This window comes from Bos indicus x Bos taurus, chromosome 24, assembly GCF_003369695.1.
Source record: "Bos indicus x Bos taurus breed Angus x Brahman F1 hybrid chromosome 24, Bos_hybrid_MaternalHap_v2.0, whole genome shotgun sequence".
Lineage (NCBI taxonomy): Eukaryota > Metazoa > Chordata > Mammalia > Artiodactyla > Bovidae > Bos > Bos indicus x Bos taurus.
In genome coordinates this window covers 26,266,816-26,338,904 of record NC_040099.1, presented here as the reverse complement: position 1 = coordinate 26,338,904, position 72,089 = coordinate 26,266,816, and the positions used below count along the sequence as shown (strand labels likewise).

Here is a 72,089-nt window from a genome sequence, read left to right as displayed (position 1 = left end):
ATATTAAGCCAAGTTCCCTGTGCTATACTGTAGGCCCTTGTTGACTATCTATTTTAAATATAGTTCTTGGCATGTTCTTACAGGCTGTCAAAAACTTAAAACACCTTATCTCTGTAACGTTTACTCTTTCTTCGTTAAAAGTCCTTGGTTGGTCATTCTCTCAAAATGACCCCTTTATTCTCAAAGGTCTTATTTGAACAAATTTTCAGCCATGAAGCACTTCTTAGTTAATTGAAAAGGTAATTGAAAGTAAAAACCAACTTTGAAACCTACTTGTGAGGATATCTCATAATTACAACATTAATTGGGTTGATTAAATCAACACAATGTTGAAAATTATCTTCACAAAGACAATTCCTATGTCCACATATTACATTTTATCAGAAGAGAAAGATCATTCTTTGACAATGAAAACCATAAGAAATCTCCAAAATAGGATTTTAAAAATGAAGGCAATGATACTAGATATTTTAAATTGCACTTTAAAAAGCAGAAACCACTATTCCTTGTTTTAAATTGATAGCAAACAATTTTATGACGAGATCAAATGTGATACTTGAAGTATATAAAAATTTAAAGATATTTACCCACTGTACAGGGAAATCAAACATAGCACCATAAGATATTCTATATAAGCATTACCCAAGTCAGAAAAATTTTATAAATATTTTTATGTGCAAGTTCTCTCATTGAGCCTGAACTATTAGGATTTAGTATGTTACTTATAACACAATGGGGGATAAAACTCAACTTTCAGACAATAAACAATGTGTTCTTTAATTTTTTTTCATTCCTTAGCCTGTCTGGCAAATGAAATGCCAGAAAGTGGGGAGAAACATGGGGAAAATTGGCATCATTTGGGTACTTACAAACTCCGTAGACTCTAACATCAGAGACAGACTAAGAAGATCCAAACTCTCCTTCCTACCTAAAAACATCAAGAAAACAACCAGAAGTTATCTACACCAGCTTTGTAAGAGTTCTGGAAACAATGGTTTGTGATGTGGCAAACAGCCAACCATGGAAAAGCCATCTCCAAAGTGGCAGGAAAGTTTTTTGGGGATTTTGGGGAGGAGGGGGCAGGGGGTGATCATTTTAAATTTTCCATTTTATTTCAAGTGTATTTATAATTATTCAAGTAATATACACAGATGGTGTTCTAGTAAAAAAAAAAAGTCAAACCTTCTAAATAAAGTGAAAGTTCTGTCGAATCCTCATATAGTCATATTCTCATTCTCAGAAATAACCACTAATATAGCCTACTTTCTGCATGTCTTGACTTTAGTGTATTAACTTACAAGCATACACATATCCTCTTTTTTTTTTAGAGTAGCTTTATAGTAACTATGGAAATCAAGCAGTGTACATCCTCCGAACTTGCTTTCCTTTTTCAAAGTTGCTTGAACTATTCAGTTTTCTTTTCACTTCCACATGAATTTTAAAATCAGATATAATTTTTCAAATGTCCATTGGGATGTGGATTATAATTACATTTAGTTTATAAATCAGTTTGGGGATAATTGACATCTAAACAATATTTAGCCTTCTGATCCATTAACACAATATATTTGTCCTTTTATTTTTCTTTAAAATTTTTGTGCAGTGTTTTTCAGTTATCACTGTACAGGACATACATGTACTTTGTCAACTTTATCCTTTTTTTTTTTTTTTTTTAGTGCTATTGTCAATGACTTTGTCTGGATTTCTACCTTTAACAATTCTGGTAGGAAAGATGTATTGGTAGTGCATTCTTTCAGCTTTTGTATATCTGGGAAAGTTTTTATCTTGCCTTGAATTTCAAAATGTATTTTTGCTGAGCACAGAATGAGAATTGACCTTTTTTTTTCCCCTTCATCATGGTAATCTTCTCTGTATCATTTCAATTTTTTAGTATACGTGCTGCTGAGGCAAGCAGTGTGGTGTTTTCCATCCACCCTCACCTCCTGCCTGGTGCAGTGGCAGACTTGGTCTTAAGCAGCAGCAATCCAGTTCCCACATCTTTGGACTGGAGGGAGCAGAACAGACTTTATTTGTAAGTTACTATGTACATGCTGCTTAGTTGCTCAGTCGTGTCCAACTCTGCCACCCTGTGGACTGTAGCCGGCCAGGCTCCTCTGTCCGTGGTATTTTCCTGGCAAGAATACTGGAGTGGACCGTCACTTCCTCCTCCATGGGATCTTCCTGACCCAGGGATCAAACCATGTCTCCTGAAGCTCCTGCATTGGCAGATGGATTCTTTACTGCTGAGCCACCTGGGAAGCCCCAAGTTATTGCATAGGTCTGTTCTAATCTGGTCGGAGGATATTTGAAGGGCAGAGTCACTAGCCTCTGTCTCACATAACTCGGAATTCAGGCAGGGTCAAGTGCCAGACTCCTCCAAAGAGCTACAGGGGGCTTTAGCTGCTGAGCTACCAGGGAAGCCCCACAAGGGGGCTACAAACTTGCAGACACCTGGAGTTCAGAGGTTATGGACAGACACGCACTAGACCATCGAAGGCCTAAAGGAGAGTCTGGTGCGAGGCTCTGGGAAGTCAGGACGTCCAGAAGCAGCTGCTTATAGGGGACATTCCAGCACATCATGTACATGCCAGATGACAAGATGCAGGCTCAGAAGAGTCATGAGGAGACCCTAAGCTTTCACTTTGTGCTGATCCACAAAGGACTATCTCAACAAAAAGCTAGTCTGAAAAAAAGGAGAGATAGTTGCTGGGTTTTTTTCATTTTTTCTTTTTGGTGTATTTTTGTTTGTCATTGAGATATGACTTTACATCTGCTGAAATGGCTACAGTCAAAAAGCCTAAGATAATAAGTATTGGCAAAGACGTAATGAAATCAGAACCTTCATACACCATTTGTGGTCATGTAAAATGGTACAGCTGCTTTGAAAAACACTTTAACTGTTCCTCAAAAATTTAGACACAGAATTACCACATGATCTGGCAATTTCACTCCTAGCTATATAACCAAACAAAATGAAAGCATATGTCCACTTGAAAATGTGTACATGAATGTTCATAGCAGCATTATTCATAATAGCTAAAACGTGAAAGCATCCCAAATGTTCATCAAAGATAAACAAAATGTGTATAGCCATACAGTGGAGTATTTTTCAGCCATAAAAGGAATGAAATAATACACATGCTACAATATTGCTAAACCTTGAAAATATTATCTTAGGTGAAAGAAACCAGTTTCACAAAAGACCACATATTATATGGTTCTATTGAAATAAAACATTCAGAACAGACAAATCTGTAGAAACATAAAGTAGTGGTTAAATATGGATGAGGATACAAGGGGATTGTAACTAATGAGTATAGGATTTCTTTGGGGGAGTGATGAAAATTGATTGTGGTGGTCGTTGCACAACTTTGACTATAATGAAAACCATTCAATACATTTAAAGTAGATGAATTGTATGGTATGTGAATTACATCTCAATAAAACTGTTAAAATAAGTAAGCTAATTGATGAGCAGATCAATGAATAAGTAAATGAAGAAAACTGATTCAGTTCAGTTCAGTTCAGTCACTCAGTTATGTCCAACTCTTTGCAACCACATGGACTGCAGCACGCCAGAATTCCCTGTCCATCACTAACTCCCAGAGCTTGCCCAAACTCATGTCCATTGAGTCGATGGTGCCATCCAACCGTCTCATCCTCTGTTGTCCCCTTCTCCTCCCACCTTCAATCTTTCCAAGCATTAGGGTCTTTTCCAATGAGTCAGCTTATCGAATCAGCTGGCCAAAATATTGGAGTTTCAGCTTCAGCATCAGTCCTTCCAATGGGTATTCAGGACTGATTTCCTTTAGAATGGACTGGTTGGATCTCCTTGCAGTCCAAGGGACTCTCAAGAGTCTTCTCCAACATCACAGTTCAAAAGCATCAATTCTTTGGCCCTCAGCTTTCTTTACTCTCACATCCAACTCTCACATCCATAGTAGAGATATAATGAATTTTTTTTAACTGAATTGATGCAAATGTAGCAAGAAAGAGGAGTAAAGTAACAAAAAACAGATGATGCCAAAAGAAAACCAGGCTCCTCTGTCTAGGGGATTCTCCAGGTAAGAATACAGGAGTGGGTTGCCATTTCCTTCTCCAGGGAATTTCCCCACCCAGGGACTGAGCCCAGGTCTTCTCCATTGCAGGCAGATCCTTCACCATCTGAGCCACCAGGGAAGCCCATGGTATACTCTTAGCAAACTATCTAGCAAAAGAAAGCTGGTATAGCTGTAGCACTATTAAACAAATCAGAATTTAAGGCTAAAAATATTATAAGTGATACAAAGAAACACTTCATAATGATAAATCAGTTAAACAGAAAGATTAAATTTTCATAATTCCAAATATGTATAAAATTGTCAAAAAATTTAAAAGACAGGCAAATAATCATAGTTGGAAGTTTTAACATACCTCTCTCAGTACAGATGTGTGATAGCATGAGCAAACCAAATTTGTGGTGAAAAAAAAAAAAAAAAAATATTTGAAGAGCCTAATCAACCAAATTGACCTAGTTCAGTTCAGTCGCTCAGTCATGTCCGACTCTTTGTGACCCCATGGACTGCAGCACGCCAGGCTTCCCTGTCCATCACCAACTCTCAGAGCCTGCTCAAACTCATGTCCATCAAATTGGTGATGCCATCCAACCATCTCATCCTCTGTCGTCCCCATCTCCTCCTGCCTTCAATATTTCCCAGCATCAGGGTCTTTTCCAATTTTTTTTCCCCCATTGGAAAAAGGGGAAATGATTGACCTAACCAACATATATAAAACTTTACTTTCAACAACTTCAAAAAACATATTCTTTTACATTTTGAAAAGCAGTGAAGTAGAATACTCCATTTTATAGACCAATTTCAAAAAACAGAATGTATTGTGCATTGACTTGAGAAGTTTTCTATGTGATTTTCAGCATTATAACTACTTATGAACAAAAAAACATAGTAGAAATTGAATAAACATTCTGAAGGAAACAAATCGATGTATGAATTTAAGCATCTCCATCTCTTTGCTCCCTCATATCTCTATGGCTCTGTGCCAGTTCCTGAATTTCTGGCCTTAGGCTACTTAATCTACAAAATAAAAATAATAACATGTCAGAATAGAATTATAAACCATCCAACATGTATTCAATAATGTTGGTTTTCTTTCTTCCTTTCTTCTTCCCAATTATCTAAAACAATACAGATTCCAGTTATAATCTTAAATTCATCTAGATAAAGTAGTTACAGCAGGAAATGTGATGTGTTTGCTATACAGATGTAAGATGTTACATATGAAAAAGTACATATAGATGAAAAAAGAAAGAGATGTTGTTTAGTCACTGAGTCATCTCTGACTCTTTTGCAACCCTATGGACTATAGCACACAAGGTCTGCTGTCCATGGGATTCTCCAGGCAAGAAAACTGGAGTGAGTTGCCATTTCCTTCTTCAGGGGTCTTCCAGACCCAGGGATCAAACATGCATCTCCTGCATTGGCAGGTGGATTCTTTACCACTGAGCCACTAGGGAAGCCCTGAAAGAAATGTATCCCTCAGTAAATCATTACGTAATTTCCATCACCGGACCTTCAGTATGAACATAGAAGTCTAAGTCAGTGGTTTTCTACTTTTCCTCTTGAAATTCATTAAAAAATAGAGCAAAATAAGCATGAACCCATGAAGCTCTATTTTGAGTGAAACCAGGAGACACCCTATAGTAACCCCCCGTGGTTTCCCGCTTGCCAGCATCTACATCTTTGTGGCATCCCTCCCTTTGAATGCAAGCTGGACTTGTGATTTGCTTCTAGCAAATGGAACATGGCAAAGGTGATGATATGTAACTACCATGATGAGGGAGTTACAGTAAGAGACTCCAGTTTAGCAGACAAACAAGCAGCTGGGTTGAAGAAGCCCACATGGCAAGATACTGGGGAACTTACTTGGCCTGAAAGACCCGAGGGCAACCTATAAAGACAATAGTCAGCAAAACACAGTGATTGGTTCCACAGCCGTGAGGAAATGAAGTCTGCCAACAACACAAAAGAGTGTGGAGGTGATGCTTCCCGATCAAGCCTCCAGATGAGAGCACAGCGCAGCTGACATCTTGAGCGCAACCTTGTGAGACCCCAAGCAGATAACCTCTCTAAGCCATGCTCACACTCCTGCCCCATGCTACTGAGATGACAGAGGGGGGTTGTTTTAAGCCTCTAAGTTTGTAGTAACTTGTTACACAACAATAGAAAATGAATCCACAGATCTAATTCTCAGGCAACAAAATATATACCACAGTTACTAAAAAGCAGCAGAAGTCAAGTAGAAACATTCCAAGGAAGAAAGAAGCACTGAACTGAAAGTGTCAGTAAGGGAAAATCTAAGAATATACCAGTTGCACGTTCCTTGAAAGTGAAAGTTCATCCTAAAGTACAAAAGCTTTCGAACTTGTTAAAAAAATTGTATAGGCTCTGGCGTCAACAGTTACCTTCGAGGAACCAGGTTAGTTCGCAGATGCAAGGAAGACAGGATTATAGAAAGCACAGCATGGCTGCACTGTAGGAAGAAGCTGAAGGGCATCTTCAGCGGCGAAGGTGATTGTTTTCTCCCTCCCATCCTCAGGGACCTCCTCATCTAGCTGACTCAATACCTTCCCTTTTGTTTAATGCTAATGGAATTTATTCTTCTCAAAGAACAGAAACATCATTAGCTGCCTGGAAAGAGTCAGGGATATTTTAAGCTAATAAAAGAAAACTAATCATCTATCACTTTAGGGCATAAACAATACATGACATTCCTTAAAACAAAGCCTCTTCACCCAGGTGCTGTGCCACTCAAGTGGTTAATCATTAAATAGTTTTTTTGTTTCTTTAGATCCTGGGACAACTAGGGATAAGACGCCAAATTGTCAGGTGGTACAGTGGAAAAGACTCTTCCTGACAACGCAGGAGATACAAGAGACATGGGTTTGACCCCTGGATCAGGAAGATCCCCTGGCGTAGGAAAAGGCAACCCACGCCACTACTCTTGCCTGAAAAATTCCATGGTCCAAAGAACCTGGCAGGCTATAATCTATGGGATTGCAAAAGACTCAGATACAACTGAGCCGCTGAGCACACACACACAGTGATAAAAGTTAGGGATCCAAATGGAATGTGCTAATTGATGCCCCTTGATGTATTGGTCGGAGTCCAGATACTAAGGTCACTCAACTCACTGTCAGGGCCTCTCCAGTATCGTAAGTTAAGGGATTCTAGAAAGTGATGAAGCTGGGAATTCAAACCGAAATCTCACTCTAGATGTGGTCATATTAAATAATCAGACAAATGCTGACATTCACTGAACACTCTCTCAGTGCCCGGTAGAGTTCTAAGTACTTCACAGGCACTGGCTCAGTTCAAGCTCAGAGCAGTCCAGTGAGGTAGGCACATCTCATAGGTCTCCCCTGATTAAAAGCCACCAATGGGTTCTCACTTCGTTCAGAGTAAAATCTCCCACAAGAAATTTACAAGAACTGTATATCACTTCCAAAAGAATACTTTGCAAAATTCATCTGAAAAATTTCCAGGTCAAGAAATCACTCCAGCTTGTCATGTAATGTTATTGTTAAGGAATAGAAAAGAAAGCTTCCCATTAAAATTGCCTCAAATAACATAACATATTTGATATCACTAATAACTGTCCATTATTCCTGCCTCAAATGTCGTAGTGAAATACACTTGGAAAAAAATCCCCACTGTCCAAAATGCAGGGATTCTGAAACTGCCTAAATTTGAAGGGGAAGGGAAAAAGTCACCTCATCAATGAATGAGGTATGAGGTATGAAATGAATGTGGTCAATATCTACATGTTTAGAAAATCTTATTTTAGGAAGAAGGGCTTCCCCAGTGGCTCAGCAGCAAAGAGTCCACCTGCAATGCAGGAGCCGCAGAAGATATGAATTTGATCCCTGGGTCATGAAGATCCCCTGGAGGAGGGCATGGCAACCCACTCCAGTATTCTTGCCTGGAGAATCTCGTGGACAGAGAAGCCTGGCAGGCTACAGTCCAGAGGGTCACAAAGAGTAGGACACCACTGAAATAACTTAGCACTCATGCATGCAAATTTTAAGTAGAAAATAAAGGAACAGGGAAAAGCACCACTTATGTGGGTCTCTATTCTGAAATCTTAACCTTGTTAATTTTAAAATAGAATTTTAGAAATATAGACCAGAGCCCAAAACTGGAATTTTCACCTAATGTTGACAAGGTATGAAAAATAAATTAATTTTCTCATGGAAATCATCTCCAGTACATTTATTTGATTCATGTTTGGTATAAGCAGCAGCAGCAGCAGTAGGAAGAAAGCACTTGTAAATAGCTATCTACCACACATGAGCTGCACTGTTTTTATGGTGTGTGAAATAAAGCATTTGGTTTTAAACAGAGAAGAGGAAAGGGGGAAAAAAAGAAAACAGTAAGTTAACTGCGAGTTCAGGTAGAGCTGACATAATTAAGAATAAAGTGGATTTATAATCACTCTATTATACACTAGTCACGTTGGATGCCTTTCTAAAGTTATCTAAACATTATTTGGGCACATAAAATAGGCTCAAAGATAAAATTAGCTCTGTAGTAAAGCAATTGGATGAATGCCTGATCTCTTTTTATAGTGAACGTCAGTAAACACAATTAAGGTGATTTTTAATTTATAATAAAAGTTAGATAAATTGTCAAATCTAATCTCCTTGAGATCCTGGCTTTAATCTGCCAAATCATCAAGAAGATGGTTCTGTATGTTTGTTTATCTGATAGGCTCCTTGGATCATACATATATATGTCCTTTACCTTTCTTACTAGTGTGAAAACTTGTCGGACTGTTGATGTACAGATAAATCGAAAACCTACTGTGGAATATGGAGAGCCCAAATCATGACATCGGATTAGGAAGGACATGCCGGCTCTGTTTAAGAGGAATATTTTTCAAGCATTGTAGCAAAAATGGATCCACCTGGGGTGGAGACAAAATGTTCAAAGATGAGGTAAGCAGGGCACACATCAAATCTGAAATCAAACCAGGCTCATGTCTGTAAAGACATGTTAGAAGACAAGATTTAGATTTCCAATGTTAAAAGAGAACCAAGATGCCAAATGCTGATATTGGCAACTTCGGCTCCCTGAAACACTTGCTGGGTCACGCCTTTTTGTATACTCCTTGTGATATTCCAGAGTCACTCACGTGGGCGCCTCCATGGTGACACGTGAAGGAGGGCATCTGGCAAAGCTAGGAGGCCACTCAAATCTAACTTGGGGAGGCTTTATAAGACAAGGAGAAAGAGGAGCCAGCGGGAGAGGAGGCGGGCAGGAAGGAGAGGAAGAAATGAGAAAGAGGGAAAAGCTGAGAAGAGAACTTTAAAAAAGACAAGAAAGTGAAGAAGGAAGAGGAAAAGAGGAAGAAGAAACCCCTTGCTATGAGTCCATCTCACCTGCGGAGTAGGAACTGTTGTTCTAATTCACGTCTCTCCTCTTCTGAGAGCCCACCAATGGGCTCTTGCCTCATTCAAAGCAAGACCCCAAACCATCCTCATAGGTTCAGAGCCCAAAGTGACACCTCCTCTTCAACCTTCCCACCCTTCCTCTCTTGCACTCAATTTCAGCAGCACCAGCTGTATGGAGCACATCATCAAGCAAAATCCAGAGCAACTGTTAGCTGTCTCCTTTCCCCAGAACATTCTCTGCCCTCCCCTGCCCTCTCAACAGGGCTTTCCTCATTCACTTCCTCCACGTTGTTGCTCAAATATCACCTAACCATAAAGACCTTCTCTAACCACTGTTTAATAAAATAAAAATCTCCCATATTTCTGTATGCCCTTTTTCTGCTTTTCTTTTTTCTTTACATCATTCATTGCTGTGTGGCCTGTATTTCTACACATATTCTTTATCTACCTCCACTGTCTTCTTGGGATTTGTCATGAGAGCACAGATTGGCCGTTTTATTCACTGCTATATCTTTTAGCACCGAGAATTGTGCTTGGCATGTGGTAGCTGATCAAGAAATCATTGTAAGTGATTTAATGACTGACAAGGAAGGAAGGGAGGGAGGGAAGTGGGGAGTGAAGGAAGGGATTTACTTTAGACAATCAACTGGAGCACAGTGAAATTAAATACTTAGTTCGGGTTACATGGCAAGTTAAATAATTTTCCTATAACGAGCCAATAAATCTTTGTAGAAATTTAGAACATACATTGCATCAAATTTAAACCTGATGTTTTCTTTGTGTATACATGTGTGTTCCTGTTTTATTTTCTTGTGCTTCCCTGTGGCTCATCTATCAGGACAGTGATCTTATTCTGTCACTACATCTTTGGTTTAAGTGTTGGTATATAGATTGGAGATAGAAAATTAGTCTACTGAAAGCCTGAAATAGGCTTCCCAGGTGGCTCAGACAATAAAGTGTCTGCCTGCAATGTGGGAGACCCTGGTTTGATCCATGGGTCAGGAAGATCCCCTTGAGAAAGGAAAGGTGACCCACTCCAGTATTCTTGCCTGCAGAATCCCATGGACAGAGGAACCAGCAGTCTATGAGATTGCAAAGAATCGGACACGACTGAGCAGCTAACACTTTCATTTTTTCACTTTCATAAATCCGGTCAGAAAACAAGCTAGAGGCACTTACAACTTTTTCAAGGATGAGCAAAATAGCTTGAAAAACTTAGAGTGTACCCTGGATCTGAAGATCTAAGGGAGAGAAACCCTTCCTTCTGATCCTCAATTGCTTGAAGTAGCATAAACTCTCTGAAACTTGGACAGGATGCATGAATAGATGAGTGAAAGAGAACCCTCATTTTAGTCTGAAAAAAAATGTGCGTTTTTATTTTATTATGGTCAACCAGCTAACTAAGCTGCGTGGGAAGTGTGAAGATAAAGACAAATTATTAATTAGTTATGAAAAAAGTTGACATATTTTCTACATCTGGATTTGTGATCATGCATATTAGCTGTATCCTAGGTTTACACATATACAACAGAATTCCTTCGAAATCATGTAGGATTTTTCTAAATCAAGGGGGTGAGGTGAATAAGGCTTCCTTTTGAAGAGTAGTGTTTTGAGAATTGGACTGAGAAAAGTATTCAAGTTTAATTCTGAAGACATCAAGTTAAAAGTACAGAATAAAAAAATGTGACTAAACCAATGTGCTTCTAATAAAATTCAGATCACCTTTTTTTTTTCTCTCTACTTTGTTTTTTTCTTTCTATGCCTAATAGATTTAAGCAATTTTCTTGTATTTCCCCAAATAAACATATTATTCTCTATCTACTTTACTATGATGATTTAAAAAAAAAACACGAAAATTTTTATGTATCAGGAATCTTTGTGAAATTGCACTTTTGCTTGAAACCTGTCACATCACATCAGAGAAACTCTCATAGTCTACAAGCCAGAATGCCAGGGCTGCAACCAGTAATACGATTCACCACCACAGACAACTTATTTCTATACAGGAAGTGCATCTAATAAGGTAACCCGAAAATCTGTCTTTTATTAATAATTTTAAAAATGTGTAGACACTATTTGTGGTAGACGTATTCTAGATAGCTTTTTCAGACAAGGTTTTTTAAAAGCAATCTTGAAAAGGAATGCATTAACTAAATGGGCCAAACGGTTCTTTTTCTTTGATGAGAGCTAAGTCCTTCCTCAAAAAGTTTCTTATGCTCCAGTAAATTAAACGTAGAATATTCTCATCACCCTTGCTGCTAATCAAGACATTAGCCATATAATACAGAATTATGTGGTGCCTTCATAACTAAAACTTTTATACTACACTTTTTAACAGCATTTGAGGAAGGGAAAGGGGCATTTCCTTTGAATATTCATTTCAAGGGGCATATTCATTTGAATCCTGAATATGGATTCAAAGTTGTATATATTTCCTGTCATTCTACAAAGTGACTTTGTGAAGCAAAATTTTGCTAAATGTTAAACTTGAAAGTTTAGTATACTAGATTAAAATACTGTCCACTAACTAGTTCATAGACTTTAAAAGTAAAATACTGTCCACTAACTAGTTCATAGACTTTAAAAGTAAAATACATACGACTGTTAAAACAACATGAAGAAATTTTCATTTTTTTTCTGCTGCTGCTGCTGCTGCTACATCGCTTCAGTCGTGTCCAACTCTGTGTGACCCCATAGACGGCAGCCCACCAGGCTCCCCCATCCCTGGGATTCTCCAGGCAAGAACACTGGAGTGGGTTGCCATTTCCTTCTCCAATGCATGAAAGTGAAAAGTGAAAGTGAAGTCGCTCAGTCGTGTTCGACTCTTAGCAACCCCATGGACTGCAGCCTACCAGGCTCCTCCGTCCGTGGGATTTTCCAGGCAAGAGTACTGGAGTGGGGTACCATCGTGCAGTTAAAAGAAAATGTTAAAATATTAAAATGAAAATAAAATGAATACTTTCCAACCAAAAAAAAATTGTGTAGACACATATCACACAGCTTGTATTTACTTTATGTGTTTTAAAAAGATAACAAAATCAATTTTAAAATATGTGGGAACTTAGTAACAAATATTCAGATTTCTTCTAGAATATTACATCCATTAGCTTTCCTTTACATAAATTACTAGCTTATAATATCCCACATGTATGTTTCCCTCCCATTATGGTTCTGCCGTGCACAGGAGAGAGACGGTTATATAAGACATAGGTTGCATGTATTTCTGCCAATGTTTATCTTGTTTCTAATGGGCTCCAAAGAGCCTTCTGCTTTTGAAGTTACATGTTAGAACAACAGTGTGCTTCTCTGGCACAGCACATGTGTTTGTGCAGCTGCAGGTGTCTTCAGGTTTTGCTCAAACACAGCAGATGTGTGAGTAACTGAAGGGTGTGTCCTCCATTTTACAGATACTTAAAAGCGGCCCCGGATTCTGGGAATAAAAGGCAAGGGCAGAACACCAAGCCTCTCCTACCTTGAAGACTCATGGAAATCACACCTGAAACCAGTTTTTCTTGAAGAGAAGTACATCGGGTATTTTTTCCAATGTGGTGTTTTCTCAGGTTGACAGGTTGATGTACCGTCAACCTATGTTTGGGTATACGGTGTGGTATGGTTAGATGTGAGCACAGTGTTGTACAGCAGATCTCTAGAGCGTTCATCCCCCATGATGGAAACTCCACATCCATTGAACAGCAGTTGCCCCTTTCTCCCTCCATCCCCAGCCCCCAGCAAACACCATTCTACTCTCTGCTTTTGTGATTGTGGCTCCTCTCCATACATTACATACATACGATCGTGCAGTACTTGTCCTGCCGTGTCTGGCTTATTTCACTCAGCATAATGTTTTCAAGGTTCGTCTGTGCTGTAGCACACGACATGGTTTCCTTCTTTTTTTAAGGCTGAATGGTGTAGCTGCTGTGAGAAAGATATGGTCGTTTCTCAAAAATGAAAAACAGAACTACTGTATAAGCCAAAAAAAACCCTGAAATCATGATCTTGAAGAGATAACCTCAACTCTCATGTTCACCACAGCTCTATTCACAAGAGCCAAGAGGCAGAAACACCCAAAGTCCAGGGACGGATGAATGGATAAAGAAAATATGGTGTATACTTACTTCCCTGGCTTTCAACAATTACCAGTTCCTTGTTCAAATAGTACCAAAAAACCTCAAAACGTCTCCAGAAATTCCAGAAAAACATGTGTTACTTTTCTATTTCCAATTTCTTTTTGAAGTCATTATTGAGTCAAGGTGGCAGAAAATAAGCCTCGGTCATTTGGGATTTGACCCTCAGCTCTTTTCTGGGGTTAAGCCTCATCACTCCTGCAGAGTACTAAGCGGCACTGAGTAGGAAGAGAGTCTGATGGTCAGTCATCAACTCACTCAAGCACTCAAGCAGTCACTAAGGAAACTTCTACTCTGATCATGGTCACCTGGGTGCCTTAGACTGGAGTCTCTAGGTGTTAATGTTCTGGCACACTTACAGAGTAGCTAATAAACACAGAAGGACTTAGTTGCTTAAATGAAATGGCAGTTAGGGAATAAAAAATACTATCAGAAAGAAAAACATTCTGTAGAATTGTTTGTGTATTATGAGCACAAATTACAGATGGGAAATAAACGTCTTTCCCCCATTCTCCTTTTCAGCTATATAACCATTAACTTTTGTATTGTATTAAATTCAACTACATAATTTTACTTCCTGTATACCTAACACTCATAAATGTTTTACTAGATACAGTGTTCTGGAGGAGGGCATGGAAACCCATTACAGTATTCTTGCCTGGAGAATCCCGTGGAGAGAAGACCTTGGTGGGCTATAGTCCATGCGGTCGCAAAGAGTTGGACATGACTGAAGCGATTTAGCACACACAATGTTCTACATGCTTTAAATATATTAACTCATTTAATCATCCCCATGACTCCATAAAGTTGGTATTGCTGTTTTTTGTTTTTTGTTTTTTTTTTTAGAGATAAGAAAACTAAGGCTTTGAGAGGAGATAGCTTTTCTAAAGTCACACAGCTAGCAAGTGGCAGAGCCAGGATTCAGATTCAAACAATCTACCTTCTCACTCTAGATTCCATGCTTCTCAGCCATTGTGACCCAAAATCTAACCAAACCAAGTCTGCCGAACACTTGGAATTTATCCAATATTTTGCTGTCACAAACAAAATTCAAGGAACCTTGTCAAAGTTAAATGTTTACTCACAAAAATAATGATCACAATAAAAATTCTTAAAATTGAAATCTTAGATTAAAATTGAAAGATTTTGCTACAACCCACACATTCTTTAAATGGGCAGTCTTACATTTGTGGGGAAGCATAAGTGTGTGTGCACGCACACACACACACACACATACACACACCAGGGGAAAGATTTGCCGTGAAGTGCACATAACTATATAATCCATTTGTGGTTAAAGCTGGGAGGGCATGCATCCTATAAGTGACAGACCAAGAAAGAAATATCACCTTTTTTTTTAACTCATTTTTTCTTGACTACACTGCTCCTCCAAGCAAGAATACTGTATTACTGTATTAACTCTGGAACATTCTGCAATCACAACCTTATAATACTTCACCCAGTCAAAATCAGCTGATAGATAGACACATAGACAGTGAGCAGACAGCTAGATATTTGGAAAGCTGTTCTCTAAATAGCACTCTCCTCCCAAATAGTATAACAATGTTAACAATTTGGTACTGATCCCTTCTCTAAAGTATTTCCCTGTAACTAAAATGAATCTATTATTGAGGATTTGTTTCCATGCTGGTCTAAAGTACAATTTTGTAAAAAAAAAAAAAAAAAACAAAAACAAAAAACAACCCAACTAAGAAAATCCCAGTATTCACTACTTCTTAGTTCTCAAAAGGAGGTATTTGTGGCTCTAGGAGAAATCAGGTGTGAGGAAACAAGCAACTTTTGGTCTTAACTTTATCTTGGAGGTTTTGGAGCCTCAAGAAAAAGAAACTGGCACAAAAGCAGGTTGTTAGACCAAGTCAATGTCATATTTAATGAGCGTTGGGAAGAAAACATTTGGATGGGGGCATGCACTCATGTATGTACATGAAACCAGCAACAGGGTATATTTTCTGGGATTTTCTTAGTTGGGTTGTTTTTTGTTTTTGTTTTTTTTACTTTTGTGGGAATACTGAGGCAAAGCAGAAGGAAAACTGGTGCCAGGGTTACTGCTGAGGATGACTGTCTAGTGCATGTTGAAAAGTATTAATTAAAAAAAATGCTACCTAGAAGCAAACTTTAAAAAAAAAAAAAAACCTAAGTTTAAAATGCCCTGGATCTAACTAAAGCATAAGTATACCAATAAATCTAAAATAAAGGTGAGTTATTTTTGAGATTAACCTGTGCTAGAGTTACACCATTCTGGCTGTGAAGGCTGTCCTTTATCCCAGTTTATCTGTAGATGCTCAAGAAAAAATACTCTAGGTTGCCAAACCACAATTTGAGAAGTTATGCTGCTGCTGTTAATCTATTACAGGATTTGGGTGGTAAAACAGAGAAGCTGGACACTATATTACCTTATGGAAACATGCTTTAAATAACATGTTTTAAAAACCCAATGAGAGCAAGTCACTTCTGAGTTTCTTGATCTCTGTTGACACTGCTCCTGACTCACCTCTCCTCCCCTGGAATAAGACGTCAGTTTCCCTGTATTGTGAAGATACCATAGTTGGTTTGTAAAGCACTTTGAAGAACAAGCACTGTGTGACAGTGCTAGATATTATGTTTGGGGGGTTCTCTCCTTGATTCCTTTCCCCATAATAATGAGTTTTGTTTGGGGTTGTAATAAGTTATGAACTGCGTGGTTTAGATAATCATAAATATTTGATCAGCTGTCCCCTTGAAGAAAAATCGTGGCGCTTCCCCCCCCCCGTTTTTTTTAAATTCTGTTGCATCTTTGTAGTATTGTAATTGTATTTTATGCCTGCTTTTTATATTAAAAATTAAATAAAAGAAATTAAGACATAAAAAAAAAAAAAAGAAAAAAAAAGAAAGTACAATTTTGCAACACGACCACCTTGGAATAATTTAATCTCTAAAAACAGCAAAGACAAGAAATAAAATTAACATTGCTTTATTACACACCTCATAGCTGTAAATACTGCTTTACACATTAACTGTTTGCTTATTTTAACCTGCTATGCTTCTCTAAAAGCAAAGTAACTTCTTTTAAGAACAAAATTAAAGCTCTGTTAAAAACGTTGCAAAACCTCACTGCATTTTTAGACAGATAGTTAGCTGCTTCCTTACAAAAATAAGAAAAATGATCTGTACATTGCCATAGAAATTCAAGCACATTCACTGGAAGAAAAGTGAAAGCTTCAAAATGATATATCCTTTCACACTAAAATAGCCTAATTTTCACCTTACATATAAAAGGAAAGAAGAATACTCTTTGTTAAAAATGTTTACATTAAAACTAAGGCTTTAAAAGGAAAACTTCTCTTTAGCATGTCTAAGAAGCTAGATTTCAGGAGCAAATTAGAAAACAGAAAATGGAGCATCAAATTCACAGACACCCGTTCAATGGAAGACCTGCTATCTTAGAGAGACCCACCCAGAGAGCCATAAGAAATCCCACGACTCCCATGAACGCTGAGTTTGTCCTGCACAACCAGTTCGGCCAGTCCTGAAAACGCCTTCAGACTCAGCAGGCAGTCAGCTCTCTTGTTTCCACACTCTATATAAGGTGAGGCTTAGAGAAAGGCTTGATGACACTTCAGTGATACTTCACCAAAACCAAATGGCAGCTGCCACTGGCCTAAGGAAAAAAAGGGGAAGAAAGGGCCTGTCCTAGGACAATTTAAGAAGCAAACAATGTTGCTTTTACTCCCACTCATGTCCTTTTGGTGGCCTCTCTCTTTGCCCTTGAAGGCCTGGGTTTTCATGTTCCTCTACGAGCAAATACCCACTAAGGCATGCTCTCTCCTGGAGTTCCCTGTGTTCCTAAATGACCACATGATCTTTTTCTTTCATGAATTCAAAATTCTTAATTCTTCTATTATTTTAAAAATTTTAATAAAGCAAACTCATAAAAAGTGTAATTCATACTAAAGTGTGATTGATAGCCTGAAGTATTTGCTGGGTAAGTGTTACTGACAAGGTTGGGAGAGAGATGAAAGAAAGTGGGCCTGATGGCTGATTTCCTTGATTCATGCCTATGTCTCCTTAAAACCTGGCAGTGGGGGACTTCCCTGGCGATCCAGTGGTGAAGACTTCGCCTTCCAAAGCAGGCGGTGCAGGTTCAAAGCCTGGTAGGGGAAGTAGGATCTCATATGCCTCGTGGCCAAATAAATCAAAACATAAAACTGAAGCAATATTGTAACAAATTCAATAAAGACTTTAAAAGAGGTCCACATCCAAAAAAAAAATTTTTTTTAATAAATAAAACAGGGTAGTGATTAGGAAAATGACATTTTATAGTTTCCAGATTAGAACCCACTGCAGAAGTGATAGATTTGGGATCTTAGGACAGTCACAACTCACTTATGTAAAATTTTCATGCCCTCCCCCAACCCCTAGCTCCCTTTACCTGTTAAAATCTGACTGAGAGAACATGATTATTTGGCTCTAAACTTTTCAAAGTGTTGATCTGTGGGAGACATAAAGAAAATGGTGGTAGAAGATTTATTTTTACCAGAATTAGGTTAAAAGAAGTTTTTAATATTAGCACCACAAAAAAACATTTCATCTCTGGAAACCTGCCACCGGAAGTCAAGGAGCCTTAGCTGGAGGGAAACTTAGCCAGTCAGGTTTGCTCCCAGTTCGTGGATAAGAAAAGAGACCAAAAAGCAAATCTACAGTTTCACCTAATCCCCCTCTTTCCACTGAAACCAAAAAAGCTTAATTAGCTGTATACGATATTAAACATTACATAAATGTACATAACTATCTCCTGATATGCTTAGTTATCATGCAGCACCTAAGAACCAAACATAAGTTCTATTTTTTAGACCCTGTATTCCTATCAGAGGACACACCATACCCCAGCCACCGTTAAAAGTAATATCTTCTCCTTTGCTTTTTCACTTTGTTTTAGATGTTGCATTGATTAATGGTTATACAACTATTAATCAATAAATGATATATATGTGCAGAACTGTAGAAAGCAATGGCACCCCACTCCAGTACTCTTGCCTGGAAAATCCCATGGGCGGAGGAGCCTAGTAGGCTGCAGCCCATGGGGTCGCTAAAAGTCGGAGACAACTGAGCAACTTCACTTTCACTTTTCACTTTCCTGCATTGGAGAAGGAAATGGCGACCCACTCCAGCCTGGAGAATCCCAGGGACAGCAGAGCCTGGTGGGCTGCCGTCTATGGGGTCGCACAGAGTTGGACACGACTGAAGCGACAGCAGTTAGCAGTATGTGCAGAACAGTGCTACTATAGAACATTGCTACCTCCTGGGCTAACTCAACAAATCTGCCTCCAAAGTCAAATAAAGAATTTTTTCTTTTTTTTGGCAAGAGTCGGGGTGGGGGGTAGGTCCCAGTTCTTCATAGTTGCAAAATTTTTAAATTAATTTAACCTTAAGTATTTTCTTTCAAAATTTTTTTCAACTGGTGATACCTATTATTTGTTGTCTATTTTTTTAAATTTCATTTTATTTTTAAACTTTACAATATTGTATTAGTTTTGCCAAATATCGAAATGAATCCGCCACAGGTATACCTGTGTTCCCCATCCTGAACCCTCCTCCCTCCTCCCTCCCCATACCCTCCCTCTGGGTCGTCCCAGTGCACCAGCCCCAATTTGAAGTAAGTATACAATAATGTGATATTAGGTTTATCATAAGAGTAGATGCTAATTATTTAAAGTTTAAACATCCTTGCCTTGGGGAATTTTACAAGGCTTTCCAGAGGTTCTAGCACATGAACGAATTTGAGAAGCACTAATTTAAGCAACATCTTGGAAGATGTTAAATTGCACCTAAGGTTTAAGTTTCCTTCCCTATATTTGTTTGATTCTTTCTAGCACTGTGTAGTATTTACCTGCTTTAATGAGGAACAATGTATTTTATTTGAAAATAGTAGTAAATAGAAATGCCTGTTAATACTCATTGCTACCATAACTACAAAGGGAGTGTTTCTTCAGATTGACTCTATGGCATAATCACAGTCCATCTAAAAATAAGGTACTCTAATTGCAAATGACTACTGTCAGTAGAAAAATAAAGAGCCACATGTGCTAAACATGCAAATGAAAATATGAAAGTACAATTCTCAAGAGGAGAAAAGCAACTTTTTCTCAGTAAAATTTTCATTACTGACAAGTTACCAAGAGTAGTCCTGAATCTCAGGGAAAGGTCCGTGGAGCAAAAATGGAATTTCTAGTCCAGAAAGCTGTTCTACTATATTCATTCAAGTACAAGTTTCTACTGTTGGACTAATATTTAACCAATGCATTTACTGAAAACATATTTGTAAATGAGAGATGGTCCTTTATAGACCTTAAATCCAATGCTATAGCATGAGATTTCCTGGTTGACTATTTACTCAGTAATAAAAGAGGGAAAATCTGTTCTAACATTTTTAACTTCCTAAAAAAATCAGTGGCAAATTGCTTGAAAGTACAAATCAGTAGATAGCATAATTTTAAAAATTTAGAAAAATTCATAAATATTCATAATATCTATATATTGCTAGATATATAGAAATAAATTGAATTTTACAATATCTCTTTTAGAAAGATGATGTCTGACAAAGACGTATCTAATTGTAGCACTGTAACATTATCTCTTTGTGCATGTTTCTGCTAAGGCAGCAAATTTGGCTTCCAAATTATTTAAAAAGTCAAGGCCGTCTTCTTCCTGCTTTTCACTGCAGCAACCCACAGAACCGGCTGGAGACCCTCTTCCTTCATAGTTGTACGTAAGGACGTAATCTTGTGATGGCATGTGCTCTTCGTCCTGATTACACAGATGCAATTTCTGTAAAAGAAACAAAAAAAGGGATTGTAATATTGTTTCAAACACACTGAAACCGATAAACATAAAATTTATTTTTATTTACCTTTTATGTTTAATTTTTAACCAGTGTGTCCTCTAATGGATTCCTACATACAAAAAATGCACATGGTTGGTCTATATCACAGCCATACCACAAAGTCAGTACATTCTACATTTCTAGTAACCCATACAAATTAAAAAAAGGTATGCACGTTATATTGAAGTATATTTAAATTACTAATGTAATATTTAAAATATGAATTAATATTTCATTTAATTATTAAGCACAAATTATTATTAAATTAAGGCTTAATTTAATAAATTTTAAATCTTAAAAATTTAAGATTAAATTCTTATCCCTAAATTTTGTATCACCACAAAATGGTGATAATATGCATAGTTATTTGGAATTTGAGCTTGAATAGTTAAACAGTCCTGATCTGGAGTTATAGCTTAGTTTGTCAACTAGCTATATGAATTTGAGCAAGTTACTGAACATCTTTAAGCCTCAGTTTCCTGATTTCTAAAATAAGAATACAGAGAATGACTATCTCACTGGATCATAATTAAATGACAAAATAATAATGCATGAAAAACACTCTTATTAAACAGCCAGCACATAGTAAATGTTCAATCAACATCAACTAAAATTGCTATTTTATGCAGAAATAATGTGGGTAAGGATTACAACACTGTCTTCAGAATCAAGTTTCCAAGAGAGCCAAAACACAGCAAGATAAAAAGATGCACAAATTTTCAGTGAAATTTAAAGATAATCAAGATAACCTACACTGTAAAAAGTGGGCCAGAATAGAGGCCAAGTAATCAGCCATATTTTTCCTGGCTGGCTGTCACTAGTCTGTCTGTGAACTTGTCAGACTCATGAACTCCCTCCCTTTCTCACCAGTGTACCTGTCCCTTCTCAAAACCAGCACATACTTCCCTGGCTTATGTTAGCAAGTGTCTCTTTATGACCGTTTTAGCATCACATCCCATTATAGACACATACATTGGAGAACACCTCTAAGAGTGTTTCTTAAGCTTTGCTCCTCCTCAGTCAACCTGATCTCATATGGTTACTGGCTGTCTAGAAACAGAAACGAGATTAACTCAATACCAGAAAGAATACTTAATCCAGTGGCTCTCTACTCAGGTTGCACATTTGAATCTTAGAGGAGATTAGAAATAAAAAAGAAAGAAAAGCCAAACCAATTAAATCAGAATCATTCAATGTGAAGCACAGCATTAGCACTGTTTAAAAGCTCCCCAGTGAATTCTGAGGTGCTGCCATGACTGAAAATCCCTTACTGAACTTCATATCTTTTACATCCTTGCTTTCCTCTGATTAGCAACCACTAAACGTTTGGATGGTGCATAGCTCATTATGGGCTTCTCTGGTAGCTCAGATGGTAAAGAATCTGCCTGTGATGTAGGAGACCAGGGTTCGATCCCTGGGTCGGGAAGATACCCTGGGGAAGGGAATGGCAACCCACTCCAATATTCTTGCCTGGGGAATCCCATGGACAGAGGGTCCTGGCTAATTTGCATGGTGCTTTTACATGAAAAAAAAATGGTTCAGACAGATCATATTATTTCATTTTCATTCTAGAATTCTGTACAGATGCTTTGCTTTCACAGAGAGATGCAGAATTGACTTGGGGATTTTTGTAATTGTGAAGAATGAGATTTCCCCCTCTATTTTTCTATATGAAAAGAGTTTGTGAGATAAACACACACCTAAAAGTGAAATGTAACTTTAGTGAGGAAGAGTAGACTCCTCCAATTTTCATGAGATTTTAGAAATTAAGAGAAATGTGACAGATGAAATAAAATCTTTTAACTTAAGTAATGAAATAAAATCATAGAGCAGGGGCAAAAATAGCCAGAGAGTGAGAGAGAAAAGATACATTGGAGAATACAAAAAAGAAGTTTCTGAAAATAGATGTTAATCTCAATTTCCTAAAGTTCTCCACTGGGACATTTAAATTGTAGAGACAGAATGCTCAGGGAAACTCACTTCACCAAGACGGGGTTGAGTGAAATTTTGCCACTCGGAGTAAGTGTATCTGGAATTCTCCACCTCAACAGTGCCTCCTCTGCAGGAGTCCAGGGTGTGATGATGCCCAGCCCCGCGGCACGACTCCAGTGTCTGCTGTCCTCCTTTCACCATTTCAATGCTTTCCTGCCCTCCGTTTTTGACTCCAGATCCCATAGTGCCACAAAAGCCCTGGTTAGCGTTGTTGACTGTCTGGGTCATAAACCCATTGGCAGAACACTGAAAAAAAATAAAAGAAGACAATTCATATCCGTTGAAAATGGATTCAAAGTAAAGTCAAAAGGAGGCAAAGGAGAAAGCTTGTTTACTTCTAAATTTTTTATTCATTTATTCATTCATTCAACAGACATTCATCATTTTCAATTGTGTGCCCAGTCAGGATGCAAAAATAGAGACATGGTCCCTCAGTGGCCCCAATGAGCTCTTACTCCAATGAAACAGAAAAACAATTACTCTAGGAAAATGATTACCATGATGTATAGGTGAACACATCAGAGGGCTTCCCTGGTGGCTCGGTTGGTAAAGAATCTTTGTGCAATCGAGAGACTTCCTACAATGCAGGGCACCCAGGTTCAGTCCCTCAGCTGAGAATATTTCTTGGAGAAGGAAATGGCAACCCACTACAGTATTCCTGCCTGGGAAATCCCATGGACAGAGGAGCCTGGTGGGCTACAGACCATGGGATCACAAGAGTCGGACATGATTTAGTGACTACACCACCACATACGTGAACACAGAATGCTAGAGGGACAGAGGAAGAGTATGAAAATTCAAGCTCAGAGAAACTAAGTGGGACATACTGGGGAAACTCCAAGCCGAGGGACTCCTATTGGAAATGGGAGAATACATTATCTGCAAGAAGATCTAGATGCAAACACAAATAGACTTCCTCGAGGGTTCTCAATTACAGCCTGTTGAGAATGGTTACCACAGATGTTTAGAGAGACAGAGAGAAGCTGGAGAGGTCATAAAAGGCTATGCTAAAATTTTTTAGAAAATCTTGAAGACTATCAGTTCAGTTCAATTGCTCAGTCGTGTCTGACTCTTTGTGAGCCCGTGGACTGCAGCACACCAGGCTTCCCTGTCCATCACCAACTCCCAGAGTTTACTCAAACTCATGTCCATTAAGTTGGTGATGCCATCCAACCATCTCATCCTCTGTCATCCCCTTCTCCTCCTGCCCTCAATCTTTCCCAGGATCAGGGTCTTTTCAAATGAGTCAGCTCTTTGCATCAGGTGGCCAAAGTATTGGAGTTTCAGCTTCAACATCAGTTCTTACAATGAATATTCAGGAGTGATTTCTTTTAGGATGGACTGTCCAAGGGACACTCAAGAGTCTTCTCCAACACCACAGTTCAAAAGCATCAATTCTTTGGCACTCAACTTTCCTTATAGTTCAACTCTCACATCCATATATGACTACTGGAAAAACCACAGCTTTGACTAGTCAGACTTTTGTTGGCAAAGTAATGTCTCTGCTTTTTAATATGCTGTTTAGGTTGGTCATAACTTTTCTGCCAAGGAGCAAGTGTCTTTTAATTTCATGGCTGCAGTCACCATCTGCAGTGATTTTGGAGCCCCCAAAAATTAGTCTGTCATTGTTTCCAGTGTTTCCCCATCTATTTGCCATAAAGTGATGGAACAAGATGCCATGATCTTAGTTTTCTGAATGCAGAGTTTTAAGCCAACTTTTTCACTCTCCTCTTTCACTTTCATCAAGAGGCTCTATAGCTCTTCTCTGCTTTCTGCCATAAGGGTGATGTCATCTGCATATCTGAGGTTATTGATATTTCTCCAGGCAATCTTGATTCCAACTTGGGCTTGATTCAGTCCAGCATTTCTCATGATGTACTATGCATATAAGTTAAATAAGCAGGATGACAATATATAGCCTTAACGTACTCCTTTTTCTATTTGGAACCAGTCTGTTGTTCCATGTCCAGTTCTAACTGTTGCTAGCTGACCTGCATACAGATTTCTCAGGAGGCAGGTTAGGTGGTCTGGTATTCCCATCTCTTTCAGAATTTTCCACAGTTTATTGTGATCCACACAGTCAAAGGCTTTGGCATAGTCAATAAAGGAGAAGTAGATGTTTTTCTGGAACTCTCTTGCTTTTTCGATGATCCAATGGATGTTTGCAATTTGATCTCTGGTTCCTCTGCCTTTTCTAAATCCAGCTTAAACATCTGGAAAGTTCACGGTTCATGTACTATTGAAGCCTGGCTTGGAGAATTTTAAGCATTACTTTACTAGCATATGAGATGAGTGCAATCGTGTGGTAGTTTGAGCATTCTTTGGCATTGCCTTTCTTTGAGATTGGAATGAAAACTGACCTTCTCCAGTCCTGTGGCCACTGCTGAGTTTTCCAAATTTGCTGGCATATTTAGTGCAGCACTTTCACAGCATCATCTTTCAGGATTTGAAAGAGCTCAACTGGAATTCCATCACCTCCACTAGCTTTGTTCATAGTGATGCTTTCTAAGGCCCACTTGACTTCACATTCCAGGATGTCCGGCTCTAGATGAGTGATCACACCATCGTGATTATCTGGGTTGTGAAGATCTTTTTTGCACAGTTCTTCTGTGTATTCTTGCCACCTCTTGTTAATATCTTCTGCTTCTGTTAGGTCCATACCATTTCTGTCCTTTATTGTGCCCATGTTTGTATAAAATGTTCCCTTGATATCTCTAATTTTCTTGAAGAGATCTCTAGTCTTTTCCATTCTATTGTTTTCCTCTATTTCTTTGCACTGATCACTAAGGAAGGCTTTCTTATCTCTCCTTGCTATTCTTTGGAACTCTGCATTCAAATGGATATATCTTTCCTTTTCTCCTTAGCCTTTTGCATCTCTTCTTTTCATAGCTGTTTGTAAAGCCTCCTCAGACAACCATTTTGTCTTTTTGCATTTCTTTTTCTTGGGGATGGTCTTGATCACTGCCTCCTGTACAATGTCATGAAGCTCCATCCATAGTTCTTCAGGCAGTCTGTCTATCAGATCTAATCACTTGAATTTATTTGTCACTTCCACTGTATAGTTGTAAGGGATTTGATTTAGGTCATACCTGAATGGTCTAGTGGTTTTCCCTACTTTCTTCAATTTAGGTCTGAATTTGGCAATAAGGAGTTCATGATCTGAGCCACAGTCAGCTCCTATTCTTGTTTTTGCCGACTGTATAGAGCTTCTCCATCTTTGGCTGCAAAGTATATAATCAATCTGATTTCAGTATTGACCATCTGGTGATGTCCAGGTGTAGAGTTTTCTCTTGTATTGTTGGAAGAGGGTGTTCGCTATGAACAGTGCATTCTCTTGGCAAAACTCTGTTAGCCTTTGCCCTGCTTCATTCTGGACTTCAAAGCCAACTTTGCCTGTTACTCCAAGTGTTTCGGAGAAGGCAATGGCACCCCACTCCAGTACTCTTGCCTGGAGAATCCCATGGACAGAGGAGCCTGGTGGGCTGCAATCCATGGGGCCGCTAAGAGTCAGACCCAGCTGAGCGACTTCACTTTCACTCTTCACTTTCACTCTTCACTTTTGTGCATTGGAGAAGGAAATGGCAACCCACTCCAGTGTTCTTGCCTAGAGACTCCCAGGGATGGGGGAACCTGGTGGGCTGCTGTCTATGGGATTGCACAGAGTCGGACACGACTGAAGTGACTTAGCAGCAGCAGCAGCCAGGTGTTTCCTGACTTCCGACTTTTGCATTCCAGCCTCCTATAATGGAAAGGACATCTTTTGGGGATGTTAGTTCCAGAAGGTCTTGTAGGTCTTCATAGAACCATTCAACTTCAGCTTCTTCAGCATTATTGGTCAGTGCAGAGACTTGGATTACCATGATATTGAATGGTTTGCCTTGGAAAGGAACAGAGATCATTCTGTCGCTTTTGAGATTGCATCCAAGTACTGCATTTCAAACTCTTTTGTTGACTATGATGGCTACTCTGTTTCTTGTAAGGGATTCCTGCCCACAGTAGCAGGTATAATGGTCATCTGAGTTAAATTCACCCATTCCAGTCCATTTTAGTTCACTGATTCCTGAAATGTCGATGTTCACTGTTGCCATCTCCTGTTTGACCACTTCCAATTTGCCTTGATTCATGGACCTGACATTCCAGGTTCCTATGCAATATTGCTCTTTATAGTATTGGACTTTACTTCCCTCACCAGTCACATCCACAATTGGGTGTTGTTTTTGCTTTGGCCCTGTCTCTATTCTTTCTGGAGTTATTTCTCCACTGATCTCCAGTAGCATATTGGACACCTACTGACCTGGGGAGTTCCTCCTTCAGTATCCTATCTTTTTGCCTTTTCATACTGTTCATGCGGTTCTCAAGGCAAGAATACTGAAGTGGTTTTCCATTCTCTTCTCCAGTGGGCCACGTTTTGTCAGAGTTTGAAGACTATGGGGACTCAAAATAGGGAATTAATAACAGGCAGGGGACTTTTTGCTTTTGTTTTTGCAGCACTAGGTCTTAGTTGCGGCAAAAGGAATCTTTGTTTTGGCATGTGGGATCTTTAATTGCAGCATGTGAACTCCTTGCAGCATGCAGGATCTAGTTACCTAACCAGGGATCCAACCTGGACTCCCTGCATTGGGAGTGTGGAGTCTTAGCCACTAGACCACTTGGAAGTCCCAAGTGACATATTTTTTCTAAATAATATTAGACAACAATGTGAAAGACAATATGAAGGAGACAAGTTTAGTGTCATGGATATCAGAGAAGTCAAGAATAATTCTAGGTGAAAAATGACAAGGATAGAAACCAAAGTAGAAACAGTGACAATTCAAAGAAGAGGATGGACTCCATAGAAAGCTTACTGGTGGTTAGATGGATGAGGCAGCACAGGGAAGGTCAGGAGTTATTCCTATGTGTCCTGCTTGTGCAGCTAGACAGACGGCATAATTCACAGAAATGAAGGATGCACTTGTGGGTGAGAGGAGGGTGAGCAAGTCAGTTTTGGACATGGTAAACTTGAGAAACCTGTGGTTATCCGAGATGAGTATATGAGAATGTGGTCTGGAGCTCGGGTGAGAGACCTGAGCTAAAGTATAATTCTGGGAGTCATTTCCATGTAGCAGGAGCTGAAACCATGGGAGTAAGTGATCTCATCCAGAGAAAACTGCAGACTGAAAGAAAACAAGCTAAGAATAGAATGACAAGAAAAATCATGTTTTAAGGGGTGGATAAAGGAATTAGAGCTGTGACAGAATTGATCTGGAATAACCACTGAGATAATATAGAACTAAACAGGCATGACTCTGAAGCTAAGAGAGGATTAGGGTAAGGTCAATGTTGCAGAAAAAATCCAAGTAGGGTAAGAACTGGCTCAAATAAAGTAAGCACCCATGAGAGTCAAGTAAAAAAGTGGCCAGTGGTGATCCTTGTCAGGGAAATTTCCAGAGTGCTGAGTGAACAGGACTATAGTCTTGGAGAAATTGAGTAAAAATCTTTCTCTCAAAAAAATCAGTTTCAAAGAAAAAGAAATACGGAAGGATCTAGGGGGAGTCAGAGTCAAGACAATGTTTGAAAATGGAAAAGATTTGATTAAACATTAACTTAATGGTGGAACTGCACATCAACCCTCCAGGTCATTGGGGAGAATTTGAGTTATAGCAAATCATAATCTTGGTGTATCAGTCCAAATTGTAAACCTTCACTTTCATGACAACACCCCCAGTATAAATAGGTACCATTATGTCATCTTCTTACCAATTTATGTTTTATATTTAATAGGCAAAGTCTCTATCAAAGCAAGAATTTTCAAGTTCAGATGATTTACTGAATCTGAAATAGATCCATATATCTTATTTCACTGCCTAAGGAAAAAAATACAAGTAAAGAGAACTGAAAAGTAGCCATTTGGTGGCACTGCTACCCTACATTTTCCGCTTAGGTTGTTGCTACAGTAAAATTCTATTACCAAAAAAAAACATTCTTATTATCAAATCCTCTTAATAGCATGATTTAATCATTATAAGTACATGTTCAGAGATCATATTTTGAAGCTAGTGAAGGGGAACTGGAAATAAACTAAAATCAAACCTGAACCCACAGTGCCATTTCACATTCTCTCTGATCTTGGTTCCTTCCCACCCACCTCCAAGGACCTCCCTGAAGTTTGTTCTCATGGGGCATCAGCAACTCCTTCTCCACATCAAGGATTTTCAGATTTACTTTTTCAGTTTTGATATTTCACCCAACTCGTAACCCCATGTGAATGCCTTTGACTTAAACTCAGATCTGAAGTTACCACCTTTACTCATTGCATTAAAATAAGTTTACATACAAACCGTGAAATATGGTTGCATTTTGTAAAAATATGCCTAAAATTATACACTGGTATAAAATTAATAATTTCAAGTCCTTTTGAGAAGTGCTAGTAACAGAGAACAGGTAAATGGGTGTGAGTATGTTATAGTGGAGCAGCTAATCAACGCCACCAACTCCAGCATCAAATGGCAAAGAAAAAACAGTGAGTGCAACTCAGTCATTCCATTCCTAGACATAAAATAAGAAGTTACTATGAGTAAAATAGGGATAAGAAATATTTTAAATGTATAAATAAGATTGTTTACCACCAACCATGGTGTAATGGTAAAAGAATCTGTCTGCCAATGCAGGACATGCAGGAGATGTGGGTTTGATCCCTGGATTAGGAAGATCCCTAGAGGAGGAAATGGCAACCCACTCCAGTATTCTTGCCTGGAAAATCCCATGGACAGAAAAGCACGGCAAGCTAGAGTTGATGGAGTCACAAAGAGTCAGACATGACTGAGCACTAAGATTGTTTACTTTTAAATAACAAAATAAAAAGTAGAGTCAATGTGACAGAAGCTATAAGCCAGGGACAGTGACTTTATATCAGGCCTTTTCTACATCTCAGGGTGAATATAGATATTTCTTATCAACTGTTTTTCTTTCACTTCCTTTCCACCGTCAGACAAAATCATAACTCATCTATGTTTGACATGCCTGCATGAGATACCCTGTAATATTTCTCCATTTATAAAATAGATTTAGTCCCTAGTCCTTGACTTATACTCTCTGGGCTTCCCTGGTAGCTCAGCTGATAAAGAATCTGCCTGCGATGCAGGAGACACCAGTTCAACTCCTGGGTTGGGAAGATCCCCTGGAGAAGAGATAGCCTACCCATTCCAGTATTCTTGGGCTTCCTTGGTGGCTCAGTTGGTAAAGAATCTGCCTGCAATGTGGGAGACCTGGGTTCAGTCCCTGGGTTGGGAAGATCCCCTGGAGAAGGGAAAGGCTACCCATTCCAACCTCCTGACCTGGAGAATTCCAAGGACTGTAAAGTCCATGGGGTTACAAGAGTCGGACACGACTAAACGACTGCAACCCCATCGACTCAGGCCTGCCAGGCTCCTCTGTCCATAAGATTTTCCAGGCAAGAATACTGGAGTGGATTACTATTTCTTCTTCTAGGGATCTTCCTGACCCAGGGATCAAACCCACATCTCCTTCATCTCCTGCTTTGGCAGGCGGATTCTTTACCACTGCACCATGGTTGGTGGTCAATAATCTTATTTATACATTTAAAATATTTCTTATTCATCCATATTTCAATTTTCCCATAATCATTATTCTAGAAGAGTTATCTAGCTCATGCTGAAACTACCAAAAGATCCCAATTATTTATCCTCCCCAGTCCTATGTCTTCCTGATCTTGTTGGTCAGCATACCAGTTCAGCATCACACTACTTACATTATGCCACCTTCATGCAGAAAAGCCATGACTAGCTCTCCCTTATCAAGAGAATAAATCTAAAACCCTTTAGTGTGGCATATAAAAGTCTCATCTCCCACTGCTTTTTTATTACATCCTCTTCCTCCAGAACCTAATCCAAGTGTCAAATCTCTATTCCAGAACATCATTTCTTCCATTTTAAATCAATTTGTGTACTATTTGTTGAATAATCCCTAAACTTTGCCATCTCCTTTTTTCATTCATTAGGCTGTTGTTCTTGTCTTCACTTTCAAACCCTCCCTATTCTTTAAGTTACAGACTAATCTGTGAATCTTCCACCAGGCCTAGAAAGGCGATCTCTGGTTTGATCCAGAAATCATGAATATACTTTGCAGCACCAGTATCTTTGAACTCCACCTGTACCCTACCAAACTGGTGCTGTTTACTGTCATGCTCCTATTTAGTTTTCCCACAAGAGTGGATTCAATTTTTCATAAAGTGAAATCTTTTTGAGGGAAGAATATGCCTTATAGGAACTCTATATATTTCCCCAAAAAGAGAAGCATAGGCCCAAGCACTGCAGAGATATGTAAGAAAAAATAGTGGCAGTCATCTTCCAATCTAACCCCGTCCCCCACACACATACATTTTTTAAAACACATATATCTTTTTTATATTTTCTTAGTTTATCTTGAGAGTTCTCAGCAAGTTTTTCCTATTATAAATGGTCAAAGAGTGAGATAAACAAATAATATCTGAAAATACACGTTGTAGAGAGCAGTCAAAAAGATTGCTCTTATAGTAAATTCACAACATCAAAGCAGTAGTAGTAAATCATAACATGAGAGGATGGAAAAAAGATAACTAAAACAATATATCTGGTGTAAGATGTTTAATAAATGCCACTACATAAGTCTTTGAATATTGGCAGATAAATTTACGCCTACAAAATCTGACCAAATTAAGAATATAAATTAACTCCTAAATTTTGTAGTAACTTCATAAAGATGAATTAAAGAAATTATGGAAAATACTCAGACATAAATATCCGTTTTTTAAAAAAAAATCACTTACCACCTTATCATCTCCAGGTGCTTCTGTGTTTGATATAATTAGATTTTGCTGGGCCAAATCGTCTGGAAAAGCTTTTTTATTTCTGGCACTAACAATTCCACATACTAAAGTTAGCAATATAGCTGAGTTAAAAACAAAAACAAAAGTTTAACATGAGCAGAATAAAATACTCATCTTTTATTTCTTATTACCTAAGATACACAAGAAGAAAATAAGACACCGAACATCTAAAGTAATAGGCCATGATTTGGCTTACTTTTAAAATTTAAAGTAATTATATTTATATTTTGATTACAGCCCTCTTTAAGAGTTTGAATTCCACCCACCATTTAAGTATTTCAAATCATGAATTTTTTTTAATTAATTATATTTATTTAGACAAAGACTTTAAAGAGATTTACTACTACTACTACTAAGTCACTTCAGTCGTGTCCAACTCTGTGCGATCCCATAGACAGCAGCCCACCCGGCTTCTCCGTCCCTGGGATTCTCCAGGCAAGAACACTGGAGTGGGTTGCCATTTCCTTCTCCAATGCATGAAAGTGAGAAGTGAAAGTGAAGTCACTCAGTCATGTCCGACTCTCAGCAACCCCATAGACTGCAGCCTTCTAGGCTCCTCCATCCATGGGATTTTCCAGGAAAGAGTATTGGAGTGGGGTGCCATTGCCTTCTCCAATTAAAGAGATTTACTGACTCACAAAAGAATGGTTTGCCAATGTGAAAATATAACAAAACAGACTTCTCCCCCTACCACTGCCCACCCCAGAATAGAGTTATCTCCCCAGGTATCTTAATTAAACTTACTTTGTACCTTGCATATTCAGAATTCTCATTCTACCTCATAATTGTATGAAGCTAGAATATGTGATAGTAAAACTAATAGCAACAGCAACCACAATTCTTCACAAGGTTCAATAAGCCCTCATACCAAGGACTGCAAACCTACAGCCCTGAATCCAGCCCACCATGCTGTGTATCACTCATGAGCTGTGGTTTTTATATTTTTAAATGACTGAAAAAATTCAAAAGAATAATAGTTTATTACATGTGAACACTGTATGAAATTCAAATTTCAATGTCCATAAATCAAATTCTAATGGAACACAGTCATGCCAGTGGTTTAAGTATTTTCTATGGCTGCTCTCTCACTACAAGAGCAGATGTGATTGGTTACAACTGAAACCAGATAGCCTGCAAAGTTTAAAATATATACTATCTGGCCCTTTATAGGGGCTTCCCCTGGTAGTTTAGACGGAAAAGAATCCACCTGCAATGTAGGAGACCCAGGTTTAATTCTTTGGGCCGGAAGATCCCCTGGAGGAGGAAATGGAAAGTGGACCAACCGGTTACATTGTGGCCCCTTGTTACTTTTCTGGCTCCATTTCTTACTCCTCTTCCCTCATCCCCTACTCTCAAGCCACTTCAAGCTCCTTGCCTTCCTTGATTTCTCCAAGCATTCCCTCACCTTAGGGCCTCTGAATTGACTTTACCCTCTGACCCAAAGCTCTTGGCTGATTCTTTCACCTCTTTCAAAAATCATCAAGGATAACCTTCTCACTTAGGCTGGCCCAACCACCTACTGAAAATGACCATCACTAACATCCAACCTCACCCTCACCCATACACACTCTACCCCACTATAGACCCTAATTATTTGGCTCTACTTTTCCCTCCAGGGTGTTTATTTATCACTTTACTGTCACAAGGAAGACTTTGTTTTGGTTTGTTAATTTTCATCTGCTTTGTCCATTGATGAAACCCAAGCACCTAGACACTTCCAGTATATAGTAGGCACTCAGCATATACTGGGCTTCCCTGATAGCTCAGTTGGTAAAGAATCTGCCTCCATTGCAGGCGACTCCAGGTCAGGAAGATCCCCTAGAGAAAGGATAGGCTACCCACTCCAGTATTCTTGGGCTTCCATTGAGGCTCAGCTAGTAAGGAGAAGGGAAAGGCTACCCACTCCAGTATTCTGGCCTGGAGAATTCCATGGACTGTACATGGGGTCGCAAAGAGTCAGACACAACTGAGTGACTTTCACTTTCTCTTTTTCAACATATATTAGAACTTATTTTGTTGAGTTGATGAAAAACAATGAACACATTTAAAATGTACCATGCACTGTTTTAAGCTCTTCATATGCATTAACTCAGTGAATCTTCAGTATTACTCCCATAAAATAGCTATTATAGGGCTTTCCTGGTGGCTCAGTGGTAAAGAATCCACCTGCCCATGCAGAAGACGTGGGTTCAAACCCTGGTCCAGGAAGATCCCACATGCTGTGGGACAACTAGGCCCATGAGCCACAATTACTGAGCCCATGCTCTAGAGCCCGTGAGTGCCAACTACTGAGCCCACACACCACAACTACTGAAGCCCATGCCCTAGAGCCCATGCCCCACAACAAGAAAATACACGCAGTGAGAAAGCTGGGCTCTGAACTAGAGAGCAGCCCTCACTCACTGCAACTTGAGAAAAATCCCCAAGCATGCAGCAACGAATGCCCAGCGCAGCCATAAATAAATAGATAAATAAAACTTTTTTTAAAATAAATAAGAAAATAAGCTACTACAGTCATCCCCTTTACAGAGGAGGAAACTGAAGCACAGTAAAAAGTAACTTGCCCCATATAACATGGCTTAAAAATAATACAGCCAAAGTCCAAAACCAGACAGTCTGGTTCCAGAGTCTTACTCTTAACCACTAGTCCTATCACAGAATAAAGGAACAACAGCTAAAATAGGCTGAAGGATTGGATGGAAATGAAAAGACAAGAAAAAAACATGGCACCATTGGAAACTACACAACTGGTGAGAAGGAGGTTAACAGAATTTAAGAAAGCTGGCAGGGTACACCTAAGAAGAAATACTGCTGTGATTTGAACATCTCCCACAAATCTGTAACTGAAACGAAATGATGTAAAATGCAAGTGGCTTTTGGTGGACTTGCATGTGGCAGAAGTTTTTAGATTGTTTGATTTGACCTTAAAAGGGGTAATACGAGGACCAAGAAATAAGAGCTACACCATGACGGGTTCGACACAATCTAAGGAATTTTCAACAGTTCTGTCCCAGTATGAAGTCTCTGATCTCCAAAAGGATCTTGCTACCTCTCACAGAAAGAGGCAATCAGAACTCAGAAAATAACACAAAAAGAATTTGTAAAGGGGACTCATGTCTGATGGATGGTTGGTCAAGATTTGTTTTTAAAGACCTTTCCTTGCACTCATATTTGTCTTTTATGTTAACATTGGGTAAGTAAAGGGACTTACAGAAAAGTAGTGCTATGCCCAGAAGTATGGCAAGGATCGCCCATTTGCCGAGTATCACGTCCGCGCTCCGTGCAGCAGCCCGGCATTGAACGGGGTTAGTACAGTCACAGAGGTTCACTCTCAAGGTTTTTGTTGCAGATAGCCCTGCTCTGTCTTTTACAGCAACAGGAATGAAATATTCTTGAAATTGGGCATTTTTCTGATATGCAAGACGGGCAGCTGTATCTGAAAGAAAAAAAAGGAATTATATTTTTAATGAACGTGGATTCCTCCTTTAAAATTTGTTTTACCACTTCTATTTTTTAAAGATATCATTCTCGAAGAACCACCTGCACGTGAAAATGGATGAAAAAAGATGACGATCTTCAACCTTTTCAAGCATTAATATCACCGTATATATGTCACCCACTGTAACTTTTTCAAAGAGAGCCTTAAAGAAATAACTTGGCATTGCAGTGACCCAGTAGCATTTCAGCAATATTTAACATCCCCTTATCTCTTCCCTTATCAACAAGCTAATGATGCTAGATTGGCTCTTGACATACACTCTAAGCATTTCTCTAAAGTAGCAGCTTACGATACTCATAAAAAATTAACACCAACAGTTACACGTAACAGATGTCCTATGTTGATATTCTTTTATTTATTTACCTCCTCGTACCTGTCCACTGTCTTTAGGTATAAGACAGTGTTTCAAAACACAACAGACCCTTGGTTAATAACGCCTTCCCTCTGGAAGTAATCTCAATACCAGAAAGCTAATGAACATCCCCCAGGCTAGGTAGGCTCACATCAACATGGATATAGTTATATCCTAACAACACAAATTTATACAAACTGTGATATTTCCCCCATGATCTTGTTACCTTATTTCAATGATCCATATTATCAACTGGCCAAAAGCTCCACACACTTTCAATGGCAATGACAATATTTTGGGTTTTGTAATAAATGAAATGACAAAATACTGCAATGTACCTCCCGGAAGTGATCTGTAATGTTTAAGTGTTTCTTAAATGCACTGTTAGAGCTAGTAAGAACTTCAAAGATTTCTGGCTGTACCTCAGACCCAAAGCTCCCCAGAGGAATGTGAATTACCACTGAGGGTTATTTGGAACTTTTGCAGGATTATATTGTGCTGTAAGTAAAACCTTTCAAATCCCTCTCGTCCCTCAAGACCGCAAGCTGAGCCATATCCATGTCTTATTCATTCATATTAGTGCAGCAGCCTCTGACTTTCCTTGCCATTCAACTCTGTCCTCTTCAGATTACCTTCTAATTGTTATACCTGTCACTTCTTTAAAGACATAAATCCAATACAGCACTGCCTTGCATGCACACTCTCAAAGGTCAGTCTGGCTGGTATAGAAGGCCCTTCACCACCAGATTCCATCCTTCCTCCTGCCAAGCTCTCGGCATTCCTACTAAAACCTTCTAAACACCAATGCTTACTTATTGTCCTGGTATTTTCCTTCTTTTATGTATATTTGTTTATCAAACATTTATTAAGGAGTTAGTATCTACTAAGCACTGGACTAGGTGCTGGAAATACACAGATGGGTTAGGAATGTTCTGAGGAAGTCATGTAATAGAGTAGAAATGTAAACAGATAATAATACAACATGAAGATTATATGTAGACAAAATAGGTCAATATTAGGTTCTCCATAAATATTATGAATTAATACCAAGCTAGAAGTGGGCGGGCTTCCCTGATGGCTCAGTGGTAAAGAATCCGCCTGCCAAAGCAGCAGATGCAGATTCAATCCTTCCTTCTCAGGAGGATCCTCTGGAGAAGGAAATGCAACCCACACCAGTTTTCTTGCTTGGAAAATTCCATGGACAAAGGATCCTGGCGAACTGCAGTCCATGGGGTCACAAAAGAATCAGACATGACTCAGCGACTAATCAACAACAACAAAGAAGTGGGAAGGAGGTATTCTAGGCAGAAGGAACAGCATATGCAACAGTCGAATTGCATGAAAGAGCATAGCATAGTAACAAAACAGTAGTGATCTATGGCTGTAACACAGAAAATTGCAGCCTCTAGAAACTACCATTGTATGAGGTTGCACTGCAGGCTTCAGTGGCTGGCCCCTGTCCATAGCCTACCATGTTTCCTTCCAGAACATCACAGAGTGCTTTTCCATATACCCAGATAACTCATTTCCAGAGTTTTTTCACTAAAATTTAAGGTGCCCATCTTCTGTTTTTTCTTCATCTTACTGTAGTGACTTCAAAAACACAGCAAAATCAATTTGTTTTAATAATAAGTTGCCCCTGCTAAGCTTAGTCATTTCAGTCGTGCCCAACTCTGTGCGACCCCACAGACGGCAGCCCACCAGGATCCCCCATCCCTGGGATTCTCGAGGCAAGAACACTGGAGTGGGTTGCCATTTCCTTCCCCACTGCGTGAAAGTGAAATTGCTCAGTCATGTCCTACTCTTAGCGACCCCATGGACTGCAGCCTACCAGGCTCCTCCGTCCATGGGATTCTCCAGGCAAAAGTACTGGAGTGGGTTGCCATTGCCTTCTCCAAAGTTGCCCCATAGTTTAACAAAGATTTTTGTCTTTGTTGTAAATGCAAATATTGCCTTCATAAAAATTATGAGTTTTTTTTTAATTTTATGTATTAATACAATATATAACACAGGCCCCATACAGTATTTGCAAAAGTTAAAGTTAGCCTTCTAAAATCTGTTCATGAGAATCCATTTTACATTATGCTTCATGTGAATAAAGCAGTAAATCCATCCTCAGTTATTTCAGAGCATACAAATCATTATTTTTCATAAAATACCATTAACTCTGGTGATCGTCCATAGTCTGTTGATTTCTGGAGAAGTGTTTGCCAAGCTGAAGTAAAATGGAGCACCGTTGATGGAACTGTCATGATCAATAGCCGAAATGTCAACATAGTCCATGTTTCCTTTGCAAATAACTAGATAATCTTGAAGTATTTCTGGTGGGTTATCATTCACATCTTCAATGCTAACTGCGAGGGTTCCAGTACATGATCTACCATCTAGGAAGAAAGAAAAAAAGTTGAGTGTAGTTCACAGTTTTTTAAGGGAAAAAAAAATCAGCTAGATTCTAAATATGCATGGACTTTTTAATTTTTTAAATTTTATTTATTTATTTTTGGCTGTGCCAGGTCTTCATTGCTTGCACGTGGGCTTTCACTAGTTGTGGCAAGCTGAGATCACCCTCTAATTGCACTGCACGGGCTTCTCATCGCAATGGATTCTCTGGCTGCAGAGCACAGACTCTGGGGTACATGGGCTCAATAGTTGTGGCACACAGACCTAGTTGTCCCACAGCATGTGGGATCTTCCCAGACCAGTACCCTGCATTGGCAGGCAGATTTTTTTTTTTTTTTTAAACACTGAGCCACCAGGGAAGCTCCTGGGTTTTTTTAAATAAATAAACTGATAATTAGAGAAAATGGCAAAGAAGAAGGTAGATGGATAAATGAAACCTGTAGAGCATCTAAAATGACTACTGTGCTGTTGATAGTATCAGATATAACTGCCCATAAACCTTTAACCAGAATTTTTACCAAAAAATAAAAATAAATGTCTGAATTTCAAACTCTCTAGTTCCTTGGGTTCCTTTTGGTACAGATGTCAGAAAGAGTAAAGTGACCATAGAAAAACTTTTCTAATCCTGGTACATATTTTAACCATCTAGGCAGATTTAAAAAAAAAAAATATATATATATATATATATATATATATGATGTCCAGGCTCCTAGATCAGGGATTCTTAATTCAGTTGGTCTCAGATAGTGTCTATACCTTGAAATTACTTTTAAACATCGCCAATTATTTTCATAGTTAGCCAGGGTTGAGAAATTCTGGGTTTCCTTAAGGAACAGAATGTAAAGAAAAAATCATTTTAACTCTATAGTCAGCTGAGCTATTTAATGATTTAATTTAAAAAGACATAAAGAGATCTAGAAGAGTCTGGTGAGACCATTTCATCTAGTCCTAGACTTGAGTTTCATCTTGCCCTCTGACACAGAGATCTATAAGCTTGTAAGATGTTGCCATGCTAGGGACATAAAGATAAAGAAGGCATGGTTTCATGCCACCAAGCAGTTTCACCTTGTTTTATGGTTAAGATAAATAGAAACAATCTTTAAAGTAATTTCTAAGAACTCTGTCTACTTGGTGGCTCTGATGGTGAAGAATCTGCCTGCAATGCAAGAGACCTGGGTTTGATACCTGGCTTGAGAAGATCCCCTGGAGAAGGGAATGGCTATACACTCCAGTATTCTTGCCTGGAGAATCCCATGGATAGAGGAGCCTGGCAGGCTACAGTCCATGGGGTCACAAAGAGTAGGACACGACTGAGCGACTAAGACTTCACTTTCAACACAATAATATGGGTTTCTCAGGTGGCGCAGAAGTAAAGAACCCACCTGCCAATACAGGAGACACAAGAGACTCGGGTTCGATCCTGGGGTCAGGAAGATCCCCTGGAGAAGGAAATGGCAACCCACTCCAGTATTCTTGCCTGGAAAATCCCATGGACAGAGGAGCCTGGCGAGCTATAGTCCATAGCGTCCCAAGAGTAGGATAAGACTGAGCACACACACACACACATATAGCACAAGAGTAATTCTGCCCAGAAATAACTGCAGTTTATTCTCTAACTCTTCCATAACATCCCAGATGAAAACTCGTGTTTTACCTTGATCTATTGCCAGGACTGTAATATTATACAAATCATTTTTGGGAGTTATAACCTCCCTGTCCAAAGTTTTGTAAGTCTCTAATGAGCCCGAACCTTCATTAACAGTGATCCACTCTTTAGGATCATGCAATATTTTGTACCTGTTAATAAAAAATAAAAATGATTTTAGCACTATAAAATGTATTGATATATTAGTGTCTCAATCATTACAAATACATTGTAAGTATGTGGTTATAGATTTCTTTGTACCTTAAACCACTGGAACTTTTAGTTTCAGGGTCATATGCCTTATAGCCACTGATCTTTGAACCCACTGCAGAGTTTTCTTTAATCCGTATATACTGGACTTCAGGGCTGCATTCAGGCCCTTCATCCTGATCCTTCACATGAACTGTGACCACAGCTCTGTTCATGGTTGTCATCCTGAGTGCAACATCTCTAGTAAATGGAGCTTCATTGGCCACTCCAATTTCCAGGACCACTTGATGGCTTTCTTCATAATCCAGTGGCTTTCAAAAAAAAAAGACAAGTATATCAACATCAGTGTAAAATACATTAGGTATTTCAAATAAGTGAACTTTTGTCACTATGAACAGTGTTGCATAAATTCTGTGCTCCCATTTAGCCAATATTGACTTTCATCCTTCGCTAAAGAGAGAGGTGATTTTTCACTATGATTTTAGCAAAAGAGGCCTTAAAATTGTGGAATCCAATTCCTAAAATATTTCTATAGCTCATTCTTACAAAAGGAAAATATTCTGAACCTGAAGATAATACAAAAACAGGACAGAATTCTGGCCTTGTTTAGAAGACGAACTTAAGGGTCATCTGACTCATGGAGAATGTTCAACTTACTATTAATATTTTCCACTGAAAAGGGCTCTTATAAAATTAGATGTTGACCTGAAACTGAGATGGTGCAGTGATTTTATCTCTGATAGAAACCACATTTCAAATGCATGTTTGAATTGTCCTGTAAGGCATGCAACTGAGCAATCTTTATTTAAGCTTTTCCTTCTATCAAAATCCACACAGGTTCTCATTTCTTCTTAGAAATCTTCTTTGGCTTTTTGCCAGTTCCTTCTTTGTTGAATAAAACTTTTACCCCTGCTCATCATCTACTTGCATGAAAATTTCATCTTTGACAATTCGAGAATTATACTTTGCTATCACTTGTAGTTTATCCAAAGAAATTCTCACAGTGAAAATGCAGAGGAGGTGGTGCTTGGAGTAAAGAACTCGCTTGCCAATGCAGGAGATATAAGAGACACAGGTTCAATCCCTGTGTTGGAAAGATCCCCTGGAAGAGGGCATGGCAACCCACTTTATGTTCCATAGGGTGGCAAAGAGTCAAACACAACTAAAGCAACTTAGCATGCATACACCCAAGAAAAACATATGTGCTAATTGGTACTATTATTATCATCATCCCCATTTTACAAAGCAGGAAAAAGAGAAGAGGAGATAAATTGGCTTTCCCATGGCCAAAAGAAACCCATTTGCGCTAGAGTTTGAAGCCATGTAGTCTGGTTTGAGTCCATATTCCTAACCACACCACTATAATTCTGCTTAATTGATTCACCAGCCTGTGAAATCTTTTGAGCCAATTCTTTAATTACAGCTGATTTTTATACAGAAAATCAAGCTAAATCTAGAAAACACTATTTTACTGTACTGAAAAACTAAAGCACTTTTCTTTTTTATTGAAGTATAGCTGATTTATAGTGTTGTATTAATTTCTGCTATACAGATAGTGATTCAGTTATACATATACATTGTTTTTTACATTCTTTTCCATAATGGTTTATCTCAGAATGTTGAATATTATTCCCTGTTTTATACAGTAAGACCTTGTTGTTTATCCATTCTATATGTAATAGTTTGCACCTACTAACCTCAAACTCCCAGTCCATCTTTCTCTTCTCCTCCTCCCCCTTGGCAATCATGTTTGTTCTCTGTGTTAGAACAATTTTTCTTTGATTCTTTTTCTGCTTATTAAATAACCACTGGCTAAATATTAAACAAAATAAAAACTGAAGAGCAAAATTTTTCATTTAAACCTTTCTCCACATCTGAGTATTATCAAGTTGAGATACTAATGTGTTGTGCTTTGTTGCTTCGGTCATATCCGACTCTCTGCGACACTATGGACCATAGCCCACCAGGCTTATCTGTCTTTTACATCTCCTGGATTGGCAGGTGGGTTCTTTACCACTAGCGCTAACTGGGAAGCATACTAATACTAATCCAATAAGAAGTCAAAAAAATTTCTGAATGTTAGAATCTGCAAAATGCATGTGAAACTCTTTTTGACTCTTTTATTAAAAGCCCAGAAAATGTATCACCAAGAGAGAAAAAGGATTGATATCTGTTTATTTGTTGCTAATGAACACTATCTCACAAATTACACGTATTGCTATGGTCATGCTGAGAGTTAGAGCATCTGCTGGTGATGAGAAATGGATAGAAATTTAGAAAACAGCTGCTGCCCTGGAGAAAGTGCAGTTTGTTTGATCTAGAGTCACTTGCTATAAGCCTCAGAGTTTGTTTATGTAATTTTTAAGGCTCAAGCTAGATATTGCATTAGTGGATTAAAGTCTCCAATATTAGAAATCTGGTGAGATGAAATAATGATTATTGAAGAATTATGAATTCTCCTCAACCGCAGGGTATCTTTTTGTTTCATCAATTGAAAAAAATGTCCAAAAATATTCCATAATATCCCTTACCTGAACTAAGATGCTAACAACTCCCCAGAAAATGTAATGTGAAGATGGAACTAAAGATGCTCTATGTTAAAATGACCAAGGGAAAAAAGTCACAAAATTGAAAGAATAACAGTGAATATTAGTATTAAATATATTATTAAAAACAACTATAATACAGCTGGGAAAAATATGACCAAGCAGTAGAAGGGGGTGACAGAGGATGAGATGGTTGGATGGCATCACTGACTCAATGGACATGAGTTTGAGTCAACTCCAGGAGACAGTGAAGGACAGGGAAACCTGGCATGTAGTTCATGGTGTCACAAAGAGTCAGACACAACTTAGCCAATGAACAACAACAAGTTGGAGTCAAAGAAACATAGGCTCAGATTTTGTCTCTACTACATCCAAGCTGTGTCACTTCGTGTAGGCTTCTTAATGTATCTGAGACTAAGTTTTCTCTTCTGTACAATTCTCAGAATGACATTTAACATTAGCGCACACGGTAAGTGCTGTAAACTACAAGACAATTTTCTTTCTTGTTCTGGGTCAAGAACACAAAACCAAGGGTCTTTCGAGAAAGACCCTTTTCTGCCCTCATAACATGGATCCTAGAATGTAGTAGTGGAACCAACAGTACAATATATAGAACAAAGAATATGTTTACTCAGTGCAGTTTGAGGTAATACTATATCTCATCCTCGACATCACCTTTTAAAAAGATCAACTACACTCAGGCTTATATTCAAAAGAGAAAGAGTGAGAACAATATGAGCTAATAAATTATATCATTTAACTATTGTTAAAGGAATTGGAAATATTTATCCTAGACAAGGTAAGTCTCAAAGGACATAAAAGCCTTTTCAAAGCATTACACCTGTTCTGTAAAGCGTTAGATATAAAACCTGGTCCAAGACATGGGTTACAGAGAGAATAATTTAGACACAGTATAAATAAGACCTTCTGAGGATCAGAGCTCTCCAGACATGGAATAAGCTGCCAGTGGAGATGTGGAGATCCTTAATAACTGAGAATGTTCAAGCATAAGTAGGTGCCTAATAACTGATAACAAAATTATACAAGAAAGACAGCATGAAAGCAGAACTGCTTGACTAAATAGATTAAGTTCTCTTACAACTTGTATAGTGTATAATCTGAAACCATTTAATTGATTAAACCACTAATTGATTAAAACTTAACTTGCCTCTTCAATATTCACAAATCAATGTGATATACCACATTAACAAATTGAAAGATAAAAACCATATGATTATCTCAATAGATGCAGAAAAAGCTTTTGACAAAATTCAACATCCATTTATGATATTAAAAAAAACCCTCAGAAAGCAGGCATAGAAGGAACATACCTCAACATACTAAAAGCCATATATGATAAACCCATAGCAAACATTATCCTTAATGGTGAAAAATTGAAAGCATTTCCCCTAAAGTCAGGAACAAGACAAGGATGCCCACTCTCACCACTACTATTCAACATAGTTTTGGAAGTTTTAGCCACAGCAATCAGAGAAGAAAAAGAAATAAAAGGAATCCAGACTGGAAAAGAAGAAGTAAAACTCTCACTGTTTGCAGATGACATGATCCTCTACATAGAAAACCCTAAAGACTCCACCAGAAAATTACTAGAGCTAATCAATGAATATAGTAAAGTTGCAGGATATAAAATCAACACAGAGAAATCCCTTGCATTCCTATACACTAATAATGAGAAAACAGAAAAAGAAATTAAGGAAACAATTGCATTCACCATTGCAATGAAATGAATAAAATAGGAATGAAGCTACCTAAAGAAACAAAAGACCTACATATAGAAAACTATAAAACACTGATGAAAGAAATCAGAGATGACACAAATAGATGGAGAAATATACCATGTTCATGGATTGGAAGAATCAATATAGTGAAAATGAGTATACTACCCAAAGCAATCTATAGATTCAATGCAATCCCTATCAAGCTACCAACGGTATTTTTCAAAGAACTAGAACAAATAATTTCACAATTTGTATGAAAATACAAAAAAAAACCCTCGAATAGCCAAAGCAATCTTGAGAAAGAAGCATGGAACTGGAGGAAACAACCTTCCTGACTTCAGGCTCTACTACAAAGCTACAGTCATCAAGACAGTATGGTACTGGCACAAAGACATAAATATAGATCAATGGAACAAAATAGAAAACCCAGAGATAAACCCATGCACCTATGGACACCTTATCTTTGACAAAAGAGGCAAGAATACACAATGGAGAAAAGACAATTTCTTTAACAAGTGTTGCTGGGAAAACTGGTCAACCACTTGTAAAGAATGAAACTAGAACACTTTCTAACACCATACACAAAAATAAACTCAAAATGAATCAAAGATCTAAATATAAGACCAGAAACTATAAAACTCCTAGCGGAAAACATAGACAAAACACTCTCTGATGTAAATCATAGCAGGATCCTCTATGACCCACATCCCAGAGTAATGGAAATAAAAGCAAAAATAAACAAATGGGACCTAATTAAAATTAAAAGCTTCTGCACAATGAAGGAAACTATAAGCAAGGTGAAGAGACAGCCTTCAGAATGGGAGAAAATAGCAAATGAAGCAACTGACAAAGAATTAATCTCAGAAATATACAAGCAACTCCTGAAGCTCAATTCCAGAAAAATAAGCAACCCAATCAAAAAATGGGCCAAAGAAGAAGACATACAGATGGCTAACAAACACATGAAAAGATGCTCAACATCACTCATTATCAGAGAAATGCAAATCAAAACCACAATGAGGTACCATCTCACGCCGGTCAGAATGGCTGCTATCAAAAAGTCTATAAACAATAAATGTTGGAGAGCGTGTGGAGAAAAAGGAACCCTCTTACACTGTTGGTGGGAATGCAAACTAGTACAGCCACTATGCATTGGAAAAGACTCTGATGCTGGGAGGGATTGGGGGCAGGAGGAGAAGGGGACGACAGAGGATGAGATGGCTGGATGGCATCACCAACTTGATGGACATGAGTTTGAGTGAACTCTGGGAGATGGTGATGGACAGGGAGGCCTGGCGTGCTGAGATTCATGGGGTTGCAAAGAGTCGGCCACGACTGAGCGACTGAACTGAGCTGAACTGAACAGCCACTATGGAGAACAGTGTGGAGATTCCTTAAAACAAATAGAACTGCCATATGACCCAGCAATCCCACTCCTGAGCATACACACCGAGGAAACCAGAATTGAAAGAGACACGTGTACCCCAATGTTCATCGCAGCACTGTTTACAATAGCCAGGACATGGAAGCAACCTAGATGTCCATCAGCAGATGAATGGATAAGAATGCTGTGGTACATATACACAATGGAACATTACTCAACTATTAAAAAGAATGCATTTGAATCAGTTCTAATGAGGTAGATGAAACTGGAGCCTATTATACAGAGCGAAGTAAGTCAGAAATAAAAACACCAATACAGTATATTAATAAATATATATATGGAATTTAGAAAAATGGTAACGATAACCCTATATGTGAGACAGCAAAAGAGACACAGATGTAAAGAACAGACTTTTGGACTCTGTGGGAGAAGGCAAGGGTGGGATGATTTGAGAGAATAACATTGAAACATGTATATTATTATATGTGAAATAGATCGCCATCTAGGTTTGATGCATGAGACAGGGCACTCAGGGCTGGTGCAATGGGATGACCCTGAGGAATGGGACAGGGAGGGAGGTGGCAGGGGGTTCAGGATGGGAGAACACATGTACACCCATGGCTGATTCATGTGAATGTATGGCAAAAACCATCACAATATTGTAAAGTAATTAACCTCCAATTAAAATAAATTAATTTAAAAAAGTAAAAGCAAAAGAAAAAAAAACTTGCCAAATTGTCAATTACTCATTATTTACTGTACCTTTACAACAGACAAAACACCTTCATTAGTTGCTTTGTCTGTAGTGATTTTGAAATGTCCATTTTCATTGCCCTTTAAAATAGTAAAATTGGCTCTCCAATTGGCAGTGTTAATCAAATCCTTATCTTCTACGGGTATTCTTAGAATTTCCACATTGACCGTGTTTTCCTCGACTGATGCTTCATACTGAAACAGAGAGAACTCATTAAAACCTTATCTTATAAGGGAAACTTCTACAAAGAAAGTAAAACACGTCTTTCACTCCAAAAGTACTTGTTCTTAAAGCTTTTGCCTAGATTATTTCAAAACATGAATCATGAAAGCATTGTTTTATTAAGAGTTACTTTTACATGAACGTAGAACTTTGATACAAATGAAGACTAATACCATAGCCTTTAACAAAAGAAAGATAATATAAATACCAATATGAATAAATAGATTTATATGCCATATGTTTCATTTTATTGATAAAATAAGCATAGATACTTCGAAGGATGATAAATACTTTAATTCCAATTAAATTAAAAACAGCAATAGAGATCAATTTTGATATTATCTACTTACGGCATTCTGTCTGAAAGTGGGCAAATTGTCATTTGAATCTTTTACTGTTATGATGCAAGTCGCTGTACTCATCAATCCAAAAAACTGGCCATCCATATCTTGTACTTTCATTATCAATGAGTATTTGTCTGCAACCTGAAAACAAAGGAAGTATGTAATTAGTTTTGAAAACCTTTGTTTAGATGTATAAAGGAAACCACAGTGGTACACACTTCTATTAATGTGTATCCATGCTTTTATTTGATTTCCCTATTTGCATATACCCAAAAGCATGGTAGACAGGAAGAAGGCTGAAAGTAGGCAGAGCTTCAGTGACAAAGATCCACAGTAAGAAAGTAGATTTACATTTTAGGTTGCAGGTAATAGAAGGTTTTATGGGCGTCATATGGGGAGTACAAAATAGGAACATTTGAGTTTTAGAAAGAATGTTTTTAAAGAAGGTTGAGCACAATTGGGAGTGAACTGAGCTGGGATTCAAAGGAACCTGTTGAAGTCTCCTGAAACAGTCCAAAGCTGGGGCCTTGGCAATAAGGACAGAAAGCAAGGGTGATAGGAAAGTTATTTATAAGTCAAAATGCGGTTTGACTTGAGAACAGATTGTATGCATAGTTACGAAAGAAAGAGGGGTTGAGGATGCTGCTCTGGGGTCCTACTTAGATGGGCAGACAGAGGTATCACCAACCAATACAGGAAGACAGTGGTTCCTTGAGGAGAAAAGTGCTGGCAAGGTTGGCAAGGAGGAGTGAAAAAAAATGAGTTTTTCCTGGTGTATATTGAATTCTATATTCCTGTGGGAAATCTAGTAGAAGCAGAGCGGCTTCCCTGATGGCTCAGTGGTAAAGAATAAGCCTGTAATGCAAGAGACTCAGGAGATGCAGGTTCGATCCCTGGGTCAGGAAGATCCCCTAGAGGAAATGGCAACCCACTCCAGTATTCTTACCTGGAGAATCCCACAGACAGAGGAGGCTGGTGGGCTACAGTCCAAAGGGTCACAAAGAGTCTGACATGACTGAGCGCACACACACATATACACACACGGGAAGTCTAAGGAGAAATGTCCAGAAGACAGCTGAATAGATAGACCTATACTTAAGGGCAGCTCAAGGACTGAAATACCAATCTTGGAGTCAGCAGTAGCTGGACAGTGATTGAAATTATGGCAAGAATCAAATTTCCAGGGAGAGAGTGAGTGAAAGTTGCTCAGTCGTATTGGACTCATTGCAACCCCATGGGCTGTACATTCTATGGAATTCTCCAGGCCAGAATACTGGAGTAGGTAGCCTTTCCCTTCTCCAGGGGATCATCACATTCCAGGGATCGAACCCAGATCTCCCGAATTGCAGGTGGATTCTTTACCAGCTAAGCCACAAGGGAAGCCCAAGACTACTGAAGTGAGTAACCTATCCCTTCTCCAGAGAATCTTCCTGCCCCAGGAATCAAACCAGGGTCTCCTGCATTGCAGGTGCATTCTTTACCAACTGAGTTATCAGGGGAGAGAATAAAGGATGAGAAAAGCAGAGGATGTAAGGAACACTAGTATTTCATGCTTAGGAGAAGTAAGAAGAGTAAGCAAAGGACAGATGCTCAAAACAAAAGATCAGGGAAGCAGGAGGAGAACCAGAAATCCAAGAGAAGAGAGAGTTTTCATAATTGCCAGCAATAGAGCTTTAATAATTAACCACTGGATTAGGCAGTTAGGTGATCGCTGTTGACCTCTGAGAATGGAGTTTGCAGATAGTGTGCTGATGCTGCAATGGACTCACTGGTTTGTGACACAATCACCTCTGTTGCCTTCTCTTCATTTTACTCTTCTTTAGCCACTCCTTTTGTTCTTTTATTTTTCATCATTTTCTATTTCCCTCTATCCCTTCTTTGGTCTTTATTTTACTCATCCTTCTTTTACAGTGGAAACTAACATTCCCATCCCAAACTATTCCTTCCAAAGGCTCTGGAACTCTCTGAGACCCTCCTCTGAGACCCTTCGATTTTTTTTGATCAAGTGAGCAAATCTGGGGTTTGATCCCAAATCTGTATCTTATAAGCTGTGTAACCCTAATTTATTTATTTACTCTAGGTCTCATTTGTCAATATTGAAAAACTAGGAAAAATGCTTGTTTTTACTTGATTACCACATCCCACAGATACAAAAATATATTCATATAATTCCTTTCAAACATTCCCATTTGTTATGACCATTGTGTGTTTTATCACATAGAATGTCTGGGCCTCCATGGTGGCTCAGTGAAAGGATCTACCTGCCAACGCAGGAGACACGGGTTCGATTCCTGATCCCGGAAAATCCCACATGCTGCGGAGAAACTAAGCCTGCAGCACAATTACTGAGCCTGTGCTGTAGAGGCCAGAAGCTGCAACTACTGAGTCCTTGCACCCAGAGCGTGTGCTCTACAACAAGAGAAGCCACTGCAGTGAGAAGCCTGTGCACCACAGCTTGAGAGTGGCCCCTGCTCACTGCAACTAGAGAAAGTCCATTGGCAGCAATGGAGACCTCAGCACGGCCAAAGATAAGCAAACAAATAATAATAATAAACAGAAATGTATTCCCTAGAAGTTTGAGAGGCTAGAAGTCTGAATCGAGGTGTCGGCCACGCAAAGCTCTCATCAAAGCCTTTACAGGAGATACTTCCTCCAGGAATTTCTGGATATCCCCTGCCTTTGCATGGCCTGTGACAGTACAACTCCAATCTCTGCCTTGATCTTCCCAAGGCATCTTTCCTGTGTATCATCTTAACCAGGCCATCTGCTTATGAGGACTCAAGTCATCTTAACTGATTATGTCTGCAATTCTCCTATTTCCAAATAAGGTCACATTCTGAGGTACTGGAAGTTAGGACTTTGAGATATTGTTTGGGAACACAATTTTACCTTTAATGACATAGATAAGAGATCATTTCTGCCTTTCTATAGCAAACCGGATTTGAAGGGGTAAGAGTGAGAGGGGACAGTTAGGAACTCATTGCCATAGTTTAGGTAAGGGTAAATTTGTGTCTTGTTCTAAGTTATTAGCAGTGAACATTGACAGATGATACTGTTGGAGAGAAATGGACCAGACTTTCCTGTAAATTGAAGACTAAATAAAGACTATATCAGTTATAAAAAAAAAAAGTCACAATCCCACAAAAATAAAAATAATAATAAACAAAAGCTTTGTAATTTTTTTATTCTTTTTGATATGTTCTCACCATCCCTCCCTTTTGCTCTGGGATCAAATACCATTGATTTGTGTTTTAATATCTCTCCCAGTCATATTGATCCTTCCATTTATGTTATTCTAGTTTTAGTAGGTACCGCTGAAGTGTTCTAATAAAGCTACTTTGTACATGTGAAACCGATTGATCTGCTTTGGTCAATAATGCAAGACTCTGGAGTAAATATGGGCTGATGAAATGCATAAGAGCAACAATAAAAGATCAGAGAATACAGTGCAGTAATTTGACCAGGACAAGTCAATCCATCCTTCTGACTGTCACCTTTCTCCTCCATAGAGTGGAGGTAATCCCTACCTAATCCAACAAGGAAATTATCAAGATGAATTAAAATTATGCATAAAGAATTTGAGCATCAAGTGCTATACACATAACAATATGCTATTAATATCATCCAAATAGTGCTGCAAATTTTTAACAGTCCATCTACTTTATCTTAACTAATCTTTTCCTGATTAAAAGTTGTTTTTTTTCTGTTGTTGTTTAGTCATTAAGTCGTGTCTGACTCTTTGCAACCCCATGGACTGTAGCTTGCCAGGTTACTCTGTCCAGGAAGAACATTGGAGTGGGTTGCCATTTCCTTCTTCAAGTACATTATCTATAATAACAGGATAGGGATCAGGGTATAATCTATACTCATGGAACAAGCAAAACTAATTGTCCTACATGAGAACTGAGCTGGAACACTGAGCTAGAACCAACTAGTCATACACAAGAACTAAAACAATATTCAATAATACCAACTTTCACAAGTAATATCTTTTTTCTCACTCCTGAATACTAATTGATTTTTACTTCTCTCTCTCATGGTTTCTCTTATATAAGAAAATAGAAATCATAACAAGTCTTAATAATATAGCCAGGAATTCTTACTGTCTTATGCCTAAGTAAAATAAAATGAGAAACTCTTAATCCACCAGCTTCTCAGGTAGCTCAGTGGTAAAGAATCCACCTGCCAATGCAGGAGACACGGGGGATGTAGGTTCAATCCCTGGGTCGGGAAGATCCTCTGGAGTAGGAAATGGCTACCCACTCCAGTATTCTTGCCTAGAAAATACCATGGACTGAGGAGCCTGGTGGGCTACAGTCCATGGGGTCACAAAGAGTCAGACATGACTGAGCGTGCACACATGCCTAATCCATAGGATAGCAAATTATAGTAAATTGGAGGTGGTGCGTTCAACCCCCAGTAAAATAATAAACCTGTAGATTGTGAAAGTTACCTCTCTGTCCAAATAATGAGAGACGGTGGTGATCACACCCGTGCTGGGATGCACAGAAAACAGCCCAGGTGATCGTGGTGTCTGCTCCAAAATGCTGTACTTCAGGCGTGTGTGCATCGTGTCTGGTTCATCTCTGTCCGTGGCACAAACCACTCCCACTGTAGTACCTACATGTTTGTTTGTTTTAAGAAAAAAGGAGTCTTTACTTTCCAGAACTGCAAAATATGTTTAGGCGTAGCTACACTTCTCAAAGTCTAACATTGATAGTGGAAACCTCATTTAAGTTGTATTTCTTACCAGCAATATTCCATCCTTACATAGTACTGGTGAAGATGACTTCAAATTTATAACATGAAATACTTTAATGCTAAGAATCAAGATTTACTTTGTCCACAGTTTAAACTATTTGAAAGTAAATTTACTAAAAAACTTATAAATAGCATCCAAGAATAATTTTAACACATATTCCCACATACTAAAATATATAGAGATAAACCATATCTCTAAAGTAAATCAGATTTTTCAAAAATCAAAGTTTTGATTAATAATTAATCGAGGCTGACTTGGAATATAATTGGATAGATGATCATGTTGACCTTTCACATCTCAGTCTCTCCTTTCTATGATTTTCTTTTTGCTAATTCTTGAATTGCCTCATTCTTTCGCCAGATTAGTATCCAAGCCCCATTGCTGCCAGCCCTACTTAATCTTATTTCATACTATTTACTATTTAGGGAGAATTTAAGTCAACTGTTGCTTCAGTTGGAGCTACTGGTATTTTTCATCAGTATGGAAAGTAAGAATATTGCTCTGGAAAAGGATTTCAGGTATCAAAGAGGACATACATGTGGCATTTTAAAGTGTAAGAAGAGTGTTCCCATGAAATTATAATACATAGATCCACTTTGCCTAGCCCTGTATGTGAGGCTGGCCTGAGGAATAATATATAGACACATACAATAATATACATATATACATATATTCATTGAAATTTTATATTTGAGGATATAAAAGCAAATAAAAATATTAGTGCAAGAAAGTATTAATTTTAAATAATTTTGTCATTATATTTTTAAACATTATATATGTGTATATATTTGTGCTTAAACATACATATGTGTGTGTGTGTGTGTGTGTATATATATATATATATATATATGTAGCCTGCCAGACTCCTCTGTCCATGGAATTCTCCAGGAAAGAATACTGGAATGGGTTGCCATTTCCTTCTCCAGTATGTATATAAATATAGATATAAATTTGTAGAGAATTTCCAAATACATATTTATAACAAAAAGATTTTTGCAGTGGATCAATATGAAGACATGAAGTAATAATCTTATTATAAGAAAATAAATGATCTTCTCATAAAATACTATTTATAAGCTTTATAAGATATAAATTTTCTTTCTGCAATTTCACTGACAGGAAGACATAAACACTATTTTAATTCTCTGGATATAGAACACCTTTACTTATTACATAAAATCGTCCTAAAATCTTGACTTGGAAATTCTTTTCCACAAGTGCTCTACTTCACTATTAGCTGAGCATCCTTTGCCCAAAGCATCTGTGTGTAAAACAAATTCAAGGAACACTGTTAGACTAATACAGTTTTAACTGGTCTGAACCTACTGATGTGAGATGCTTAAAGCATCCTGGGTTAATCTGGGCATCAAAGTGTTTGTCCTCAATTTTTCTCTGTTACTACTAAAGAGAGAGAATGTTAGAGAAAGAATCTAAAACCAATCATCCCTCTTTGAAAATAGAAAAATGTAACAAAGTCATAGACTTGAGAGGTTAAAAACATTTTAAATCATCTAACATAATTAAACTCATTCTATAGATCAGACAACTCAAAGGAACTTCAGTGAGTTCTCACAGTGAAATAATAACAGATCCTGAATCAAAAACTAGGCTTCCTAAACTCCAAACCAACTATTTTCATTTTTTTAATTGTACCATGTGAGTACTAAGGAGGTTAACATCTATGACACCGAATTATCAAAGCAAAACGTAAAAAGAAAGAGCAGCTGTAAGAATCCAGTGAAGATGTAAATAACTATACTAGAAACATTAATAAGCAAGTTAGTAAAGTCCCCTTTATGGTTCAGCTCACTTCCTTTCAACTTTATTGCAAGAGGTAATTCTCTGCTGGCTCTACAATAAGGAATCTGTCTGCAGTGCAGGAGACACAGGAGACGTGGGTTCGATCCCTGAGTCGGGAAGATCCCCAAGGAGGAAATGGCAACCCATTCCAGTATTTTTGCCTGCGGAATCCCATGAACAGAGGAGCTTGGCGGGCTACAGTCCAAAGAATCGCAGAGTTGAACACAACCAAGCAACAACAAATACACGAACAATTTTTCACATTTCAAGTCTAGAAGACATCAAGAATGCCACATTTAAGGGCGAACTAAAGTGAAACACTATGGTTTTTCCTCATGTGAGAGCAAGCGTTTAGGATGGAGAACATGCGATGCAAGTTTCTTTAAAGTTATTTCAGTATTCACTCTAAATTGGGAGTAGTAAAACAGCACTTTAAAGAGAAAAGATAAATAAGATTTATTTATTAAATAAATTGTATACTCAGTGGATGCCATTCAACACCTTCCTACATAAAACCTAATTAAAATATCTGCACTGATTTTAGTTTTATTAGAGTCTACACTGCATATCCTCCCTTGGAGCTGGGGATAATGATAAACCCACATAATAATAAAATGAAATGAAGTATAAAAGCAAAATATGGTACTAAGCTTGAATAACTGTTATCTGCCTTTATAACTCATTGGTATACCAGCAACACCACAAACTCCTATGTTGTTGTTGTTTAGTCACTGTCATTTCCAACTCTTTTGCAATCCCGTGGCTCTCTGTCTATGAGACTTTCCTGGTAAGAATCCTGGAATGGGGTGCCGTTTCCTTCTCCAGGGCATTTCCTGACCCAGGGGTCAAACTTACATCTTCTGCTTGGCAGGTGGATTTGGTACCACTGAGCCACCTAGGAAGCCTATAATATCAAACTCCTATAATACCTTGTAAACTACACATTGATTGAATCTGATGGCATTATATGTATCCAATGAGCCCAATGTCATCTCACAATGATCTGACATTGAGTAAAAACTCAATCTCTCAAACAATGCATATAAACATTTAATACAGCATATTTTGCTCTTCAGTGTTGTCTCACCAACTCTACTGCTTTCCGGAACTTCAAAATTATAAACTGCTTCTGTGAAAATAGGATGGTTGTCATTTTCGTCCTCCACTCTGATGGGCAGTGGGAGAGGGAAGTCTGCTGAATATCCGTCTGCAGTTGACGCATAGGCAATCAGCTGTAAAACAGTGAAAACCAAACTGAACAGTCCATTTTGAAAGATTCCAGCAAGAAAGAATTCTATGCTTTATCTAATACCTTCTCTGCAAATCTTTTCAGTAATAAATCTTTCCAAAAATTTAATACTTCTTTAGTTATCAGAGCATTGAAGGTAGAAAGACTATAACTATTAATATTATAGTTCAAAGTATTCAGTGTTTGGTAGAAGTGGCTACACTTCAAATAAAACCTAGGTCAGAATACAGAGTGTCAGAGAATACTCAGGCCATTAGACTAAGGAATTAAATGTGAATATAGCAGGGTGGATTATAGTCTTTATTCTCCCCATAATCATAAAATCATAAATAGGGAGAAACAAGTCACTTCACTGCAGTGGGAAAAATCCGAACTACATCATCTAAATAAAGCAAAAATTACCAAATATTGTCACTACTAAGCCCCTTTATTATTTTACCTCATAGATCACATATTTGTAAGAGGTTTTCTCATAAAACCGCTACATTTACTTCTGCATTACTGGTTAACCAAAAGCAGTGTAAAATCAAATAGAACATATTTCTCTTCAGCATGTTATTATAACACTGAGTTGAAAATTTTCCAGCCAAAAGCAAAGTGTCACGTGGTGACCATCAGTCATGTTTTACTTACCCAGCATCTCTTCCTTTTTCTTTTAGGAAGAGAAGCCCTCTTTTCTATGGAGAATCAGCTCCCCTGAACCACAGGAATAATTACATAACCCCAGAGCATTTATTATATCATGCTGAAAATTGTCTGAATTATTACACTGAAAATTAAGTGACTTATTCCCCATTGATGTAAGGAAATGGCATCCCACTCCAGTGTTCTTGCCTGGAGAATCCCAGGGATGGGGGAGCCTGGTGGGCTTCTGTCTATGGGGTCGCACAGAGTCGGACAAGACTGAAGCGACTTAGCTGCAGCAGCAGCAGCATCCTTATCAGTATACTGACTTATTGTGCCTTGTTTGGGCTTGATCTCCCACTTTTGCTACATTATGTAGTTCTCAGATATCATCAGATAGTCATACATGCTGAAGAAAGACCAAGAAAGAAAGGGGAAAAAAAAAAAAAGGAGCAAAAGAGGGACATTGGAAGACAACTCTTCCAATCAACTGTGGCCATGTCCTAGAGAGAGGAGAAAGGACCATGACCAGAGAGAGAAGGAAAACCTCAGAAACAAAACCAACTTTTGGAAATTTGCTGGAATTTACATCCAAATGCAATTAAATTTCTTGGCTTCACTTTAGGCTTACCTAACAGAAGTTGAGATAAAGAGCAGACCAAGCATTCCAAAATATTATACAATCTATTTCCTTCATCTTTAAGATGCCCTCAAAAAAGACAGTGCAGAAGACAGGAAAGAATAGATGGAGTATCAGAAGAAACATAGTTTAATCACTTAAAAGTCATGTGTATTGATAAAGCTCCTACATCAAAAACGTCATATTCTTCACGATCCACAGGCTGGGTACAATACAGATTTCCAGTGTCTCTTTCTATGAAAAACAAATTTAAAGGTTCCTTGTCAACTCCACGCCCACTTATTGAATAGAAGATGGTATAGTTCTGTGCAGCATCAGATTGAACCTAAAAGGAAAAAACATATGTAAAAAATTTTTCATTAAAATGCTGTTTTTTAAATACAACTTACATGTTTACATTGTTTATTAAAGAGATTATTTTAAGAATAATCACCTTTTTCACTTCATCAACCTGCAAAATGGTAACAAACTATGATAATTTGGCAAAAGATTTTTTAAAAGCTCCCAAATTTAATGAAGACAATGTTCAACATAAAAAGTAACCAAAGAAAACCTAATTGAAAACAAAAAGGCATAGGATTTTGGCAAAGGTAGAAAAAAACAATACTACCCGTTGTGGGCAGGGATGAGGCAAACAGGAACTCTCATATCCTGATGAAAGGAACGTCAATTGGAATGTTTCTTAGGGAGATGAATTAACAAAACTGAAAAGAATGACAATAAACAGAGAAGACTCTTCCTGGCAGAGGAAACAGGAAGTGCAAAGTGAACAGACCAGGGCTATGTCTGGAGTGTTCAAGGAAGGCATTGTGTTTGGAGTAGAGAGGACTAAGGGAAAAGAAAGTCGTAGATGAATGCAGTAACAGGGCAATGGCATAAAAGAGATTCCAAGGATGTTGGCTTCTTCTTGGAGTCAGACTGAGAGCCACTGGAGAATTTAGATAATAGTAATACCCAATTTCTGGAGTTCTGGTAGCTCAGTGGTAAAGAATCCCCCTGCCAATGCAGGAGATGTGAGTTCCATCCCTGGGTCAGGAAGATTCCCTGGAGAAGAAAATGGCAACCCACTCCAGTATTCTGGGAAATCTCATCTCATGGGCAGAGAACGCTGCAAGGTGACAGTCCATGGCATCTCACAGAGTCGGACATGACCAAGCGACTAAACAACAATATCCAATTTATATTTTATTTTTTTTATTTTACTTTATTTAACTTTACAATATTGTATTGGTTTTGCCACCAATTTATATTTTAGAAGGCTAATTCTTGCTGTTCTGTTAAGATTAGACTTGGGTAAGAAGTAAGGGAAGAAACAGGAAGGCCATTTAAAAGTTACTGCTTAAAAAAAAGTTACTGTAAGAATTCAGGAGAGAGAATTGTTTGTTAGACTAGCATGGCAGCAGCAGCAGTTGTGAAAAGCAGTTAGATTCTGGATCGAATTTGACGACGCAGCCAGCAGGATTTGACAATGGATTGGCTGTGTGGTGTGAAGACTGAAGTCAGGGATGTCACCAAGTCACAGGAAGCTAGTATTCCCCGATGTCTATTCTGCCCATCTTCCTTAATGTTAGAACTTACAGCTGAACATAAGATGGTCCAGAAGAAAGATTTTTCTATCTCCCTTGCAATTAGGTATGATCATGCAAAAAGGGATCAATGGGATTTAGCAAAAAAAATAATATTGGGCTGGCCAAAAACGTTTGTTAGGGTTTTCCGTAACATCTCATGGAAAACCTCAAATGAACTTTTGGCCAACCCAACACAGGTGAGATTCAGACTGTGCTCTAGAAAAGTGGAGGTGTGCGTTCCGTCATTTGGACACAAGGATGAGTGTCTTGAACCTGAAAGGATGGCCAAGCTTAAAAAGGAAGAAGCCTGGGTCCCCGGCGATTTCTCAAATTAGAATCTCTGTACTGGATCACACTTTGACATGAAATGACTAAATCTCTGTCATACTTTATCCCCTATAATTTAAGATCTTAGTAAAACGCAGCTAGATTCTTATCCTATAGTAATAAAGGAATTACAATTTTAATTGTAAAGAATGGTAGATATGGTAAACAGGGGCTGAACATCTATTTCATCTGGAGAAGGACATGGCAACCCACTCCAGTATTCTTGCCTGGAAAATCCCATGGACAGAGGAGCCTAGCTGGCCACAGTCCACGGGCCACAGAGTGGGACACAACTGAAGCGACTCAGCACGAACGCAGCAAATTCCTATCTATTAATTCCTTAACGAGAAGTATGCTCTCCACATAAAACCTTACCAAACAGACTCTACTGTGGTAACAACTGAAAGGATGGAGCCGCCATTAATTGAGATGGGAGGACATTTTTTATAAGAAAATCCAAATGTTTGATTTTTGTATGTGAGGTTTGATGTGTCTACTTAACATCCAGGTGGAAATCTTAATTAGGCATTTTGGGCCAGAGATAATGAAGTTTTAAGTTTCCAGTGTATAAAAAGTACTTAAAGCAATGAAGCTGGATGAGATCACCGAGAACATGAATATAAATAAACACGAGACAAGGTTCATAGATGAGCTCTCCAAAGTTTAAGACTGAGGGGTTGGGCTGGTGGGGAATAGGGGGAAGTGGGAGTGAGGATGAACCAGCAAGACATACTAAGAAGGGGTGGCCAGCAAAGAAGGTGGAAAACTGGGCGAATGTTGTCCCGGATGAAGAAAAGGAGAGGTCGGCTAAGTCAAATGGACATACACATCAAGGAAGTGAGGACTGAGAGGTGGTGACCAGTTTAACAGTACTAAGGCCGTGTTTACCTCTGATCAGTATAACTTTGGTAATCAGAAATCAATTTCTTAATAGGCCTCATCAGTGCTTAAAGTACAATTACCTAAAAGAAGAAACAAAGGGACGGCACTGGGTAGAGTTTCCTATAAGCGAGAAAGACACCGGAAGCATGGTTAAAATCATAAATAAGTAGGACCCAGGGGGCACCATTAGCATTAAACATTGACCGGAGTAATGGAAATTTAAAGGAAAAACACAAGCTCCATTCCATAGCTCCGCCTCAGTCATTATTTTCACTGCATACTTATTATTTTCATTTATGAAAAGTAAATCTGACCCTGCTTTAAAAAGACTTGTTTTTCGGAAGAAGTTAAACTACCCAGCAGAGCACAAATGGCCGGTTCCAGCTGGACCCTGTCTGCCTTTCTGCCCCGTCTCCCTGTTCCACTCCCATCATACACAGGAAGGCTAAGCTTTTGAGAGCTCCTATGAGGAACCATGCTTGGTTTCACCTCTGTCCCTCTTTCTCCTTCTGCAACACTTTACCTGCATGACACTCTCCCATCCTTCAGCACTGGGCTTAGTTGCCTCCCCCAGGTCTTCTTTTTGTTTTTACCACTTGTCATCTCAGCACATGGTACTCACTCCATGAATTCTCCAATCCATTCCCATCTCAGCACTTATCACTTAATGTTACAATCATTTGCCTACTTCTATCTTCCTCACTAGATTAATAAACTACATGAGAGCAAGTTTTAGTCACTCAGTCATATACAACTCTTTGCGACCCCATGAACTGTAGCCCTCCAGGCTCCTCTGTCCATGGGATTCTCCAGGCAAGGATACTGGAGTAGGTAGCCATTCCCTTCTCCAAGGGATCTCCCTGACCCACGGATCAAACCCACGTCTCCTACACTGCAGACTGATTCTTTACTGTCTGAGCCACCAGGGAAGGTCATGAGGGCAAAGGCCATGCCATGCTAAGTCACTTCAGGTGTGTCCAGTTCTATGTGACCCTATGGACTGTAGCCCACCAGGCTCCTCTGTCCATGGGATTCTCCAGGCAAGAATACTAGAATGGGTTGTCAAGCCCTTCTCCAAGGGATCTTCCCAACCCAAGGATCAAACCCATATCTCTTAACTCTCCTGCATTGGCAGGCAGTTTCTTTACTTCTAGCACCACCTGGGAAGCCCAAATGACTAAATGTATTTCTAGCTTAAGTACTTAGAGCAGTTCTTTCAACAGGACAGAATAGGTGCTCAATAGCCAGCTGCTAAATGAATGAATTAACTAATAAAGATCATTTAATGGCTATAGGGGAGAAGGCAATGGCACCCCACTCCAGTACTCTTGCCTGGAAAATCCCATGGGCGGAGGAGCCTGGTAGGCTGCAGTCCATGGGGTCGCTAAGAGTCAGACACGACTGAGCGACTTCACTTTCCCTTTTCACTTTCATGCATTGGAGAAGGAAATGGCAACCCACTCCAGTGTTCTTGCCTGGAGAATCCCAGGGACGAGGGAGCCTGGTGGGCTACCGTCTATGGGGTCGCACAGAGTCGGACACGACTGAAGCGACTTAGCAGCAGCAGCAGCAATGGCTATAGAGTCTGTACTATATTATAATTATTAGTTTTTCGTGATGTTCTAGTTTTTCTCATTATTAATTTTTTAGTGATTTTACTCTTCATGAATATCTTCAAATCTGTTGATTTTTAAATGTTTAAAGAATTATTAAAACCTGAACAAAACAGACTCTTGGAACTAAAGCAATCCCAGTCAGAAGGAATGGAAAACCTACCTGTTGAAGGAACAAGGGGAAAGGTCCCAGGGAATTCTCCTGCATCGAGCAGGGAATAGGCGCCCATCTCCTTTTGGAACGCCTGAGAACAGTTTCTTTAGTGTGTCTTTTCCTCAATACCTGAATCGAGAGAAAAATAAATAAAATTTTTAAACAAAAAGCATCACAGCCTACTTCATTGTAAAACAGTAGATGGACCAGTCTCCAGTATGTCAATGCTGAACCTAAAGACCAGATAATATGGTCTTCTCTGAATTAGGTTAAAAAAATGTAACCAGACTTTAAAGGCTTCATGAACCAAAGAATTTCACTTTGTATACATTTCTATATTAATCCTGACCAAACTTTCAGATTAGGAAAATCATCACTGTACTTTCAGTTCTTTCTGTTCTGTCCCAAAATGAAACAGAGAATGCATCCTCTTTCTAACAAGCTATAGACAGCTCTTGTTCTTTCTGCTAAAACCTCATATCCCAGGTGAACCAGAGTGAGATCATGCATTTTCTTCGTTGCCTGAACACTCTAACTCCACTGTCCAATAAGGAAGCCACAAGCCACATGTGACCATTTAAGTTAATTAGAATTAAGTAAAACATATATTCCATCCTTCAGTTACACTAGTCACATGATAACTGTCAGGAGTCATTAATTAATTAATGTTGGGTGACCATATCACACAGTGCAGATTATAGAACATTCCCATCATTGTTGAAAGTTCTATTGGAGTTTTTAGTGATTTCCATTTCATTTCATGGTATAGTAAGGAAGATGCGGTATTTCCTGAGAATTACTTAATGATACATTAAGCAATTATTAAAGTGCTAAGCAGAAATTTATTAAGTGACTTTTTCATTAATATAATACACTTCACACTGATTAGTTGTAATTCACTACGGCCTTCCTCTTGATGTAGAATCTAGAACTACAGTGAATAATCACTGGGTGATGGCTAATACCATTCAGACACATACATACTACAGGATTTCCGTCCTATTTTAACATCAGAATGACTGTGGCACTTGAAATCAGCCCCTTATTCACTGGGAACTACTGCACTCAGCCTTAATTTAAAATATACCTATTGACTCTGGGTCAGGGGTAACTGAGCAGTAGTAACAGAGGTAACAAAAGGGACTGACTCATGTCCTTAAGCAACTGTGGATAGGTTGTTTGCACTAATGAAAAATTACCAATGCTACAACAGAGGGATTACCACACTGACACAGGCAGGCAGAAGCAAGTAGACTTTGGAGGTGGAAGAAGCCTTCACAGAGAGGTGCCATTAGATCTAATAAAGCCAGATCCAAAGTCAATGTCTAACCAATGTCGAGAGGGGAAGAGGAGGGAGAAAAGGAGACAGGGAGGAAGGAAAAGCAAACAGAAAGGGGAAAAAAAGAAGAGGAAAATAAATCTTATTTATCCTTTTCTTTGCAATTTTTAATGAGAGCATTTAAATGAGAAGAAAAACACGCCTGAAAATATCAATGGACTTTGAATACCTTCTTCTGATATTCCAGGAGCACAAGAATCTCTTTCTGTGTCCGTTTCTTTGTGTCAGAGAGCCGTATGGTGAAAGATCTTTTCTCGTCAGACAACACAACAGCGTGGGCTGTGTATACTGACCCATCTTCTAGAACTCTGAAATCAGGATCACTGGACTGGATGCGGTCTACAGACCCAAGGCACTCTTTCAAATTAACTGCAAGTAAGAATTTTCAAAAGTAAGAAACACATGAGAAAAAGGAGGGGGAAATGTTCTAATAATGTATACAATCTTCTTTAAAACCCTGAAGTGGAATGAAATGAACCAATCAGTCTGCATTTAGCAAATATCTTAGCCAGCCTCTTTACATGTATTTTTTAAAAGTGATCATTCTTCTTCTGTTAAAAATGATAATTCTGGATTGCAAATTTGTTTTAAAAAGGTACTTAAAACTTTTATATTCTTCTAAAAGGCTTATGAAAATGATCTTCCTATTGAAGACAGATGCATGTTGCAATCAGGACAAAGCTGAACTACACACCCCCACACACACCTGGATAAACAAACAGAAGTTTTTCTTAACAATATAGTAAGTCTTCTAAGATACACCTGTCTTCAGCCAGAAATTATACACATGAACCCAAAGAGTGACAGAGTATATGAGTTTGGCAAATAGTCAAATAAGAAAAATCTTTAAATTCTTCTTGCCCCACCCCAACCTCACTAACTCCCCTGGGGACCACAGTTCTCTTTGCTGTTCCTTTCTTTCTGGGGCTTCCTATTGAAATTCTGAAATTCTTCTCTCCCTGGGAATCTTCCCAAGTGCAAAGTTATAAAATACAAGTCTCATACCACTGTTTCAATATTATATCTAAAAGTATCAAATGCATCCCATTCTTCCACTTATCTGCCTTTACAGAAACCAAACTGATAGCCTAATACCCACCTAAGTAATATCCTCTCAAAGAATTCACATGTTACCCATGTGTAGTGTTTTCACTTTAATTCAAATCTGTCACAGAGGGAAACGTTAAGTCAAAAAAAAAAAAGAAAACTAAACATCTTTAAAAGTGATGATATATTTCCCTTCTGTTCACATTTTTACCAGAGTGATAACCTCTGGTCCATTTCCCTAGAGGAACATCCCTGACCTTTCTTTACATCCTTTCTTTTCTTCCTTCCCAGGAATGGGACACTTTTTGAAAAAGTAAATTTGGTATCTCTGGGACAAGCTGTATCTCTCAACAAAATCATGATATTTTCCTCCAATATTCCCTGTACCATGGAGAAATTCCATTTGAACAGAGCTGCCTGGGTGTTGGGAAAGTTTGAGGTTCCCAACTTCTCATTGGGCAAATGACTGATTAAACCCAATTTTGAAAGGAACAGCACACCGTGTTATATTTCCCACCGCAGCCATAGCATTGATAAAAATTCTGCTCTGACTCTCTGAGCTCTTTACCTATGTCTCTCAAATGCTTGGAATCCTGGAGTAATGAAAGGGCTACATTCTACATATAATTATTTACATAATTTTTACTGTTAAAACATAAATGACTACAAAAGCATGGATTAGAACATTTGCCTTAGAATCAATGACAGAATTCTATAGAGTTATAAAGAACACAACATATATTTTAACATATCTTGAATTATATCTAATTATATGTACATTCGGAGAAGGCAATGGCACCCCACTCCAGCACTCTTGCCTGGAAAATCCTATGGACGGAGGAGCCTGGTGGGCCACAGTCCATGGGGTCGCTAAGAGTCGGACCCAACTGAGCAACTTCCCTTTCACTTTTCACTTTCATGCATTAGAGAAGGAAATGGCAACCCACTTTAGTGTTCTTGCCTAGAGAATCCCAGGGACAGGGGAGCCTGATGGGCTGCAGTCTATGGGGTCGCACAGAGTCAGACACAACTAAAGCGACTTAGCAGCAGCAGCAGCATATATACATTCAGGCTAATTCCAAAAGCAAACATTGGATAGTATGCTCTTTCCAGCATAAGTAAATTACATTTCTGTTTTAAAAACATTGATTTGAAAGTGCTCACCTCTTCCAATCATTTTGTCTGCCTCTAGTTTGGAAGGTATATTAAATATCTCCTTTTTGCAGGCTTCACAAGCAAAACTGAAGACCTAAGGAAAAAAAATGGTCACATTAATACAGTATAGAATAGAGAACAAAGTTTTAGATATGCAAAATAAATAAGTCCTAGAGATCTACTGTATAGCATAGTGCCTACAGTTAACAATATTGTATACTAAAATTTTTGCTAAGAGGATAAAACTTAAGTGTTCTTACCAAAATAATAACAATAAGTGAAGAAGGCAAGAGAAAACTTGGAGGTAATGGATATGCTTATGGCATAGAGCCTGATGATCTTGCAGCTACATACTTATCACCAAGCTCATCAAGTGGTGTGCTTTGATATGCATGGCTTTTTGTGTGTCCATTTCACCTCAATAAAGTAGGGTTTTTTTTTTTTTTTTAAGAATTAAGAACAAAGCCATATGATCATCTCAATAGGTGCAAGCAATTGACAAAATCCAACACTGATTTACAATTAAAATTTTCCAACAAACTAGGAAGATAAAGAGCATCTAAGAAAAACATCATGATTAACAGAGAAAGACTGAATGCTTTCCTCTGACGGAAGGAACAAGACAATGATGCCTGCCCTCACCACTTCTATTTAACCCGTACTGGCGCTTCTAGCTTCTAGCCAGGGCAGTTACACACACACACACACACACACACACACACGCAATAAAAGGCATCCAGATTGGGAAAGAAGAAGCAAAATAGTTTCTATTTTCAAATAATATGATCTTGTATTACACATAGAAAATCCCAAGGAATCCACTAAAAGACTATCAAAAATAATAAATGGTTTCAGCAAGGTTGCAGAATACAAGGTTAATATACAAAAACTGATTGCATTCCTATCCACTAGCAATGAAAAGAATCTGAAACTGAAAGCAAGCAAACAATTTCATTTACAATGGAAAACCCATCTTCATAGGTCAAAACACATATTCCCAAAAGTCATCTGGCAGATTCAAGGTACTCCCTATCAAAATCCCAAATAGTTTTTTTTTTTTTTTTGCAGAAATTGAAAATCAATCCTTGAGAAAATGCAGGGCACTGCAAGACCCAAATTAACTTGAAAAAGAACAAAGTTGAAAATTTTCCCAATTTCAAAACTTACTACAAAAATACAATAATCAAGGTAGAGTGGTCCTAGCATAAGGATAAACATATAGATGAATGGAATAGAACTGAAATTCCATAAACAGGCCTTTATGTTTAAAAAAATACATTATTGTCTGGTTTGCTGCTATTTATTTTAATATTTAAAATACATGATCATAAGAGAGATCAGACTTCTACTTTTTCTTCATACTATCTTCATAAAATGAGTTAAGGAGAGTTCCAGTTTTTTTTCCTATTCTTTGAAACAATTTATAAAAGGCAGAGGTTATCTGTTCCATATATTTATGGAAGAATTCATCACACAGGTCTAGGCTTGATATAAGGGTGTGTGTAAGTGGAGACATTGGCTTCTAATTCAATGTCTTTATAAGTCTATTTAGAATTTGTACACCTCCTCAAATGTTGGCAATTTGTACCTTGTAGAAAATTGCCTAGTTTTTGTCTCTTTTCACATTAACTAGAATAATATATAAATATTATTATTTATTTTTTAAGACTTCTATCCTCTCCATAAATGTGTCTGTTTTTATTCATAATATTGTTTTATTTATGCCTTTTCTATTTTTCACTTGTGCAATGGTAGCAGGTTTGTCTGTACTTTCAAATAATAGTGTTTGGTTTTGTTAATCCTCTATATTGTTCGTTTCATTTTTTAAAAAACTGTCCCTCTTAAGATATATTCTAACTACACTTGTATTTTAATAAAAAATAAAAGGAACACTAGGGCACTTGCCTTAAAGCTATAGTTTGCCTTAAAGTTATAAAGTTTTAGAAATAAAACATTACTATTATTTTCAAAGCTCCTATTTAACTCTCCCCAGTTGCATTTTCCTCCCTGATGGAGGGACCTCTCCATATTCAAGTAAGCTCTAACGGATGATTTTTTTTCTTGGTAAATCATTTACTTCCCCATTTCTGCTTAATTGTATCCCATGTGTATGTACCCCTAAAGAAGACTGGTTCATTTTATCAATTTTAAGCTTTACATATATATAGTCGTGCGCTAATTGTAAGCAACTTGATTTCTTTGCATGAATTATGTTGTGTAATTTATCCATGCTGAATATATAGCAGCAAGGTCATTCGTCTTTGTCTCTGTATAATAAACATCACTGGAAATGATATACAATTAATTTAAGGTGAAAAGAATGCTATAAAGGAAAATGCTATTTTAATTCCTTTTTACGAGCCCTTTTAGCAAATGATATATTAACCATGTCCAAGTACGTACCATTTATAATATAGAATAGCTAAAGTAAATGAGCAGACAGAAGTATCACCAACTAATACAGGAAGAGAGCACTTCCTTGAGGAGCAGAATACCGGCAAGGTTGGCAAGAACAGTGAAAAAAATTAGTTTTGCCTGGCGTATATTAAATTTTATATTCTTGTGGGAAATCTAGTGGAAGCTGAGTGGCTTCCCTGATGGCTCAGTGGTAAAGAATTCACCTGTAGTGCTGGAGACTCAGGAGATGCAGGTTTGATCCCTGGGTCAGGAAGATTCCCCCTAGAGGAAACGGCAACCCACTCCAGTATTCTTGCCTAGAGAATCCCGTGGATAGAGGAGCCTGGTGGGCTACAGTCCAAAGGATCACAAAAAGTCTTATATGACTGAGCACACATACACACATGGGAAATCTAAGGAGAAAGGTCCAGAAGACAGCTGGGTAGATAGACCTATACTTAAGGGCAACTCAAGGCCAGATATACAAATCGGGGAGTCAGCAGTAGCTGGAGAGTGGTTGAAATTATGGCACGAATTGGATTTCTGGGGAGACAGTGAGTGAAAGTCTCTTAGTTGTGTTCGACTCTCAACCCCATGGACTATACAGTCCATGGAATTCTCCAGGCCAGAATACTGGAGTTGATAGCCTTTCCCTTCTCCAGGGTATCTTCCCAATCCAGGGATCAAACGCAGGTCTCCTGCATTGCAGGCGGATTCTTTACCAGCTGAGCCACAAGGGAAACCCAAGAATACTGGAGTGGGTAGCCTATCCCCTCTCCAGGGGATCTTCCCGACCCAGGAATCCAACTGGGGTTTCCTGTATTGCAGGCAGATTTTTTTACCATCTGAGCTATCAGGGATGCCCTAATATAAGGGATGGATATTGTGAAGGATGATATTCACATATAAACTTCAGTTATGCTATGTTTCCTGAAATATAAAGAAATGTAATGCTATGTTAGTGAGACTTGGATATATTACTGAAAATAAAGTAGAAAAAAAATAATAAAACCACCATTAGATGACAAACTTTTAAAGGTATTTTAAGAATAACTGGTGACTGCCCAATGAAAAATACAAGATACAAAAAAAAAATGTGTTCATATTAATGAATTCTGGATTGACTGAGTTATAAAAGAATTCCTTTTAATGAGGAACCCTCTAGAACAACTTTAAATATCTGATTGAAAGAACCTAGAGTTGTAAGCAACTTCAAATTAAAATGTAACAAATTAAGTTTTTTTTTTTTAAAAATGATAATATAAAGTATTGTCTATAAAATGATAGATATATCATTTTTTTTAAAAAAATGATAATATAAGTTTTTTTTTTTAAATGATAATATAAAGTATTCCCCAAACTATGTCTAGTTTGGGGAAAATATAAGTTTTGGGGATAATATTTGTAAGCAACTTCAATATAAGTTTTGTCTAGTTTGGGGAAAATATATGTTTTGGGGATAATATTTGTAAGCAACTTCAATATAAGTTTTGGGGATAATATTTGTAAGCAACTTCAAATTAAAATGTAACAAATTAAGTTTTTTTTTTAAAAAATGATAATATAAAGTATTGTCTATAAAATGATAGATATATCATTTTTTTTTTTAAATGATAATATAAGTTTTTTTTTTTTTTAATGATAATATAAAGTATTCCCCAAACTATGTCTAGTTTGGGGAAAATATAAGTTTTGGGGATAATATAAGTTTTGGGGATAATATAGTTTGGGGAAAATGAATTGCTTTGTTTCATTCCACAGTACTGTCCAAATTTAATTAATCATATTATAGAAAGCTTATCATACAAATCATCAAATCCTCAAGGAACTGTCTAATGCCAAGAGAGAAAGAAAACTAACGGTGTACCTCCCAGTATTTCATTTTTATACTATTGCTCAATTTTAGAGTGAATGCATGAGCTACACTTTCTAAAATGACACCGTTCTCAACAGAGGAAAAAGAAGCCAAAGAATAGGAGTTTATAGAACATCTGAAAATAAAGGATATCTCCTTGAGCATAAAGATCACAGAATTTTCAATCCATCATTTCTCCTGTGGACACTAGCTGTCTCCAAGAGAGAAATCTTACCTTTCAAACTCTTACCACCTTGAATTGTTAAGATTTACCTTTCTATATTCTCAATGCTTTGATGAGTCTACTAAATTTCTTTCTATCCAAACTCCATAAGATGGGACCCTAAATGGGAAGTATAATTAGCCACAGGTCACCAGAGATACCATATATGGCATAGCAACTGTCACAGGGATTACAACAGGACCAAAAAATGTGCATGGCTTACACATATTTAGTGACTCAGAAAGTGCAGTAGAATATAGCTGTATCTCAGTATGAACACCAATAACAATAACCTTCTTTGAAGAAGGTAAATGAAGATGCACTGATGTAAATAAATATAACTCTGACTTCCTAAGCACACAGTTTAGAAATAAGCTAGTTCTCCTCCTTTATTTGTCCTAAGCTTTTTTTTCCCACCAATGCAAAAGATAATAGAAAGTATTATACTCACTTTTATCTTAAAAAGGTGAATATGTCAACTGTTATCAAGAACAGCAATAACCAAAAAGTCTGGGAAAGGAGTCATATTATTCTCATTATTTAATGCTATAAATTCTGGGAAAAGACACAGCACATATAGGTTGTCAACACAGGTTGCAGGTAGAATTCCACATACTTCAAGGGGGGAAGTATATTATAAAGGAAAATGCTATTTTAATTCCTTTTGAAGAGCCCTTTTAGCAAATGATAGATTGACCATGTCCAAGTACATACCATTTATAATACAGAATAGAAAATGTAATTCCCAAAGTGGATTTGATATGGCAAACAATATTAAATACATGTAAAAGGATCTCATTACTTATAATAGAGGACAAGACATCTGAGCAACTGAGCTAATGCGAATTAGTTTTCACCATTCCCAACAATTTGTGTTGCATTAAAAAGAGAAACATTTTAAGAGACACTCAGTTCTTTCAGTAGTAATAGGAAGATCTGACATGGTTCTTTTCTAAATTCTCCCTCTCCTTTCTTCCCTCCCCCCTCCCTTTCTTTGTATATGTGTAAGGAAACATGATTAGGATTTGCAGTTAATTGTAGCTGTTTAGGGCCTTCCATGGTGGCTCAGAAGGTAAAGAATCTATCTGCAATGCAGGGGACCTGGGTTCGATCCCTGGGTTGGGAAGATCCCCTGGAGAAGGGCAAGGCAACCCACTCCAGTATTCTTGCCTGGAGAATCCCCATGGACAGAGAAGCCTGGTGGGCTCCAGTTCCTGGGATCTAAGAGTCGGACATGACTGAGCCACAGAGCGCATTAAGTAGCAGTTTAGAGTACACACAAAGTATACTGAGGCTAGAAGAGTGGGACAGGGATGCAGATTCAGATGAGAAAAGTGAAAAAGGGTAGATCCCACAAGCTATGGGGCGGTTGCATGGGAAAGTGAACATGTCAAAAGTTTCCGTTCATGTGTTAAAGACCTGCTTTGAAGAGTTCTCACTTTAAACAAGGGATTGTCTTTGAGAGCGCCATTAAGGGTTCCATAAAATGAAAATTGCGTTTCCAAAATGCTATGCCCTTAAATATTAAACTGAAAAGTGGAGAGGTCTTAGGAGTCAAAGGAAATACAGACATAAGATGGTCAACAAGAATTCTCAGGATTTCCCTGGTGGTCCAGTGGTTAAGACTCTTCTTCCAATGCAGCAGGTGTGGGCTTCATCCCTGGTCAGCGGAGCCAAGATACCATTTAATCTAATCTTTAGGAAATTATTTTAAAAAATAATCCTAAACAAGAAAATCGTATACTAAAGTTGATGTTATCTCTATTTAGATATACAGGCACCTTCTTGCCTTGCCACACCCCAACACCAGATCCACCACCCCCTGCCACCCAGACAGTTCCTCCAATTCCACACCCTCCCCTCCAGCGAATACATGGGAAATCTTGGGAACTCAGCACCTCCACAGTTTCTTCTCTCCGTTCCCAAATTCCTTTCTCAGAGAAACCACAGAACACTAAATTCATGCTTTTAAACAGATTAGCTGGAAACGCTTTGAAATATATCAGAAAAGAACACATTCTGAGAGCAGTTCTCATGTGTAAAGTCATGTCATCAGCTCATTTTTGGGGGAATAGCTGCCAGGCAGATCGACCTGCCCATTTATGCGATGCTTTGTCCATAAATATATCTTAGATCATAGCTACCAATCCTTTATTCATAACTCGATGATTCAAACAGAGGACAAAGCTTGCACCCACTCGCCCTGCTTGGGGGCAGAAGAGCAGTAAGAATCCAACTAATCTGAATCGACCGGCTCTCGAGCCAGGCTGGTCCCTCTCACCACCCGAACGCACGCGCGGGGAAGGCGAGGGTCCGAGGCTCCTTTCCAGAACACGCCTAGAACGCCGCTCAGCGGGATCACACCGTCAGGGTTCCCCACTTTCTGCTTTGTGTCTCCCGAGTTCGAGAACTGTCCCAAACTTCCTCTCCGGGTGAATCTCATCTTGGATCTCAGGTATCTCAAGCACAAAAGACCACAGGCTGGGCTCTAGGCTTGTGCAATCCTCCTTGGACCCGGACAAAGTACCACCCAACCCCACACTCCTACCCCAACATTCCTCTCAGTCTGATTCTATCTGCTCTGCCCCACCGCACCCCACTCCCCCATCACACCACCGAACCCCAACCTCCAGCCCTAATTCAGCCGTCCACCCTCTGACGCCCCAGGTACACTCTGCCCCCGGTCGGGTGGCTCACGGAGGTGGACCACTCTGGTGAGTTACTGAATAGCCGCGAACGAGGCAAAACCTGGAAGCCGCTTTTCAGGGATAACTCAACCCCGGGACCCAGGGACATCGCTCCAACCCCTTCACCCACCAATGTCCCCAATCCCAAGGGACCCCGGAGTAACTCACTCCATGTCCGATTCTTTGCAACAAACACCATGGACTGTAGCCCACAAGGCTCCTCTGTCCATGGAATTCTCCAGGCAAGAATGCTGGAGTGGGTTGCCATTGCCTTTTCCAGGGGATTTTCCCGACCCCGGGATAGATTCCCGGGTCTCCTGCATTGCAGGCAGATTCTTTATCCGTCTGAGACACCAGTAACGCCCTGTAACTCACTCAGGGATCCTCAGAAACCTAACCAAACACTCTTCTTCCCTCTTTACCCAAACCCACCCCCACCACCATCACTAGGAGCCAAGAAAGGAGCGCGAACCCCAACCCCGGACCACTCGCGGCGGCGCAAAAGGGAGCTCAGCGAAGCCAGAGCCCAACCCCTGTTCAAACAATCGAATAAGTCCCAAATAAAAACCTAGGTCCAGGTGCATCTCGCTAGGACGCGTTTCCTCTCCTCATCCCACCGAGCCCGAATTTGGCTCGTCCGTGCCCGGCAAGATTGAGCAGAGGCGCGGACGTCCCCTTTCGGTCGTCTTCGCCCGCATCGGTCCCCCAGCAGGACCACAGCCTATCCACCATCACCCCCTGCTCCATCCCGACTCTGGGTAGGTCTCACCCCACCCGGGCTCCACTCACCACGAGGGTCAGGAGCAGCTGCCTGCAGAGGGCTCCGCGCAGGGAGCTCCGGAGCCGGGGCGCAGCCATCGGGGCGCGGGGCCCGGGAGGGGAGGATGCGGACACCGCGTGGGATGCAGGAGACCAGAGGCCGCCGAGGTGCAGGCGCGCCGCGGGTGCGCTGCTTTCGGCTGCTCGTTAAGTCGCCCGGGCCTCTTTCAGGCTTGTCTTGCCCGAGAGCGTGTTCGCTCCTGAGACGGGATTGGACTCTGGAGACGCCGAGCCGCCCCTCCTTGTTATTTCTCAAGTTTTATCACCGCGAGAGCCGCCGTGGGAGCTGCCCGAGCCTGCCCCTGGGCTTCTCGGCGGCCTGGCGGGGTGCTCGCTCGCGGGAAAGCGGTCCAGGCCACCCCCTCTCGGCCTGCTCTCCCACGCCCCGCACCCCGCGGCTGCCCCGCCTTCCGCCCCGACTCCTGGGGCGTCCTCCTCGCAGACGCCGCTCGGCGCATTCCCACTGCAGAACCCCGAACCGCCTTCAGGGATCCCTGCCCCAACACGGGCGCTCCTGGGTGCCAGGAACACTGTTGTCACTGGGTC

The 72,089-nt window shown here is 38.9% G+C and overlaps 1 protein-coding gene across 2 annotated transcripts; it reads right to left on the bottom strand.

Moving 5' to 3' along the window:
* Positions 1-16,483: 16,483 nt before the first annotated feature.
* DSC3 (desmocollin 3) lies at positions 16,484-71,587 on the bottom strand. Of its 2 annotated transcripts, XM_027526018.1 has the most exons (17): positions 71,514-71,587; positions 63,572-63,656; positions 61,530-61,729; positions 60,031-60,150; positions 55,647-55,802; positions 54,052-54,196; positions 50,856-51,022; positions 46,409-46,543; positions 45,845-46,030; positions 39,465-39,724; positions 39,213-39,355; positions 37,318-37,542; positions 34,519-34,743; positions 31,248-31,369; positions 22,433-22,690; positions 20,480-20,522; positions 16,484-20,397 (listed from the first exon to the last, which is right to left on the bottom strand). In XM_027526018.1, exons 1-16 carry the CDS (start codon positions 71,580-71,582, stop codon positions 20,496-20,498), a joined length of 2,523 nt encoding a protein of 840 aa, XP_027381819.1. In that variant the 5' UTR covers positions 71,583-71,587; the 3' UTR covers positions 16,484-20,397; positions 20,480-20,495. The 2 variants fall into 2 exon arrangements, with proteins under 2 accessions (XP_027381819.1, XP_027381818.1); XM_027526017.1 differs by lacking the exon at positions 20,480-20,522 and having other exon boundaries at positions 71,514-71,582.
* Positions 71,588-72,089: the final 502 nt, after the last annotated feature.

Coding starts and splice junctions, on each gene's coding strand:
- DSC3 (XM_027526017.1), bottom strand. CDS start 71,582: ATGGCTGCGCCCCGGCTCCGGAGCTCCCTGCGCGGAGCCCTCTGCAGG. Junction 55,803..60,030: donor TCCCCTTGTTCCTTCAACAG/GTAGGTTTTCCA, acceptor TTTTCCTTTTAG/GTTCAATCTGATGCTGCACA. Junction 54,197..55,646: donor AAGAATATGACGTTTTTGAT/GTAGGAGCTTTA, acceptor ACTGTTTTACAG/CTGATTGCCTATGCGTCAAC.